Source organism: Ambystoma mexicanum, chromosome 9, assembly GCF_040938575.1.
Source record: "Ambystoma mexicanum isolate Mex_15411 chromosome 9, UKY_AmexF1_1, whole genome shotgun sequence".
Lineage (NCBI taxonomy): Eukaryota > Metazoa > Chordata > Amphibia > Caudata > Ambystomatidae > Ambystoma > Ambystoma mexicanum.
The window spans coordinates 724,679,409-724,751,497 of record NC_090931.1 but is presented as its reverse complement, the minus strand read 5'-3'; positions in this window follow the sequence as shown (position 1 = coordinate 724,751,497).

Sequence of the window (72,089 nt, the reverse complement as noted above, 5' to 3'; positions counted from 1 at the left end):
TCTCCTCTTCCCAATCACCCTACTCTAAACATCCCATTCCCTCCCTACGTGCACTTTAATTTTTAAGAAAACACAACTTTTCCACTTTTTCTTTTAGTACCAAGGTTGCTTCTCTCCTGCCGATGATCGGTCACCATGGACAATAAAAATACCTGTACATCTTTATCTCTGTTTTCATATTCACTGATGGACGTTATTTGGGAATTCTGTTTCTGTTATGGAAAAATCGCTTTCACCCAGCATGCTTAAACAGAGCACTTAATTTATTTATGTAAAACACGTGTGTACCAGAGTGGACATGTGGCGTGCTGGGCCCTAGGTGCCTAAGCAGCCAAGTTGAGATCACACTGTGCCAAGCGACTGCCCATGTGTTCAAGTCCATCCTGGAAGCTGCCTGCCTATGACTGCATTCACTCTTTTACCCAAAGAGAAAGCTGATGCTTCGTTTAAAAACGAAAGTATTTTTAAAGTATTGTTTATACTCTATCAGGAGTGCATACTTAATGTGATGCATGCACTGTATGTATGCATGTGAGTACACCTGTGTAAGAGTTTTGAATGAGTCTATGCATGAATGTATGTGTATGTTAATGTCAGATTGTGAGTGTGTGTGTGTGCGTGGCTGTGTTTTTGTTTGGCAGAGTGTGTGGGAATCTGATTATGAGTGGGCACATGAATGCAATGCATACATGATTTGTTATAGCATGGGGGCATATCACGAAAGCGGATTATAGCGACAATGCCATGATTGAAGTCCTTTTTGGTGTCCAGGATATCATCTATTTGATATAATGTCTGATATGATGGTGGCATATAAAGTGTGCAAAAATCATTTACATGCTACAGAGTAGAAATGCTGATAAATATTGTGGTCTAAATAGGCTTCATGAATACGATTTACTTTGACCATTCTCACGTTATGCCTCTCGCCTTGTGTTTGTAGCATTTATTTCCTGCTTTCCCATTGTCTTATCTTCTATTCAATCGTCCTGACTAAGGTCTAGATACCCCTGGCAGCGGCACAGTACTCCACTCCACAGACAAGATTAGGCATTCCACTACTGATATGGTGGTCATTTGGAAGACCATAAAAACAATATTTCCATAACATATTGTTGTAGATAGATTGAGGCTGCAGCTTCATAAAAATGATTTACAGTGAAAATAACTGCCATAGATAGACTGTGGTTGCAACTTCAAGCAAGGGATTTACAGTAAATATTACTGGCATAGAGTTTGACCACAGGTTCATGGAAGTGATTTAGTGAACATTACTGGCATAGATATAGAGCCTTCGTGTCTACATGGTACCAGCAGTTGAGGAACACCACACTCACTTGATAAAGACCTTACAACAATTGAAAGCTAATCTCGAGGCCGCCAACAAATCATACAGAATTCATGCAGACAAACACAACCAATCAAAATTGCAGTTAAAATAACTCCAAGCAGTTCCAACCCTGATATGTAGACCCTATTCCAATGTCAGTTGCTGTCCAAATATCTTTACCTGCACCATTTGGAATCCACTCTGTCTTCTTCATCTCACTTTTTAACCTAGCTAAAACAGCTACTAGCAAATACTTTGTGCCCCCACCAGATATAATTCAGGGCAATCCAAAGTATGAGATTATGGGATTGCTTAACCAAAAAAATGTGGGCTGGTTTTATCACCTTATAGACTGTAAACACACTAGCCAAGAAAAGAAACATGCATCCAGAATTCAAGCACCACGTCCAGACACAACTGTGGTAAGTCAGAATCGGGAGATGGGTGGGCTGGCAAGTTGCTTGAACATCATTCTTCATTTAAACAACCTATCTGTCCTTATGTTTCTGTGTGCTGTCTTTAGGAAATGAAGGACGTCTATTGGGTGCTTGTCAAGATGTCCCAAAAAACCATCTCGGTCAGTCATCCAGAAACCCAAAACTATCCACATTCCTGTCCCTACCACTATAAACAGAAAATAAACTAACATAAACAATTTTTGGGTCCTGTTGTCAAATGGTGAAATAGTGGTTGGTTTCTGATCCCACCATTATTTTACTTCCCCATAAAGGGATCCCTTACCTAATTTTTCAGTTTAAGTAATCATGCAGTGAAAGGTCTCTTCAACCTACCCCTCATTGAAGTTGGGTATGGGTCTTTGAACCAGTTACTTTCTCTGTCTCTCTACCTCACCAGTCACTTGGTCTTAATCCCAGTCATCTGCACCTTTGGAAAGGTGTTGGGCATATAGGTGTATAGCAGGTATTCTCCTGGAGCTTTCCTCCACTGAGTCTTGTGGTATTTTCTCTATTTGGTTGCTTGTATTTGGCTGGCCATCCATGGGTTAAGTCTTGGCTCTCTTCAGCCCACCTGGTGGCATGCTCACTCTTACCCCATCTTGAGGTCGGCCTCTTCTCAACCCATCTTGCGGTAGTTCTTTCCCACCCTGCCTGGGGAGTCAGTTCATTCCCAGCCCACCTTGGGGAAGATTGGTTCCCTCCCCTCTCTGGGGTCTCAGGTGCCCCACTTATCTTTCTACAGCCCACCTCTGGGCCTGCTCACTCTTCCTCCAGCGTGGGGTTGTTTTCTTCTCACACCATTTTAGGAGCATTTCATTGTTAACCCTCTTTTGGGCATGTCTTGGCCTTTCATCCCAACTCCCAGCTTCCCTGAACTACCCCGTTTCTTGCAGTTTTTGGTGGTGCTCCTCTGATTGAACATGTTGGGAGGTGGTGCGGTCTCCTTCAGCTGGCTTCATTCAGGATGGCTGGAGCGGTTGCTCCCTTCCCAATGCCTCCTAGCAAGGAGTTTGTGGTGGTTTTGTACCTCGTCACAGGTTGGGGAATCTGGCTTCTCTCCACTCCATTTCCTTGCTCTGAATCTCCGGTCTCTGTGCTTAGGTCCATTCGTGGACTGTTCTGTGGGATCCACTGTTGGTTAGAGCCACATGTTGGGTAAAGGCTTACCTATCTAGGACACATGTCCCAGGAGAAGGTTGCTCCTGCATTGCTCTGCCCGCTGTTTCCTTTCATGCATCCAATGCGGACACGCTCTGCTTCTCTCATGCAGTGTGTGGGAGGACTTAACTCCCGTTCTTTGGGCAAAGATTGAAGACAGTGCCTGAATAGGGTCAGTAACTATACCAGCCATTCGTATACAAAATGGTAAGTCATTATATACATTAATTCCCATATAACCAGCAAATGTACTGGTTTCCTGAGACATGGGAGGATAACCCATATTCCTACTTAGGGATTGTCTTTTCAATAGCAGTACGCCCCAGTGTGATACAGCTTGCCCTGTCCCCCAAGCGTTGTTAGGCTTATCTGGCTCACCTCCCTAGTCCCTAAAGGTTGTCTCCCCCTTGGGGTGAGTGGTCGAATTCTTGGGATTCATCACACAAGCCAGAGAAACTCGGTTCACAATAGGGTGAACATTTGTGGCGGGTTGCAGTCACTGCAACACTATATGTAGGCAGAACACTACTCACAATGATTATCCACAAATGGCTATATGAAGAATCTCACCCTGAAGAATCTGCCATATAAGAAAGCAGGCTCAGCGTTCACTGCTTTTTACAGAAAGGTAGATGTGAACTATAACATCCAGAAACCATTGTTGTTCACTTGTGACTTTAAGATATCCTGAGATATTCCAAGAATGAGAACATTCAATTGTTTGAGGCAGAGAGCCCATCTACTCATTTTGGGTGTACATACCTGGAGCAACAAAATCCGGAAAGTCGGGCTTCCCAGGAAACTTAGATAAAAAAAGAAGAGACAACAGCAAACTCACTGAATCACATGCATGAGCACTCTTCAATACTCTTCCTTGACCACTCTGAATGCGAATAACTCGCGTAAGAGGAACCATAGGGGCTCATTGTGAGTTTGCTGGTATTCCAGTGGTAAAAGTGCCAGAATATCCAAAAGCGGAATTACTGATACCGCCCCTTCATAAGGCAGTATTTCCACTAGAGGTATTACCTCTGGCATGAAACCACCTAATTACAAGTGGGAGTTTGCCGGTGTATAACACCATTTAATGGAATCCAGAGGACTCCATGGTGATTTTCTGACCTAATTACTGCCACCGCTATTACCAGATGATAATACCAGTGATTTCTGACAGTGAAGTTGAGCAGTTACCTGGAGCTGGAGTTAACTCCTCTACTTTACTTCCAAGAATCCCTGGTATTATCATCCAGTAATCCCAGCAGTGATAATTCTGGTAAACTTGTAGTTTGGCGGTGTGGGGAAAAAAGGATTAACTCCACTTTTTTCCCACAAGGCCAAACTCAGCATGAACCTCATAGTCAATCTCATACAAGGACTCCTGTGACAAACCCTCTGAAGAACTATTAAACTTTCATTAGACCTCCTCAGCAGTATTCCCTGACAGACTCTTCCTTGGTTTCCAGCGCACCACAGATGCATCTGTAAATAAGACTAGAAAAAGTAAAAGGACAGTACAACTATGCAGTTTGAATTGATGAGCACACACTGTACCATTGTGATTAGTGAAAATGCGAACCATTACATTTCGGCACATCTTGAAAAAATGTATAAGTCTCTCGGAATTAAGGGTTACTGATATTTATGAGAACAAGAAGGACAGTAACACAGGGGGATAGTTATGATTAACTATTCCACCCAAGGTGGAAGGACAATTGCATTCCCGTTGATTTAGGATATAACTGGAGTTCTCTGACAGACCCCAGTTGAGAGTTCTTTTTTTAACACATTTTGTGACATCAACACAGGAACATGATCATGTTGGGGGGGGGCTTTGAAGAGAAAAGACAGTTCAGATTATTGCTACATTAACCTCTAATCATAGGGGTTTCACCTGAAGGATAGAAGTTACCATTTGCTATATGGCAAGCAATTCATCACCCCCAAAAGATCTGCACTTCTTCATATTTGGGCTCCTGACTGGCTGTTTCAGTTACAGATGCTTGGGAGCTTCCTCAGGCAGCACATTCAAGATGTTGATAATGATAGGTTAGGAAGGCTCTGTGGCATTGCCAGAAGCTGTGTCACAAAGTAGGCCATGGAAATGACTGACATGAAAACATTGTGGCTGCAGCTTTATGCAAGTGATTTACAGTGACCATTACTGGCAGAAATAGATTGTGGTTGCGCTTCATTTAGATGTTGTAAAATGCTACTGTAAACTGTTGGTGACAAGCAATTTACTTAATTTTGTTTGCTACCCTAGAGAACTCATTGTAAATTGTAATAATCACCTCTTTTTTTACAAACTGTGTGCTTTAAAGTGCATGATTTCAGTTATATGAAGATTTTCTTTCTTTTGTGTTTCGAATTTGGATCCAGAAAACAATAAACTAATGATCATGCATACTGTGAGGAATTGCCACCTGGCAAGGGTGTGAAAGCTCTGGCTTTTTTGACTGACGTGTATTAGTTAATACAATGGAGCAGGTAATTCCATCTCTGAAAGGGTCATCTGCTAATCAGATTCCCCTTGCATAACCTTCATGCCAAAAGCATTGTGCGTATCTGTGACCAGCTGCATCACTATCCTGATTTGGAGCACCTGAGCTACCAGTGGCACAGATCAGGCTCAGAGGTTGCAGTTGACGATTTGACAGCTGCAGTGACAGCCAAGTCTCTGCAGCACAGAGGCTGCATTTTAGATGCAGTCCATGTTCCAGCCATATGATGGTCATAGTTACACCATTATGATAGGATGCTAATCTCTAAGAATAAATCTATGCCTGAGTAAAGACATAGTGTATGGCACTCAGGCCTAGCAAAAACATTTTAAAAAAAACTGCTAAACCTGCAGGCCAACTATCTAATGTATCTACTCGACCCTAGAGAAATATACTTGACCCACAAACTGGATGAATATTTTAATTGTACTGAAAAACATGTTGCACACATGACAAATTATTGCTAGCACTGTCTTTGATGTCCATGTTCATGTCTGAACTAATTCGGCTTAGATGTTTTAATATCAACACTAGTCAGAACATATCAGCAAGCACATTTACATTTTTAACTGGAAAAACATGGGGACACATGAAAAAGGATATTTGCAAAAATCCACAGATATGGATCACAGACAAAGCTTCCACCAGGGGTTTTGTAAAGTACGTGTTGTGCTAGCTGCTGGTACACAGTGCATAGTTTAAAACCTGTCATTTACTCAATTTATCAACCTCTGAATGATGAAAAGCTGAGTTGGCCCTGTTGTAGACTTCAACATGAAATGCATGCTGGCCTCATGTGAGGTGAGAGGAGACCACTAAACCTATGAGTGTGAGCTGTCAAGAGATCTTGGGGATTTGTGACTTTATGTGACATGTGCAAACTTCCCTTCCCTGCTCAGAACAGATATGGGGCCGACATGCAGCACAAATACACAAGCACAAACGTAGGATGTACGGTTATCAGACTTGGCTTTTTGCCATGGAAGATTGCATGGCAAGTAGTTTCCAGAGCTTGTGGATTATGTTCAAAGCTAAATGGTGAAGTAGGAGCCTGCATGCCATGTCCCCTATAATGAGGTAAGAAGAGCTGGTGTCACATGTACTGGCCTGACAGAAGCTGATGTTTAAATGAATGGCAGGACACATGTAAAGAGGACAATACTGGGCATGAAACTGTTCAGTGGGTATTTTACATATAATGCCCAGAATCACAAAACTATGGTCATGTGCCAACACCATGATTGGAATCTCCAATTTAGATCACTGAGTCACTTGTTGTCAGCATGTCTTTTGATAGGCAAATATGGGTTACTTGACAGGTCTTCTATATGATCAACTTTGTTCAACGGCAAGTCTTCACTAGCCGAGCATGAGACATCGGCAGCGCACTACTTTGCGATTATATTTGAAAAGACATTGTCTGCCAACAGTATGAGGCACCTGTGAATTAATTAAAGAGGAGGCTTGGCAAAGGAATCAGGTACTGGAGATCCCTGCAGTTTTACAGGCCCCATCGAGTGGATTCCACTACGACTCCTGCCATTTGCTATCTTCCATGCACTGATCAATTGCATGCCCTCGGAGAACAATGCAAATATAGGCAAGATGCCAATTCTGGGGGGTCCATTAGTGGGAAGTCATTGGTAGGAGTATCAAACACGATCTTATATTTTGTACTCCATTGCCTGAAAGCCCTCCCTAGTGCACCCATTGCCTGATGCACTACTCCTGGGGCCCACCTCTGGAAAACCTAAGAGCCTGTGAACTTGCATTTCAGTGGGGTTAGATGTGAGGAATAGAGCTTTGTGGACTTATGCCAATACCCTGGTCTTGGTGTCACTGTTATGTCCCGTGTATTTAAAGTAATTCTCACTGTTCGTCTTATTGCCGGAATTGGTTAATGGTGGCTGGCCTTCAGGGTGAAGCAGAGAGCTGGATAAATCTGATACATGGGCGAAGTGACCTGAGTGTGGGGTTACAACTGGCTGGGAGTGTTGCCCCCTTCTGACCACAGATTTGCATGGAGACGGGAACGGTTGAGCAGATAGATACCAGACCTTCACCACAGTGAGCACACTTCAGGAAGACCTGCTGTATTAGGCATGGCCTCTCTCAGAGGTAGTGTCACCCGTTTTATTCAGAGTTTCTTGTAGTTCAGGAGGGCTCGGGAAGTATCAGTGCATGCTGTACCATGCTAACCAGACCTATGGAGAGGTTGCTGTTTTGCTTCCTTCTAGAATTTCAGAGCTGCTCTTGCATGATTTAAATGTATAACATATGAGTGAACAGACTGCACATCAGGGCTGAAAAACACCATCTCTGAACGGGGAATACGTATTCAGACTTCTGACAGACTTTACAGGAATGGGAAGCCTGCAAACACCAGCGGTAGCAAACAAGAATGACCAGAGTGCTTCTGCTGCACTAAGTGGTCTTGGACCAAAAAGTCTGTCAGAGACCTTGGTGGAGAGAGTGGAATGCTTAAGTTATACTGTTTCCCGGAACCTGTGTTGCAGCAGGAAGTTATGCAACAGGCTAAGGCGTACTCCTGGCTCAGTGATACTGAATATTCAATAATAGTGGATAATAATAACAGTGCGCTGGCACGGCTGTCTCAGCAAAGAGTGTATTAAAAATGTACCCTAGGAGTCTCTGCAGTCATTCCACTGACAGAGATAGTATGTTGGTGCCTGTTTGTGGGGGGAAGGGTAGGGTTACAAACTACTACTTTGCTGGCAGCAGAGTGGGGGCATCACTGTATCTGAAAGGATTTCCAAGGAAGGGGAGGCTCGTTCAGCCCACCACTAGCTCCACCACTGCCCTTCCTGTGCAACCCAAGGGCCATCAAATAGAATATCAAGCCACAAGCGATTACTTGGCACAGCATCACACTGCTACACATTCATAGAGTGACCTGTTCCTCATGGACACACTCAGAAATGCAGATCAACGACAACTGTAACAGAAATTCCCACAATCGAAATAAATGTAGCCGTTGTGTATTTGGGACAAGGCAACTAAAGTGCAATGTTTGAGGTTTGCTGTCCTAGCTGTACACATACACTGGTGGTACAGTGACTTCTCCTGTGCTGTTGGGTGACTCCATTGCACCTTGTACACCTCAGTAACCTTGTTGTGAATTGGAAATGCAGCAAATACAAAATATTGAAAATGAAAAACTCACTTTGACCCTGCACAGAGAATGAAAAGGCATGAAAGCAAAGTGTGATCTGGTGATCTGTAGTGACAAGGAACCAGAAGGAGTGAAAACTTTAACAGCCTGAAATTGCCCTCAGGTGGCAACTTCAACCATGAACAAAAATAGCATAATAGCATAATAGTATTTGGTGTTTATGTAGTGTTCTCAAATACATCCTTGAGGCTTGAAGTTCTACAAATAATGCATGTCACTATCACCCAAGCGTTCTCAATACCGACTTCACAAAGGTAAAAAGATGAGCAATTCTGGAACTGAAATCCATGTTATACAGGTTACCCTGCACATTAACTCACAAGCCTATCCAAGCTATACAATAAGTGAATAAAATCAAACACTGTGGGGCTAAAAACAGGACAATGCTTCATGCACAAGTGCTGTAAATAGCACTGGCAGGCATGCAACATATGTGTGCGTACAGCATGAAAGGAGATCCTGACCTCTGACACCTGTAGTTAATTTAACATAGATTCTCTCCATGTGTCCAATGCAAAGAATGCCAACTTCCACCTCAAATTCAGAAACATCCACTTTTATAAATAAATGCATTTTGTTCTGTAGTGCTAATTCCATATATTACAAACCCCAAGATTAAGAAAGGCTTGTGTTCGATTACAGCCAGTACACTCTGGTAGGGCACAGCCAGTACACTCTGGTAGGACACGGATCTCTGCAGACTCCCCTGCAAGATGTACGATCGTTTGAGTCAACTTGGAGATTGCAAGTATTTGAAGTCGTTCTGAATCATGCTGTACTAGGCATGGAACAGCAGTGATGCGAGATATGTGCACGCCCCACCCTGTCTCTGCTTAAGGTGTTGCATTATTTCAGGAACGTTACTTGTTCGTTCACCCTGCACAGCATTTAACTTCCAGACACTATTTGACTTTAACGAATGTAATTTTACTTTATGGGGAAGACTCTATAATGTATGTCTTAAGAACAGTAATATTTTTATTTTACCAAAACCCAGTCTTCCTTGCACAATCTGGTACACAACTTTGAACGTTTTAATGAAGAAAGTTCAAGCTGCACTTGTCATCACTGAAACCTGCAGAATTCCAGCCACAGTACATACACTTGACTCTCTTGCTGTTCACGCTGTGTAGCCTGGCTAGGCCACTGTACCATCTTGTGCTACTTGCCTTTCAGGATCAGTTTCCTCTTGATGTCAGATGGACTCCAGGCAGGCAGTTCTGGCAACATGACAGTCCTAAGTGCACAGAGAAATGTCCTTTGCTTCAGAGTTGCTCCATTGCTCAAATCCGTGCACCCTTCACAAATACTAGGGCAGTGATGTGTCCTTGGCATCAATAACAGAAATGCTGGGTGCACTGCTAGCATCTAGAGGCTGCCATGGAAAGAGCAACACATTTACTGTAAAAACTTTTCCTGGAAGCATCCTTGCCTGCCTGGTCAAGTGCCATACAAATTGTACTCAACACTTCAAAAAAGTACCCGCACAAGCGAATGGTCAAGTTAATTTTGTGAGGCCTGACACTACTTATGATTATTGCAGCCACATCTAATTTGATATCACACGTGTCAGCTCCTGTGAGACAGGCTCAGCTGTGGGAGGTGATGTGCATTCTGGCCAGACAGGTTGGGCCTTCCATATGAAAGGACAGGAACCTGAATCATCATGTATCTTCTTTGATCGCTTTGTGAGAGCAGTTAATACCCTCTACCAGCGACAGTAGGCAGATGCCCTGCACCCAGATATCAAAGGAACACACTCATTCATAGGGTTAAGCCTCATAAAATGGTTCTGCATTTCTAAAGGCCTTCAAACCTAGTAAGAAGGAAGGTGGGTTGAAGTAGTCATGTGGGATCTGTTCAGCGGAAGGAGACTTCCACCATTTTGGTTTTCTATGCATCTCTCTCTGCTTCCTGTCCCTTTCATTTCCTCTTGAGCAAAGCAGTTAGGGTGTGATGTCAGAAGGGCAAAGTCCACTTCTTTCAAGAACATGGATTGGACCAATAAGTCAGGGTAGATTTAGTCTGATCACCTGCGGGCTCTTACCTTTTAAAGAAGGAGTCTCCAAACACTACTTGGATTCACTCTGGAACAACACCTGAGAAGGATTCACTGGACCTCTTTTGGGAGAGTTGTATATTTCAAAACTCTCGGCCACTAAGGTGAAGGAAGGAGAGAGCTCATTTCCATACCCACTCTTAGGGCACATTGGGGGTGACTTGTGCTGTGGACCAGGAACTGCCACTCTGTGCCAGAATGTCCTAAAGCTGATAGAGCAGATCCTGAAAGGAACCATCCTGTCCTTGGATTCCCCTGAGTGGGCTTCTCAGCATCCGGAGGACCAGACCAGCTCAATCTCCCTCTTCTGCTGCACCCAACCGGTCACATTGTGTTCACCGCCCATAGAACCAGAGGGAATATGCTGTTGCTGACTTTTGTGCTCCTCCACGCTTTTAAATTGTATCATCAGCATCTTGAACAAGCTCAATGTTGCATTGCACTCTTGCTGAGCCCATTAAGTCAACAACTAGGCTTGGATCAACTGCTCAATGCCCAGACCCAAATAGTCCTTCAATGGCCTTTTCACCAACCCACAATCAGAGCAAACTGATCTCCAATTCAAAGACTGTTGCATGCTGCCTCTCACTGCTGCAGCATCACTCATCGACCCTTCCTAACGGGTACAGCTGAAATTGGCCCAGATCTACTTCAAAGAGATCCTGGTGACCACCCCAACCTGCATCGCTGAAAGCACCCCTTTGAACCACACTGAACAAATGCATTTGGCCCTTCTCAATGCCTGCTTGCTGCTTGGGTCCACAGGATCCAACATACCTGCACTGAGCTTGATCCACTCACATTAACATTTGAAAGCGGGTTTGACACTGTCAAACCTCCCAAGAACCAAAACAAGGTGTTGCTGACCACTTACTGCTCCGTGCTCCACTTGAGTCCTAGAGACTGGTTAAGTCACTACTGAACCTTCTTTTACCCAAAGACATATCCTTTTTTGTGATTGATAGTTTGCCTATCACTCCTGTATTCACGTTCAGAGTGCTACTTTCTTCAGTCTGTTCTGCCTTTCAACAGGGGTGGGATTTGTAGTGTTTACTTGATAGTTCTATTCTAGATTGTCTGTTTGATTAAAGTGTATACATTTTTACAGAACCTTGATTGCACATTCCCTTCATTTTGGACTGTGTCACTGTGCTGTTTGGGTCACTATCGGGTCACATTCACACCCTTTGTAAGAGCATACACTTGTTTTGGCCCCCTTTTTTCTTTTTCTTTTTTGCTTACAACCTCAAGGGTTTTAACAAAAGGTTGCTGGTTTCCATTTAGATCCTTTGCCTGCTACGTAGCGACACTACTGATAGCGGAGAAGAATTTAGAGTGTTGGTGTTAGTGTGTTTTGGTGGCTTTGTGGAGAGATTGGCGTTTCGCTTTGGACGATAGTGACTTTTTTAAGTGTCACTTCAAGAAATTTGGCCACGGCCCTCGACCATCTGGCCGAGTCTCCTGCTATCATTCTACACCAACAAGTTTCTTCGTCGAGGCTTGCAGACTGGTCGCTCAGTGGTGTCAGAAAGGCATGCCTTTCCTTTGTTATTCCTTGACAGGATGTGAGGAGGTGGCGGATTGATTCAACTTCGTTTTGAATAGCACAGAAACGACAGTCTTGCGTCGGTGCGAGAGCTCTGATGAAAAGGATTTCTCTTGTAGGAAGTAGATTTAGGCGAGCCCGCATGAAGCTTTTTCTTAACTCTTTTTCCGGGAATCTCTCGCAGTATTTTAATGGGACTTTTAGCCTGTTGTGCGTTGTTGGTAGATGTTTTAGCGATTTGTAGGACTGGCTTTTTTCAATTGAGTTTATCCAGTCTTGCTGTTCCAATTTGGTCTTTACTCGTCCTGGGTTGTGGATTAGCGTTTCTTCGTCACACGCTACCTCTTCTAATTTTGCTTGAATTTTTGCGACCCAATCCAGTAGTGGTTTACAGGATCCCTTGTTGATCTCGGCAGAGACCACCTGGAAAATTGGAGGTGAATCTGGGGTCAGGATTTTTCGATACAGCTGGGTGGCACTCTGTGTTACCGCCGCCGCTAATGAAGCCAAAGCTAGCTCTCTTCTAATCGCTGGCATCAGTGCTGCTTTTGGCAACCCCAGTACTGATTTCCAGAATAGACCTTCCAGCTGAGTCCATAGTTCTTTTTCCAAACACAAGTTTGCCGCCATCCCATAGGTTACTGCAGGAACCACTTTGGATTTGTAGAACAGGATTGTAGGGGACCACAAGAATTTTCCAAACTTTCTGTCTATTGCACGAGCTTGCGCAGTTAAATTTCTCATTTTGTTCCATAGTGTTTTTTGATGTGAGTTCTCTTTTAAAGAGTTGTCGAGCTGGATTCCCAAGTATTTATATTCATTTACTTGCTCGATTTTTGCATTTTCCATGGTCCAGCAGTTGTTGGTTTGATCTTTCCTCGACGCTTTGGTCCATATTAGGATTTTTGTTTTTGATATGTTTACCGTTAAGTTGTTGCTTTCCATGTATGTGGCTAGGTTTGTCAATTGTCTTTGTAGGCCTATCGGTGTCTGGTCCATAAGGACCAGGTCGTCGGCGTACCACAGTCTTGATATCTGCTGAGCACCTACTTTCGGCGGAAAAGATTGCAATGTTCTCTCTGAATCTTGGAAGTCTCCAATAAATGCTATAAATAGCGCTGGCGCCAGTGGGCATCCTTGTTTAACCCCACGATTAGTTAGGATCCTGTCTGAGAGCGTGTCTTGCCGGCTTAGGCGGACCCGAATCGATGTTGAGGTGTGGAGAGCTATTATGGGCTCAAGCACCGGACCTGGGCAGTTCCATGTTATTAGCTTCGACCAAAGTCAGCTCCGATCTACCATGTCGAACGCTTGGGATAGGTCCACCATCGCCAAGAAGACCTTGGGTGCTCCACTTTTTACTTTCGCTTTTATAATGTTCAGGATCAAGAGGTTTATTGTTGTGCCAGCCCCTTTCTGGAAGCCAGTTTGAAAGGTGTCTGCCGAGGGAGAATTTCTGGCCCAGTTCTTGAAATGAGGCAGCAAAAGTGACGCAAAGATCTTGCCGATGATATCCAGGAGTACTATTGGTCTATAGTTTGCCGGCGCACTTTTGTTTCCTTTCTTGAAAATTGGGACTAGAACTGCCTCTGTCCACGTTTCTGGAATCTGCCTCCGAGTTTGACATTACTTAAATAATACATTGATGGCATGGGCCCATTCCATAGGGTGTTCTTTAAGGTCCAGGTTTGACAGCCCGTCCGGGCCCGGAGCTCTCGATGCTTTTAGTTTGGTAATTATTCTAGAGATGTCTTCAACGTCGGTCAAGTTGATCCATTGGTTTGTGCTCCGCAGCACAGTCCGTGGTTCCCGGGTTAGCGGTGCTTGGTATAGATCTGTAAAGTGCTGTATCCAGCTTTGTTCTGTTACTGAGTTAGAAATCAATGGTACGGTCTGGCCATTAGCAGTTTTTAATAGTGACCAGAGTTCTCTTGTATTTCTTGAGGAGAGAGTGCATAACATGGCTTCAGCATCGTTTTGATATAGCATTTGTCGTTGTGTTTTTAGCCATGATTTGTAAGATCTCGCTAAGGAGGCATGGGCGGACCACAGAGCGGCTGTTTTCGTTTTTGTTGCCAATCGTTTGGCTTTTTTTACTTTTTCGGCACCTGTGTTGTTAAATACGTGGGTATGTGGAACCTGGGTTCGTGGTTTCCCGTTGAAGGACACTTTGTGGGCTACCAGTAGGGATGTATATTCAGGTCTTGTTGGCTCCCCCGGCTCCCGGTCGTGGGTCCTTTTTAGGTTTTCTCTGAAGGCTGTAATGTCTGATGCAGTGAGCCGGAGACGATTTTGATGTTTATTTATCTCCACGTCTGGTAGGTACTTAGGTCTTTCCAGCGAGGCTCCGGACCATGTCATCTGAAGCAGATTGTGATCGCTTTCAGTCGTTTTCTTTACTCTGAAGTCCACGAAGTAAGGAATCAAACTTTCCGAGATAAAAATATAGTCTAATGTGGCCGAGGATTCAAGCCTTTCCCATGTTGGAATTTGGGGGTCTCCATCGCCTAGCTCTGCCGCGTTGTAGAATTTTCTCAATTTCATTAGGTTTCCCCATGCGCGGCCCCTTTCATCGTCCTGGAATGTGGCCGTTTGTATTGCCTTCTTCAATGGGTCAACCTTACACTTTGCGTTAAAGTCGCCACAGATTATGATATTTTGGAGTTTCCTGTCCATTGTTATTTCATCAATGCTCTCGGCTATTGAGTTACAAAAATCATCTGCTGTTGTTCTTTCTGGATTCCGGATTCCAATAAAGATTTAATATTGCCAGGTCGGAGTTTTTCCAGGCGTCTTGTGCATGATTAAAGTGAAGCCAAGTAGCTAGTGACGTCAATTTGCCATAGCTCGCTGAGAGTATGCCCTTTGAGGTGAGAGCTGAGCCTACTCGAACGGCGGTCAGTATGTCCGCTGAGGGTCGACCAGCGTTACTTCTGGTTGCCCGGGATATTTCAATTTTGTATCCGTCTAGGGATGGTTTAGTCGTTAGCCAGGTTTCCTGTAGACAGATCAAGTCAAAAGCGGCTAGGTTTAGGTCGTTTGCTCTGGTTAGGTGGCAGTGTCCTCTGGTATTCCACGATGCCATTTTTAAGGTGCTGTTGTGGCACTGGGTCAGTGGAGATGTGATTGTCTTTCTGGCTTCAGAGGGACCCGCTGGTCATTGCTATTTTTTGTTGTTGTCGGGAGAAGGTATCTGTAAGCCAACTCCATGGTTTTGAGGTAGATGCTTTTTTAGATTCTCTTGTTGCCGGGGTCGCCCCTCGTTCTGAGTGTCGGATCTCGTGATGCCTCTCATCGCACCTGTATTTGCTAGTGCTAAGTGCTGACATTCTCCGCTTCTGTTTGTTTGAGTATTCTGAGTCGGCTATTTTTCCTACCAACTCCGTTCTCCTCTCTGGCCTTCTGGGGTTGGTGGACGGGGGAATCCTGTCTCGACGGTTCTCCGAATGCTCTCCTTCCTCTTTCTCTCTGGGTCTCTGGTCTATTTTTGGTTTCGCGAGCAGTTGAATTTTGAGTCCTAAGCGCTGGAGATCTTTTGTTATTTCTGGAGTGATTGTACTTGTCGCCTTGCTTCTGATATGAAGATATGCTTTAGCTCTATGTTCTTGGTGGTAAGGCTCAATTAAGGTGAGGTCGTCAGATGTTATATGCCGGAGGTTTTCAGTTTTCCCTAATAATCTTAGGACTGTTCTTCGGTTGAGGACCAGGTAGCTGTCTTTGGCTGACGTTTGCTCTAGTTTGAAGAGCACTGAGTCTGCCAATTTCTTGTTTCTTCCTCCCGTGCTCTCGTATAGTTCTTAAATGAGTGCGCTCTGGGTCTCGGAAAACGTTGGTTTGGATTTGGTCTCTCTTCTCGTTCTCTCTTTGGTCGGCCCTCTTCAATTTCGTTTAATTTCTTTGCGGCTTCAAAGACTGTGCGCTGGGAGTCTGAGCGCACCCTATTCTTAAAGTCGGCCGGCTCTCTCGCAGGACGCCCTGTTTTGGCCATAGAGGGCGTTTTGTCTTGCACGATTGTGGAGACTATAGGGTTTTTTTGGGTGCTCGCTGTCTTTGTGATCGGAGTGGTAGTTACCGTTTCATCTTCCAGGTGCTGAGAGATGTCCATTAGATCCGCAGACAAGTCTTGGGCGTCACTTATTATTAGAACCACGGCTTGCTTCTCATTTTCTTGCTCATTGGATGGTGTCGATCTGCTATTCGTATGTTGTTTTGAAGCTGTTTGTACATTGGTGTTGGAGCTGAGTTGGGAGTTTGGTTCTTTGGGCTTTGTTTGTTTACATAGGTTGGAATTTTGAAGGTTTTTCGTCCTTCTTTGGGGGCCTGTTTTTGATTGTTTGGATTCTGAGTCTGCTGATGCGTGCATGGCCGGTTTATTTCCCATTTTGATGAAAATTGGGGCCATGTCTGGTTCCTTCTCATGCTCGTCCGTCTGAGTTGACTTTGAGGGGGCGGAATTCGGATTTTCGGCCTGGTACGTTCTGATTTTAAGGATCTCCTCAGTCAGCTTGTCTATTTTTTTGGCCAATATAGACTCTCTAGATTTAGAGTTCTGGTCTGCAGCGGTTAGGTAGCCCTCGATGTAGGACAATATTTCTTTCATGTTACTTATCATGGCTGTGTTATTTGTCAGCGCCTCGTGAATGGCTTCGTACAATTTCCCAAATGGATTTAGGGCAATTGTAAATGCCGACATGATGGACAGCAGGTCAGTTTTCTTTTTTGTGGGAGACTCTTTTTCTGTGACGCTTGTTGTTTCACTTGGTCGCCGTGGTTTGGTTGGTGTTTTTGTAACTTTGTGAGGTGAACTAGGATGGGGTCTCTCTGAGGATCTTCTAACTGTGAACGGTGTTTCACCTTGGATGGTATGTGGAGGTTTGTTCGAGCGTCTCCCAGGCTTGCTCACAGTGTGCGGCCGGGCCCATGCATAGTTATCTTCGGCCTGGCCATTCGTGATTCCACTTGTGGACCTTTCTTTTGCTAGTGGTTCTGAGGAACTCATAGTTGCGCTGAGCGTAAGAGGCGTGATGTTGTGGCTGTCTTTTGCTGAGTCAATGTTATTTCCTTCTAGGAGACTTTTTTCTCGCTGAGGCAATTTGCCGTGTGTCTCAGAGTCAAGCTGATTAGATTTATTTTTTTCTACCCCGTTTTGGCCCCCAAATAGGTCTTGTTGAGCTTGTGGGGCGTCAGTTCCCTTTGGGGTCGGTGCAATCAGGTCTGTTTTTCGCGCTTCAGTCCTCTGAGGTGGCTCTACAATCGCCTCTAAGATTTCCACGTCGGACAGCTCTGGGTCCTGGTCTAATTTTCTCTTGTGTTGAATTAGAAAATATTCTTTTAGGGAAGCAGATATTAGGGGGGCGGGTAGACATTTTGAGCCTCCCTGGTTTTTCAATCTTGTTTTCCTCTGCTTCTTTGCCAGTGGTTTTTCTAGGAACAGACGTGGCTTCGGTAAAGCTTTTGTATGTGAGTTTTTTTCAGTCCTATTCATGATTTTAGATAAGTTGTTGTTTCCTTCTTGAGACGACTCCAATGGTTCGGCGCCTGGCAGTTGTTCAATTTCGCCTACCACGCCAATTGTGGCTTGTGTGAGTTCTTTATCCTGATCTAGGGGCGGATCTGCGTTAGTCAGGTCTTGGTTGTCAGACCACACCAGTGATGTCCTCTGGTCTGCGGTGCCCGACTCCTGGGACATTTCAAATACTGAGTCATCTGAGGAGTAAGTTTGCTCCTTGTTTTCGGTGTCCCATGAGTCGTTGGAAGCAATGTTTATTTGGGCGATTTTTTTTGTTTCTTCATTAAGCTTTGTTTTGGTCGCTTTTGGAAGTTTCTTGACAATTTTGTTGATTGATGGACTTGGGCTGTGCTCGTCGTGCCCATCCCAGCTGTGGCCAATGATTTCGACGCGGTGTTGTCAGGCTGGATTCTCCCAATTGTAGCGTGGAAGCGCTTTGCGGCTGCGGGGAGCCGGTGGAGCATTTCACTCGTTGCCGCTGGTGATAGTGTGCGAGCCGCACCCGGCCGTTCAGGGCCCCGTCGCGACCGTCCTCCGACCGTCAGTGACATGGGCTCCCTCGTCGAAACGGTCAGACTGCCGGGAGCGGCGTGTGTCACGGATCCCTGCGGTCGCGATGAGGAATGTTTGAAGGTGACTTCTTTCAGTGGGGTTTTGTGAGAGTTTTCCACCTCCCGATTAGGCACGGCGGCGGAGTGTACACTTGCGCCGCCCGCTCTCTCTTCGAGCGTCACTACTGTTGTCATGGTCGCGCCTCCCAATGATCTTGGATTTAGGGGGTGCGATGCCTCGCTCGGGGTGATGCAGAGTTTACGGGAATCAGTGGGGGGGAGAGGAGGGCCTAAAGCGCTCTCACCACAGGATACCACGTCTATGACGGGGATTCCCCTTGCCGTTTTCCGATTTTTCCCCGACTTGGTTTCTCTAGGGTCTTGAGGGTCTTGTTGCGAGCTCTGCTCGTGGGTCGATTTGCTGCTTCGAAGACGGCGACTCTGGACATCGTCAGTCGGTGACAGTGGTGCCATGGCAGCTTGGTTGGAGCTGAGGGTTGTGTGATTGAGGGAACGCACAATATAAAGGCCACTCTTTTATAAGAGGAACCTCTTGACCTTTGGCCGGCGGCCGCCGGACACCAGACACACTGCTTCGCACACCGTGCCGCGCTCTGCGCCTGCGCGGTGTCTTTGTACGAAGTCCTTCTCGAAACAGTAGAGGTAGAAGTAGAACTGTGGAAAGCAGGAGAAGCAGGAGAATTCACTCAGCGGTCCGTCCTCACCGCTCTCACCAGACACACTGATTCGCACACCGTGCCACGCTCCGCGCCTGCACGGTGTCTTTGTAGGAAGTCCTTCTCGAAACAGTAGAGGTAGAAGTAGGACTGTGGAAAGCAGGAGAAGCAGGAGAATTCACTCAGCGGTCCGTCCTCACCGCTCTCACCAGACACACTGCTTCGCACACCACACCGCGCTCCGCGCCTGCTCGGTGTCTTTGTAGGAAGTCCTTCTCGAAACAGTAGAGGTAGAAGTAGGACTGTGGAAAGCAGGAGAAGCAGGAGAATTCACTCAGCGGTCCGTCCTCACCGTTCTCACCAGACACACTGCTTCGCACACCGCGCCGCGATCCGCGCCTGCGCGGTGTCTTTGTAGGAAGTCCTTCTCGAAACAGTAGAGGCAGAAGTAGGACTGTGGAAAGCAGGAGAAGCAGGAGAATTCACTCAGCGGTCCGTCCTCACCGCTTTCACCAGACGCACTGCTTTGCACACCGAAGGTGAAGGAGATTATATCTCTTAACTGTGCCTGTTTTGCACTTATGATTGTGTTGTCCCTTGGTCTGTAGAGGTGTGAGGGCCACATGGGCATGTTTACCGTTACTTCCCCTTGCACCCCTACAGAGCAGAATCCAATTACCACACATTGATATTAAATAACATTAAAATACATGAACATCAGTCCATCATATCAATTATTTGACAAATTCATTCACAACCAAATCTATTTGCTTAAGTCCTTACTCAGTAGGTATTTCATGAACTCTGTTTTACAAATTCTGATCTCTATGGAATGGTAAAATTAACTGTATGTAATATGAAACAATCCCTCAAGTATAGGACATGTGAGGCGTTTACTGCTACTACTACACACATTTGACATTTGCATCTCCCAGAGTTGTACATTTTATTTCCACCTCTCATATGGATATGACTGGCAGCTGGTGAAAGATTGCAGTGGAGGAACTGCCTGCAGTGAGCACAGTGGAACAACTTGACAGGATCCAGAGAAGAGGGGGTTCTGCTCACAGGAACATCTGTTTAAATAATGGGAAAGGAAACGAGTAAAAGAGGCAGTGCAATTGGATATGTAAGGGAATACATTAAACACTGTGATCAATGTCAGGTCAACAGCGGTAACGAGGAGGATTTTGCAACAGATCTTCATGTTAGCTGTGTACAAAGAAAAGCCATGAGGCCTGTCTCCACAATATTTGCCAGGACGGCCTTGTAAAACACACTTTCAGTCTGCAGTGCTGTTTAACAATATAGGCCACCATTGTCCTGTAAAACACATTTACATGCTGCCAGTGACCAATTTATCTAAGCATACAACTGTAATAAAAAACATTTAAAAAGTTCAGGGTTGCTGCTCCCAATGCATGCCACATTCAACTGCCAGATTATATCTTCATCCTGGCTGTGTCCAATACATGCTAGCACATGCTAGCGTAACACTGTAAAACACATTTTCACTCTAGATGTGACCAACATATTTCTTCATGTCATTGCTGGCTTTCCCCAATATATGACAGGATGCCACTGTAATCATTTATTTTCATGCTGGTTTTACCAATATATTCCAGTACTGCGACAGTAAACTCATGTTCATGCCAGCATTGCCTGATATATGCTCTTGCTGCAGTAAAAAATGATGTCCATGTTATACCAGTGAAAATATACAGATTATCTCTCCATGAGAAACATGGCATTGTGCAGCCACTTTCATTTTTGTTTCAGGGGGAGGAAAGAAATGTATTAATCAATGGGAAATGTATATATTAATTGCCGGTCATGTGGCAAGTACATTGGGAGGAAGGCAATTTATTTTTCACTGCAATGTGGAGGGATGCATTGCAGTGCAACATTGGGAGCATTATGTATATTGAGATTGCATGTTCTTTTGGAAGGGTTGAAGTAATTAGCACCCGAAAGGGGTATTCCGTGCATTGCAGCTTTGTGATCTCGGGCAAAGAGTATATTCAGAACTCCTGTGTCAGGTTGGCATGAGATAGAGCATGTTACATGAGATTCCCTATTGACACAAAAGATTGCATGTTAATTGCATGAGACGTCAGGTTGATGTGACATACATCATTTTTGTAGAGGTATGTTGTTAGAATAAAATAGAGCGCACATGCAATGTCTTAGTTACCTTGTAAGCACGTACGAGGGGATGAAAGAGAGCACACATAGAGTGATTAAATAATTGATTAGGCACTCACGTTTGCATGTAAACTACTCTGATTAAAGCAACATTCTACTGCATATGTGGTCATTCTTAAAAGCAAGAAGAACGCTATTGACAAAAGATGTGTCATGTTGAAGATCTGATAGAAGTATGAATCATGCGATCCATGTGCCCCAAATGTAAGCTGGATTCCAAGTGTATTAACTCTTGCAAAGGACCAAGAAACAGGACAACCAGAAATGCTAGATAATGTCATTATTCAACGCTAATGGAACATATTTGATCAACGACGGAAGAACGGAAGGTAGAGTAGGCCTGATTGAGATATGTACTTGTGAAGTTACGTTTACACATAGAAGTCCTTAGCAGGTGCATTACATCTCGGAGCTACATTGCCTTCAGATGTTCATGCCACCAGGGCACCTACTGTCGAATGGAAAATCATATTGTGTCTCCTATACAGTGTAAATATATATGTATATTGGCCTAAGCCAAGCCGTTTCGTGAAGAAATACGCGTTACAAGGTCTTGACCCTAGATCAGTGTAAGCCACCATTTTAGATTCTCCCTCTAAAGTCACCCTGTGTTCCAAAATGGTGGACAGCGTCATTCCGAATGTAAGATGGCTGTCTTGGCCTCTGTGTCCAAACTAATATGTAACTTGCCTGCAGGCCACATGTTGGGGTCATGAACTGAGACCTTGTCCTTCGTTGACCTGTGTGTAGAGGATTACCTATGCCAATGAAGCTAATCCACAAGTACATGTTAAACACAATGTATTCAAATACCGAAATGTGAACACTTGTTTAACTACATTGTATAAAGATGTATGCAAAGGTTTAACGAGAAATCCGAATACATATTGTAGCCATTGTAACTTGTTGGTGAATATATTAATGGTAACCCTAAACATGAACTCGGCATGAACCCTAGATCTGTGATGTATTAACTTGTATTAACTTGTAGGTGGGCTGAACATCCTGTTTTTGACTGTATAAAAGGTGTGACTATTCTAATGTACAGCCCCACTCACTGAGCACACCGAACAGGGCTGGTGTTCGCTGTGTTGTACTGAGGGCCGATAGCTATCTGTGGCTGTGTCCTTTGAAACTGTTCAGTATAAAATAAAGATCTCTGTATCTTTCTTTGTAACCCGCGTTTGGTGTATTTCCTTTTGGGGTAGTCAGCCTCGATATTTTCTTTTTGATTTCACACTACAATAAGCACATGCTCCCCTTTGCTACCAGTAGGGTGTCAGTAACTATTTTAGAAGCAGGTGTTGTCTAATATTAAGCATGGGAGCTCACAGTTCCATGCAAACTTGATATTATGAACAGAATAAGTAAATTTTAGATCAGCATAGAGAGGAATTAGGGAGAAGAGAGACACATATTAGAGAATAGATGAAGATGAGATTAAGAGAAGGAGTGAGCCTGAATGCATGGGGCAGCTAGATGAGGGAGAACCTGAAGGGAAGAGGGATTGGATCTGAGCAGGGAGAGGGAAAAGATACAGAATAGCGATTGAAAAGACTAGGAAGATTAGCAAGAGAAGATATGTTAGAGAGATGGGTGAGAGAGGGCATAGATAAACTAGGCTTTCAGAAGTCAAGGAAGGTAATCAAGAAGAGAGGGACAGAATAAAATGAGGATAAGCAATGAGGATGAGTCAAGGACATGACACACAAAATTAAAAGGCACGCAGGGAAGAATGGTGCAGACAGGTGATTAAAAAGGAGGTAGAGGATCAAGACAGAACAGAGAAAGGGTATAGAGACAATGGGGGTGAAACACATATGCAGATATAGCATATATATAATGTATTTCAACTTTCACCACATCATTTTGTAAATGCTTATCAACTCCTGGTCTGTGTAAAACCTGTGCTCCCGGAAAAGCTGGCTATCACCCAGCTTATTCTCCACACTGAATCTGTTGTTTGTCTCCATGACCATCAGCTTTACTTCAGAGCAGCCAGAGGCATGGAAACTGCTCACCTCAACACCTGTGAAGATCTTCTCACCAATCTCGATTCAAGCCTTCCTTCTGTCCTCATCCTCCTTGCCATTTCCTCTGCTTTTGACATGGTCAATAACACAATCCTGATCCATCGACTCTGTGAGAACCTGGGCATCACAGATGAGGCCCACAAGTGGTTGTCTTCCTTCCTCCTGGACCGACCCTCCCAGGTCCAACTGGGGTCCTTTCTCTCCATCACCTGCCTCTTCACATGTTGTGTTCCCCGGGATGCCAACCTCTCACCCTGGCTTTTCAATGTCTACTTGGCCCTTTTGGCCCACCTTATCTCTACCTCCTCCTCTAATTTTCAGTGTTATGAGGATGACTCTGTATTTCAGGCACCCCTCAGCCTTCTCTCCTCTCTCGCTCATTCCTCTCTATCCACGTTTCAGGACTGGTGTGCCTCCAACGATCTCTGCCATAATGCCAGTAAGACTGAGATCCTTCTCATTGGGACCCCTTCTCCCACTTTCTCTCTCTCACTCTGGCCGCCCTCCTTGGGCCCTCTTCCTTCACTGTCCTTGGTGTCATCTTCAACTCCACTCTCTTCTTCTCTTGTGACATCACGGACCTTGCTAAGAAGGTCCACTACCAGCTGCACCTCCTCAGAAATATTCTTCCTTTTCTCACTTTCCCCCAAAAGCTCAGTGTCTCCATAGCCCTGGTTCTCTCTAGGCTCCGCTATTGTAACAGCCTCTTTCACAATCTGCCTTCCTCTACTATCCGCCCTCTGCAACTAACCCAGAACAGTACTGAGAGACTTGTCCTTGGCCGCAAGTCCTGGGACCATATCTCTCCAGCCCTGAAATTTCTACACTGGCTCCCAGTGGCTGGATCAAGTTGAAGACCCTCTGCATCTTCCACAAAGGTTTCTGAGGCTGTGGGCCGCACTACATTCAACTTTCTCGTCCAAAACTGTATTCCTTCTCAAGCCCTTTGCTCAGCCACCTCTAACTCTCTGAGGGTCAGACACTTCTCCAGCAAGAGAGTGGGGGTTACATCCCTCTCCTCTGCAGGTGCCTCCCTCTCGAATGGACTCCCTGCACCCCTCTCAAGCTTGAGCCGGACCACCTGACTTCCAAAAGCAGCTCAAAACCTTCCTTTGCACCTCTGTTTTCTATTTCTCTCTCCCCAGCTTACCTACCTGTCTGCTGCGCAGACTGGTGGCCAGCCTGGATAATCTTAGAGACCCACTGGGTTCCAAGCTCCTCCACGACCATTTGCCCCTACACTGCCTCCAGGCCTATTGTGCAATTAGGGTCTGTAACTGTAACCCTACAGTCCCCTTCCTCCTTGCACTTAGTCTGATCCGCGCTCCTGAGGCTGCATTACTGAGCAATGCTGCCAGATTGCACTTCTTCTTTGCCTCTCCCTTGCACTCTCCCTTCTCCCTCCCGCCTGCACTTTGTGCTTCGCACTTGCACGATCTGAACGACACAATGTCTAGTAAAGATCCTTTGTTTTGCCTTCCGCTGCCTTCCCTCCCTTGTCTTGTTGTGCCTTGAAACACTTGTGTATATGCGCATAATAAATTACTTATCATATCTTAGAATTGTGATTTTTCTTTTGCCATTAAAAATCCAGAACTACAAGTCCCAGAATATGACAGTATAAAAAGAAAAAAAACAGCAGTGGCTGAGCATTTCCTGAATGAAATAGGTTGCTTATTGCATATACCCCTTTCTGGGCCAAAGTGCCTGCATTGTTTATCCCTCTAAACCATCATGCCTGCAACTCATCATGTCTTCTCTGCCTGCCCTTACCTTGTTTACCGTGTGATCTCGCTAGGCTCCTTTTTCTTTTACTTGTCCTGCCAAATAATGGTTACATTAAAGCGCTTTTACTACTCCCACTTGGTAATCCGTTAGCCCTGCCTTAGCCTCGACCACTCGTTTGCCATACTCTCCGCAGCCCCCTACAACGCACTTCAGTGAATACATTTGGATTTCTGTATTTCCATGGTTCGCCTCGTTTGGCGAACCCTTGGAGACTTTTGGTGCTGGGACACCCACCTCTTGGTGTTGTGCGCACATAGGGGACGGGGGAGAGACAGACTCTGACTGATCCTTGAGCCATCGGGCGTTCCGCCCCTTGTGCGGGGGGCGGCGGGGTGCTTGTTTGAGTTGTTCTACTGAGAGCTGTTGCTATTGATTGGGCACAGATATCCAACCCAGGAGCAACCCCGGAAAATGACTGGACCCCGTTATTTGGGAACAAGGGGATCTTTAGTTATTGTTTCTGAGCCTATCGCAGCCCTTTCACGTGCCAGTCATAATGCTATCAGGACTGTTTTAGTGCTACGAAGAACGTTGTCACTTTTTAATTGTTACTGCTTCACACCTTTAATTTATTGTTGTCTTAGTAAGTGCTCCAGCTGTGAATTTGCAGCGACTCTGGTGACGTTGTATTTCTTCTAATATTCTGCAGTTGCCATGATTCTTCCATCTCAATTTGACCTTTTATGGTTTCTGATACCTGAATGCATGTTAGTGTGCCATAACTCTCGGGATATTTTTAGTTAATTATTTAGCGATTTCTGGTCCAGGTGTGTTCACATTTTAGGCTGATTTACATACAATAAGTGTTGCAGGTCAATCTCTTTGGACCCTGTTTTTCCGCTGCAAGTATTGCATGTGTATAATTTAGTGCGTACGTACAAGTAGGAGGCCATTAGAAAGCGAATCGCCCACAGCGTCTAAGTACAGACACACTACCGTTGTAAAGCTCAGATACGTTGAAGTGTTTTTATTGCTTATCAAGGTGGGTCATGTGTAGCACTGCTTTTACACTCTCAATAACTATATATTTCCACACGCACTTAGCACCTTCTCTATTATAACTGAGTTAATATAAGATAAATGCCGAGCTGTGTCTGATGTGGGCTCACCTAATACCTATTCGTTATAACTAGCTTCAAGAGCATAAGATATTGGTTGGTGTCTTACCTTTCTTGGAATATTTGCCTGGGTCTGTGCTGTTTTTTTGGGGAAGAGGGGTGCAGGAGTGATGGGGAAGCGCAAAGCAAAAGAAGTCCAAACAGGGCCCTTGGAAACCACATCTAAGAAAGCACCATTGAAAGGGAAAGATAATTGCCATCACCTCTGTACTCCTGCCTGAAAGAACTGACTGGTGAAGAACTGACTGGTGAAAAAGAAGTGCATTTTGGTGCGCAAACGAGATTTAGAAGCCGCAAAAAGTGACGCCTCTCGACAAGAGTGGCGTCTTTAGGAAGCCTTCCATTCACAAGCAAACACCAAATCAGTTGCTGGAATTCATGCCGGACAACAGTGCCGCTGAACACGTAGAGAACCTTGCAAATATTAATCACACAAATCCCATAAATTCAATTACAATGCATACCCATAATAAGGAGAATCCACAAGCAATGGGCATTGGTCGTTTGCATATTGATCTTCTTCTGTTAATAATAGTCCTTGCTACAACCGTGGGCACAGTGCAAGACCACATAAATCCAGTCGTCGCTCTGGAAAAAATAACATTTGGTATTCACCGTTCCATCTATGCCAGTAAAGGAAATTACACTCAAACTGAGATAATGGAAGAAAAACTACAATCTATTATGGATTTTCTAGCTAACTTCAAGCACACTATCCTGCACTCCCTGCTAATAATGGATGATATGATAAGGGCCATTAAGAAAAGACATGTTCACTTCAAGCCCTTGCTCCAAACACTACTCTTTTATCTGGGAGTGTCACTAATGCTGAACCCGATCATAGTAATAACCCTATTTGTAAGAAGATCCAATTAAATACTACAGCTAAGTCAATGCCTAGTCTGGGGTACGGAATGGAAACCCTTATTGATATATCTTTTTGTCCAGTTCATAAGTCCTTGATGACTACCCCTATATAACACCCCTCTCTTAGAATCCCCCTGACCCCACTGAGCCAAGAAGTAGTTCTGTTTTGCAAGTTTAAAAGGTTTATTTGAGAATTTAAACAATATATATATATATCACACTTTATAATAAATTAATAATTGAATATCACACTTAATCTGAGCAGTAATCAATAATGGATAGTCCTACTAGTAAACTGATTTGGATACTCAGGAGTAGTATAAAGGATGAGGTAGCACACTTGGGAATAGGAACAGAAGAATAAGGTGGTAGAGAATGCTTGATATAAGTTCAGATGGATGCAATGTTGAATGAAAACGCAGTACAGAAAATACTGAATATGATTTCAACAAAACAATGTAATCCCTTTTCTCTGGCAATTCACTCCCCCCTTTATGCAATGCAAGGAAATGGAAGGAAAGCACACCGTTCTCAGAAATGCAATCAAATAGAATTCAGTTCAATTCCCCCCCAGCAGCTTATACAACAGATAGGAGTTTTTGAAACACAGGCAAAATCCTTTGAATATGGTGACAATGCAGTGAGAAATATGCTGAAAATGCTTTTAATTCCCTTCAGGAGGTTCTGGGTGAGTGGTATATAGTTAATATGAGTTCAGGCTCACTCTAGCAATGATTCAGGGATGGTTCTTAAGAGGCAAACGAAATTTAGCAGTTCAGGCAAAAGCAGCTATCTTTTTACAAGTAAAGAAATCGGGCCAAATCGCAAATCGCGGCAAAATTTGTTGACAAGCTGAGATTCTAAGCTTTCAGAGGAAAGTTAAACCAAGTTCCTAGCACAAACGGTTACGGAGTTATGAACGATTTCGTGAAGGTTGTTTTTCAGATTTGAAATTTTAAAAGTTCAAAGCGACAGGTTACAGCTTGCAGCTAGAAAACGAGAGGTGACAGCTTTGCAAAATAACAAGTGACAACTTCTAGGAGGCAGTTCTGGTTAGATTAAAATAGTTTGAATTAGATTATTTTAACTAAGAGATTGGTTCTGCACAGTTCTGCTAGGTACTCACAATATATTTTTGAAATAGGCCTCGCCACGGATCTGGTCAGGTTTTGGACTGGACTCCGGTTCTGGTCTCGGCACTTCACAGTGATCTGGGTCAGCTCTCTGGTTCTGCTAACAGCGATCTGGGTCACTCTGGATCTCTGGCCTCTGGTTCTGGATACTGCTCTGCTTTCTCTGGGTACAGCACTGCTTCTGGATCTTTCTGGCACAGGGTTTTAGGCCAGAATCAACAGCTGGGTCCGGCTGTGAATAGTCTGCAAATGATTTTTGGGCCTGCTGACAAATACTTTTGCTTGCAGTGGGCCTTCTTGGTTCAAAGTTCTGTAGTCTCTGTTTAGCTTGGAAGTCTAAGTGTAGGATCTCTGGATGTGAAGTTGTCGGTCAGCATGCTCCGCAGCAAATGGAATTGAATGTCCTCTCTAGCTTCCAGTGGCTCTTTTTATGTCTTTTGAAAGTGGGTGTGTGTGCAGCATCACTAGCCAGCCCCTCTCTCAACTGCCCATTGGTCAAGCTTTCTGCACTGCTTTGATTGGGGGAAGGAAATGTGTGTCATGGTGATGCTGTTTTATGGTCTGCAGAAAGGATACCCCCCTGTCAAATTGCACACAAATCTATATTTGAACCAAATACATATTTGCACAGGTACACATTAGTTTAAAATTACATGCACCCATCACATATCACATGAGGTATACTCTGTTCAAACTCTGCTCTTCCTGGGGGCTTGCATTCAGAAATGGCAACATTTTGTGCTTTTTAGTGGGTTTTGCAACATCAGATTTTTCTCCAGATTTATACACATGTACACCCCCCTCCCACACATATCTCAGTAACTTTCCAGGTCGCTAGCTTAAACACAGAGTATGTGGTGTCAATAAATAGCGGGGTTTTGCCCCAGAACATCACACAAATTCCCAACGCGTCTTAAAACGTGCACAGAAAAATCACAAGAATTATGGTATCATTTAAATAATTTTGACAAGTCCGCACTGTGAGTTATACATCTTTCTTAGAATCATATTCTGGCCAACAGGGGTGTGTCTTTTCAGGTCACATGGTGTAGAAACCAGTTTATCCAGTTTCTGCCAAGCTCAGAGACCCTGCCCCTCCCAGCTTCTGCCAAGAGGAAGCTATTTTACGGTCCCCCCAATAAACCATCTGCCTGAGTCAAGGCAGGGCTTTGTTCAAAAGGAAGCGATTTATGATCACCCCAATAAACCATCTGCCTGGGCCCTTTCTTTAGTTTCTTGCAATCCCCTGGTAATTCAATCAGAGAGTGTGTGACCTCCTTTTGGCAGGAGCAACAGAATGCAGCCAGGCCTGGGAATGCATTTGTTGGGCAAGCCCCCACTCCTGTCGGGGGTAGCTGTCTGGCAGAATTCCAGTTTCCTTAAGCCAGGTTTCAGGTAAAATGTCACTTTTTGTTCCCCAGTTTAAGTCAAGACAATTTTTACATATGCAGCTAGAATGCTGATTCTAGGTTCAAAACTATGACATTTCAACAGTTACAAACTATGTGACACTCAAAAGTAGGTCACTCAGTTAATTTAAACATTTTCGATTTTTGGTAGTTTTAAATCCAGTTTCAGTTAGGCTGCTGCAGACCTGCAGAGCTCAGCCAGTCTTGTTATGAACATTGTTTTGGGGCTCTTCAACTTCCTAGATTTAGTATGCACACAGACTTCATTCTGCCAGATGTCCGCTGGTGTTCAGTGAGATTTTTGGATGTGTTGCAATGTTTGAAAATAGGCATTTTGAGCTGGCATTCAGAGAAACCAAAGGTAGTTTTAAAGCGCGGCTTTTCCTTTGGCACACATTTCACTCATGGCACCCCAGCCCATCCTGCTCGCACTGGTGGGTGGCAAGTTAGGCAACCATTTTAGTGTGCACAAACTGCGTGGTTCTCCTGGATTTTGGCGCACATGTGGGCTTTTTGGCCATCTTGGATTTTCTAAGCCCGCAGCACCAAATGTTGCAGCATGATAGCTCAAACGTGGGTCAGGACACCCAACACTATCCACTGTGATAACCCTGGGCAGTTTCCTATTGCCATTATAGACTATGTGTTCATCTCTGCTAATCAGTGGCACTTTAAACGCAGAATGCAGAGTGGTTAGTGGCTTGTACAGCAATAATCAGCCTATTCTGATTCACTTAAAATGTCAGATTAGCGTCCCAGTCCCTAATGTGTCATCACACACTTACAGGGTCTTGAAGCTAATGCCAAACATTGGAAAACATCCACTGTGATATAATAACATCCAACCTGGCCCTTTTTGTGACCATAAGTGCCAAGGACGAGTATACTCGTCCTTTTTACATAGACTTCAATAGTAGCCTGGCACTTAGTGACTTCTACAAGCTTTAATGATCTTTTGATAAAGACCTTGGATATTATCCCAAATAAAATGGACGCCGAAAAAGCAACAATCACGGTGTTGGTTTAGTGAATAGTGCAGAAGGGCAAAAGGTAATCTATTACCTATCCTAATAAATAGTGATTGCCTTAGCTCATTCATTTTTAGGGAAAAGCATTACATAAGAAAGCAGCAAAATCGTGCTGGAGCAGCTAGCTTGGGATGAATTGTTAGAGGCACACAAGACGAACGATTGAAGAATGTTTTGGGGCTTAATGGCAAATGGACTTCTGCGTGAACGTTTGCTAAAGGGAACTGAGACAAACGTGGAAGACAGGCAATGGCTAGACTGTCTTTCTACACTCTGTGGAGGTGCAGTGGAGTGAGAGGAAATCCCCCCTGTTCTTTGGTAGAGTTTTCTCTGGAAGAGTTTACGGTAGCTATTCTTAATCTGGTGCATAATCGTTCCCCAGGCCCTGATGCAATACCTGCAGATCTCAATCAATGTCTGATTGAGGTCTGGGCCCTCCTATTTCCCATTTCTTTGAATTCTATTCTCAAGACAGGAAGAATCCCTGCGACCTGGGATTGGCAGTCATCTTCCCAATGTTCTTAAAAAGGTAACAGGGTGAGCCTGTCAGCATATAGGCCCATATCACTTCTTGATACAAGTTTTAAGATCTTTGGGAGGTCACTGCTTGTAAGTTAGAACATTGGGTTCTTACAGATACTATCTTGGAAGATATCCATTTAGGATTGCCGCCAGCTCTAGGGTCAAGTGAACAAACATTGAATCTCTGTTTAATAACTGCATATTCGCACACTATAAAAAAACGGGGCAATTTATCTTGCATTTTAACGGTTTAGAACACGGCAAACTCCAGCCAGGGACTCTTTCCACTGACAATGAATGTGGCACACAATAAAAACGCCTTATTTTTATTTGAACCTTGGGTTCTTGGTTTGAGTCGGCACCCAACCCATCTCACACCCACCTTAATAAATACCCCGGGTCGCAATGGACTATGAACCACGCCGGTGTGTAACAATTAAATATTTATTAATTTTTAGAATTCAAAGAAAATCGAGCAAATCAAAATTAGAGCAGCAGCCATCACTGTGTGGGAGTATACATGCAAAAATCCCCCAATACAGTTACTTCACACTCCTAACATAAGATACATAACCTTTAATAGAAACGGAATCACAATTACGTTTCTTCAAAATAACAGATAGCACACAGGTTAAGCACCCCCCCTCCAACACTTCCACCAAACACCTGCTGACTAAATTCTTTGTGGATGGAAAGCAGTGACAAGGAGTAAGAAATAATAAGAAAAAATAAGATTTAAAATTCAGCCCACAACCCCAAGATGGGAAGCCAGAAAACAAAATGAAAACCTTCAAAGGGAGCAAAATGTCATACTCAGATTGTACTTGTTACTTGTATCTCAGTTTTCAATTGCAATAGGATAGCTATGACAGAAATGTGTGTGGCTGCATGTAAGAGACAAGGAAGCTTACAGACTACTGTGAAGCGCACCAAGGCAACGTGACATAAGTCAGAAAATTCGATTTTGTGAGGAAAGCAATGCAGACGAAAACACACGTGGCAGAATTGCAACACTTATTTTACACAGGCTTTAAAATGACAAGCATCTACGAAATGGGGCTTAGCTGTCAAAATCGGAAATCAGTTTTTGGATGAGAAACAAAGGCACATAACAGACAGGTTTCTGAGGGAAAGGGAATATTCTTAATGTGATTATGTTTGGGTTTTTATGATATGATATGATATGGCATGTATAACACGCCTACACACAAGTGTTTCAAGGCGCAACAAGGCAAGGGAAGGGAAACAGAGGGAGGACAGACACAGCGATCATACTAAGCCAGGTGACATTGAGATTGCGCAAGTGCAGGGGGAAAGGGGAAGGGACGTGCAATACATAGGATAACAATAAGATAAATAAGGACAATAAATGAAAGTGTGGCCAGCTGGAGGCAAGTGCAAGGGTAAGTGCAGATATCGGGAGTCAAGTGCTAGTAGGGCTGTGTGGATACAGAATATTCTGAGTGCAAGGGTTGCCAGGGGGCAGTGCAGGTGTGCAACTGGTGGGGAGGGGACCTGGGCCCGAGATCAGAGGGTAGCCAGGTAACCAGTGCAGTTTCAGATTCGGCCAGGAGATCAGCAGGGGAGAGGAGGAGAGAAAGCAGAAGTGAAGAGGACGGTCTTGAGGTGCTTCTGGAACTGGAGATGGTTCTCCTCAAGTTTCATAGAGGCAGGGAGGCTGTTCCAGAGAGAGGCCCCAGCAGAAGAAAGAGATCTACCGCCAACTTGCTGTTTGTAGAAGCTACTGACCCTGAGGGAGTTGGAGGTGAATGAGCAAAGAGCTCAAGAAGGAAGATATTTAGGAAGATAGAGCTGAAAATATTAAGGTCCTAGGCCCCAGAAGGCCTTGTGTACAATGCAGAGGGTTTTGAACTTAATCCTCGCAGCCACTGGGAGCCAGTGCAGAGATTTCAGTCCTGGAGAGATGCGATCCCTGGGCTTGAGGTAAAGGACAAGTCTTGCAGTCCTGTTTTGGATGAGTTGTAGAGGGCAGGGAGTAGAGGGAGGCAGATTTAGAAAGAGGCTGTTGCCGCAGCCTAGAGAGAACCAGAGCTCTGGAGACAGTGCACTTCTGGGGAAGGAGAGGAAATGAAGAATACCTCTGAGGAGGTGCAACTGGTAGGGTGACTTTGTAGAGACGTCAGAGATGTGAGTAGAGAAGCAAAGTGTGGAGTCGAAGATGACCCTGAGGTTTTTAGCCACACAGGTGGGAGTAAGAAGAGGGCCAAAAGAGTCCGGCCAGAGAGTATCAGGAAAAGAGGGATCGGGAGTGCCGATGAGAAGAATCTGGGTCTTACTGGCATTAAGACAGACATCAGAGGCTGTGCACCACTCCTGGATGGCGGACAGACAGTCAAAGATAAGAGAAGGAGAAGAGGTGGCAGAAGGGAGTCTGAAGATGAGCTGAGTGTCATCCGTATAGCACTGAAAGTTGTGGCAGAGAGCGGCAATGCGGTGGGCAAGAAGTGCCAGGTATTGGTTCAACAGCCAGGGGGAGAGGTTAGACCGATGGGGAACAACACGGGTGAAGATAGAGATAGAGGAGAGGAAGGACCCAAGTTGGACCTGGGAGTGTCGGTCAGAGAGGAAGGGTGTCCGCCAAGCCAGGGCCTTATGGGAAAAAGGCAATTCGGAATTTAGAGAAAAGCACAATACATGGGCAAATTCGTTTTTTGTCACACAATGACAGGTTCTACAGAGGATATATTTTAAGGACTATATTATTAAAGAAGGACACTGCGTGCAAGGGTGTTAATTTCAAATTTTAACCAGCTCACACTGCGTAATTAATTTATTTCAAAATGGTCCTAAGGGCTTACACAGATAACTTAAATAATTATAAAAGGAATATGCTAACAGATATGGACTAACACAGATTCTTCTAAGGAAAGATGAACAGATGATAATAGCAATTTGGGGTTTGGTATGGGATTTGAATAGGATTTGAATAGGATGCAAGGATAAAAGAGCAGGATATACAGTTTTTGTTACTGGGTGATATGATACTTACAAGATAAGCTTGAGTTTGGGAATTTGGACAGCCAGCGAGGTCTCTGGACAGCGGGGCCAAGGATCTGGTCACTGGGACAGCGGGGTCAAGAGACCTGGTCACTGGGATAGCTGGGCTCCCCTGGATGGGATGCGGGACAGCTAGGCAAGGTCTGGTCACTGTGGACAGATGGGCTCTCCTGGATGGGATCAGCTGCCTCTCCTCCTTTCTCCCTGGATTATTGAGTATGCCCGGATCTGGATGTGTTGTTCTGCCTGGATGGAATAAGCTGCCTCTGGTCTGGTTTTTGAGTTTTTTGAATATATCCTGTGGTTTCTCTGTCTCCTTCTTATATAGCCAGAGTGACATCATAGCATTTTACAATCTGTGATGTGTGGGGGAGTACTCTGGGTTTACCCATCTACTGGTATAGGTCAGGCTATTATTGGTGTTCCCTCTTCCCTCCCGGCTGATTGGTTCAGGGGAAATAACATCATTTTATGTGTGTGCATTTATGACTTCCTTTGTCTCACCAAGCCTATTTCTTGACAAAAAATAGTTATGGATCAAAACCTCAAATCTATACTAGCCATCATCATAAGAAACAGATATGCAGATTCTGTATTTCACAGGGAATCGGACAGTCAGATCACCAAATCTTTGCGAGGTAGCTTCGCTTTTGGGCACCGTTTTGCCATTTTTAGGAAAAACATAATATTTAAAATTCTGCAAATGACCACACATATGCCCACTACTATTTCATATATGTTGTCAGGGCTGGGCAGATTGGCAGCACTTCATGTAGGAAACTAGTATCCCACAGTCACCAAAGCCCTGTGAAACCTCTGTGTAAACCTTATATGCTGTACATAAGGAGGATGTTCCATCCCTATTGCAGGCAAAGTATGCAAGGGCTAAGAAACATCAAGAGACTACATATCCCAGCAGGCCGTGTGCTTCACAAACCTGCTGGGAGGAAAAGATCTGCACGCGTGCTACGCCCAACGAACAGTGCATGCGCGAACCGCGCCCACGCTTCCCTGCTTGCTATTCCGGCTTCAGAGGAGAACGGACGTGTTTCCCAGCGCTCCGCTCAGGGCCAGCCTTCGCGGGGGATTTCGCCCGCCTGAACTCAGCACAGGCCCCGCACCAACTTGAGATAAGTGCTTCTTGATATTTTCCGCGTGCAGGGAGAAAGACTAACAAAGCGGCTGAGGTCGTGGTGCATGCAGACATAGGATTTTGGCGGTTCGGACCGCAACGTATGGCTGAACAATAACCCGCATGCAGAGTGCATATGTGGGGGTGACTGAGGGAAACGTTCCGGGTGAGGCAACCCGACACGTACAGTTTCAAGTCTCCTACGGGGCAGGGCAGGAGGCACGTGTGCGGAACCACAGGTGAAGACAACCCGATTCGAGCACACTCTGAGGTTAACGTTCAGGGTGAGGCAACCCGACACGTACAGTTTCAAGTCTCCTACGGGGCAGGGCAGGAGGCACGTGTGCGGAACCACGGGTGAAGACAACCCGATTCGAGCACACCAGCGGGTCATGTAGTGGTTTGGGAGCACAAGTTAGCGTAAGAACGTGTAGTCTGACCCAGCACACGCTCATTGTATTTTTTGGTATTTTCCAGCGGAGCTCGCTACGAACATTCGGGGACTTCCTGTGCCGCGTCAAGGAGAACAAGCTCACGACCCGCAGCTAAGTACATTTCTGGTTCCTTACTAAAGTATATATTGTCTAAGCTGCCAGGTACTCTGTAAATACCCCAAGGTGCTATGTAATGACAAGTGATATCGTATAATTGCGCACGTTAGCACAAGCTTTTGATAACTGCTTGAAGAGAATGCAGTGGGGAATACAAAGCTCATGCTAATGCTGTTTTGGTGCAACAGTTGTGGTTAGAGCTCCAAGCAAAAGCTCCTGTAGTGGTTCCAAGCTCCACCACAAAGGCTCCCAATAACTGGTTATGGTATGACTGAGGATTGAATGAGTGGGCGGAGAACTCACCACGAGAACGGCCAGTGGATGGGGCGGCAGGAGCTGAGGAGCATCTTTCCCTAATATTCCCATTCTCATCCTAAACCTCTCCCTAAACCTTTTTCTGGTGAACCTACAACCCCCTACCCATCCACTCTACGGACCCTAACCCTCTTTCCCCGGCAGGTTGCGGTAGCCTGTGTTTCCTATCAGGTCCAAGTGCCAAGACCCTACGGGGAGGCAGGAGTTCATGCTGCCTCTGCGCCGGGCAAGTTTGAAGACGCCTTGACAGAATAGCAAGCCCACGTATATTCAGGCGCCCGGGCAGCACGACCAACCATGGCTGAGGTAGTAGTTTTATTACAAGAGCTCAAACAGGAGCTCGCAGCAACTAGGCAGGAATATTTAACTCTTGCAGGGCAGGTCCATACCCTAACAGTTCAAAGTCAAGCCCAAGCAACCCATTACCCCGCAAACCCTCGACACCTGTCCAAGTACATGTCTCTAGCGAACCTCCGCTACCATTGGCAGCCCCTGAACGGTACCAAGGTGACCCTCAAAAGTAGTACCAATTCATCATGCAATGCCAACTACATTTTTTAACCAAACCCACGGTGTTCCGGACAGAACAGGCCCGCACTGCCTTTGTAATATCGTACTTAAGTGGGGATGCAGCTTCTTGGGCTACACCATTGGTTCATAAGGATGATGCCCTTTTATATTCTTGGGAAGACTTTCTTGAAGAATTTGGCCGGATTTTCAATCGGCGTTCAGCCGCCCTGCAGAAAGACAGGGAGTTGTTGACTCTACGTCAGGGAAGTAAGGAGCTAGTCACTTATGTTACCGCATTCAACAGATTAGCCGTAGAAACGGACTGGCCCCAAGATAAAAGAATGGCGCTTTTTCATCAAGGCCTTCGAGAAGACCTTAAGGATTTAATTGCGCAAGTAGACCCACAGCCATGCAACTGTTCAGGGATGATCGATCTAGCATTGCGCTTAGATCAACGCCAAATTGATTGGCGTCAAGAAAGAAGGAAATGGGATGCCAAGCCAATGGTCCGTTTAGATCACCAAAAACCCAGTAAACCCTTCGAAAGGAGTACAGGCTCAGAAGAACCTATGCAAATTGGGACAATACGGGGACCATTGTCCAAGGAGGAGAAGGACAAGAGGAGACGAGACAAGCTCTGCTTATATTGTGGTAAGACAGGGCATTTTGTGAGAGAGTGTCCCACAAAGCCAAAAGGTAGTCAATCGGGAAACGCCACCGCTCGCCAGTGAGGGTGGCCCAGGCGAGCCTAGTAGAAGACACCCCAAAGAGCTTAGCTAACACCTATCAGAAACAGGGGGATCATGTATTGCTTAAAGAAGAGTTGCGTTGGCAGGGTGAACAGGTCCCAGTAACTCTCATGGTCGACTCAGGCGCCACGGGTAATTTCGTTGATGCACAGTTGGCACAGAAGCTAGGACTTCCCCTAGTCAAGAAAAGACCGGAAGAAGAAGTGAAGGCAGTGGATGGGTCTCCGTTATCTTCAGGACTCATCACGCACCAGACACAAGATCTACAGTTGACATGCGGAGACCACCATCGTGAACAGGTACGATTCGACGTCATAGCAGCTCCGCATTTCGGATTCATCTTAGGCTTACCATGGTTACGCATACATAATCCTAGGATAAACTGGACCTTAGGTTTAGTCCAGTTCTCATCAGACTTTTGTGAAAAATACTGTTTGGAGCCACTTAGCACGCAGATTATTGGGAGTACGGACATGGCGCTACCCGCAGAATACATCGAGTTCAGGGATGTCTTCAGTAAGGCCGCGGCAGAGACTCTACCACCACATAGATCATTCGACTGCCGCATTGATTTGGAAGCAGGAGCTGTGCTGCCATGTAGCAGAATGTATGCCCTCACGGAGGCTGAAAATGAACACCTCAAGTCTTATATTGACACCAACCTGGCAAACGGATTTAGTCGACATTCAACTTCACCAGTCTTTTCTCCATTATTCTTTGTCCCTAAAAAGACAGGAGATTTACGCACTTGCATCGACTACAGAGCAATAAATCAGATAACTATTGAAAATCGTTACCCTTTACCTCTGATACCAGTATTGCTAGATCAAGTGAGGGGGTCCACGGTATATACGAAATTGGACCTACGTGGAGCGTACCATCTAGTTCGCGTAAAACAAGGAGATGAGTGGAAGACCGCGTTTCGGACCAAATGTGGTCTATAGGAATATCAAGTAATGCCGTTTGGACTCTGCAACGCCCCAGCAGCGTTCCAACATTTTTTGGACGAAGTCCTGCGAGGTTACCTAGATGTCTTCGCAGTTGTATATATCGACGATATATTAATATATTCACAAAGCATGGAGGAACATCGAGAGCATGTACGAGCTGTCTTGCACAGGTTAAGGAAACACCAACTGTATGCAAAGCTAGAGAAATGTGAGTTCCATCGGTCAACTGTAGAATTTCTAGGATATGTCCTATCACCTCAGGGAGTCACCATGGACAAGCGAAAGGTACAGGCCATTGTAGATTGGCCATCCCCTGGCTCAGTTAAGGAAGTCCAAACCATATTAGGATTCGCCAATTTTTATAGGCGATTTATAGACGGTTTTGCTCAAAAAGTACTTCCAATCACTCGTCTTCTCAAGAAAGGAGTGGTCTTCTGTTCGGATTCAGCAGCCGAGGAAAGTTTTCAAGCACTTAAAAAGGCCTTCACCACAACTCCAGTACTTCTACACCCAGATCCTGCTAAACCCTTTATCGTTGAAACGGACGCATCAAGCTATGCTATTGGGGCTGTTTTGTCGCAGCGCGACGACCATGGGCAACTACACCCTGTAGCTTATTATTCAAGAACTTTACTACCAGCTGAACAAAATTACATAATAGCTGACCGGGAATTATTGGCAATCAAGACCGCATTCAGTGAATGGCGACACTATTTAATGGGAGCCAGGCATACCATCACCATTTACACAGATCACCGGAATTTGCAATTTCTAAAGTCAGCTAGAGCGCTAAGCCCACGACAATTAAGATGGGCAATGTACTTTGCAGAGTTCGACTTCGTAGTCACGTTTGGCCTGGCGCAGAAAATAGAAAAGCCGACATCATGTCTAGATATCCAGAGTCTTCATCGGTCTTGGCAGAAAATCCGATTGAAACAAAACCCATAGTTGACCCAGCTCGGATAATTGGAAGTACTACAGCGGATGATATGTTCCAAGGTATCAGAGAAGCTATGACTGCACAAGAACTAGCACAATGGAAAGCACAAAATGTGGATCAAACTGTGAAAGAAGGTTTACCATTCTACAAAGACTGTCTTTATCTACCCACTGCTCGACTACGAAATAAGGCCCTTCGGTGGTGTCATGACTCACCGTTCGTGGGACATCCTGGAGTAACTAAAACACTTGAACTATTGCATAGACATTTCTGGTGGCCTCACATGACCCGAGACGTCCAAGCATACTTAAATCAATGTGAGAACTGTCTACGTAATAAGGCTGATCATCAACGCCCTGCAGGCTTGCTTCAACCCTTACCAACACCACCGAGACCTTGGCACACGATTTCATTAGATCTTATCGTCGAACTACCTGAGAGTTTAGGCTTCACGTCAATTTTAGTGGTCATAGACTACTTAACTAAAATGGGACACTTTATACCGTGTACTGGAACACCCTCTGCCAGCGGCCTCACCGAGTTGTTTTTGAGGAATATAGTGCGATTCCATGGTATCCCTCAAGGAATTATTTCAGACAGAGGTCCGCAATTCACCTCCCACTTCTGGAATGCCTTTTCTAAAGCAGTTGAAATCGAAATGCGTCTGTCTACAAGTTACCATCCCGAGACGGACGGTCAAACTGAGCGCCTAAATCAAACTTTAGAACAGTACTTACGATGTATGATACACAGCCAAGGAAGATCTTGGGCCGAGGTGATATGGCTGGCCGAGTTTGCTATAACAATGCAGTTCACGCATCCACTAAGGTGACTCCTTTTTATGGCACGTACAGATTTCATCCGAGATTTCAACCAGTACCCGACCTTGCTCCAATGGCACCAGCTGTGGAAGCACGAAGGAAACAACTCATCGACATTTGGCACTTCATGCAAAACAACCTCAATCAATCAATCAATACGTTTATTCGGAAACAAATTTCCATAAACAACAATACAAGATAAAATACAATACAAAATACATGACATAGTAAAAAAACACATTAGATAAAAAATGGCAAAACTTTAAAAGTGCATGTGTGAATGGCAATTAATATCCTCCAAGGGAATGCCTGAGTAGTCGTTAGATTGTCAATGTTCGGTCTAATTTTGAGAGATGATTTTAGTTCTCCTGTGCCAGGCCTTTCTCAAATAGTCCACCGAGCCCCATGCCACTGGCAACGTGGCAGCTGAGAGTAAATAGCAAAGGGCTGGTCTAGCTTGGGACAATCCAGCTGACCTCAATAGTGGCAAAAGTATTTTCCTCCTTAAGTCCATATATGTTGGACAAAACAACACAAGGTGATATGGCTGGCCGAGTTTGCTATAACAATGCAGTTCACGCATCCACTAAGGTGACTCCTTTTTATGGCACGTACGGATTTCATCCGAGATTTCAACCAGTACCCGACCTTGCTCCAATGGCACCAGCTGTGGAAGCACGAAGGAAACAACTCATCGACATTTGGCACTTCATGCAAAACAACCTCAATCAATCAATCAATACGTTTATTCGGAAACAAATTTCCATAAACAACAATACAAGATAAAATACAATACAAAATACATGACATAGTAAAAAAACACATTAGATAAAAAATGGCAAAACTTTAAAAGTGCATGTGTGAATGGCAATTAATATCCTCCAAGGGAATGCCTGAGTAGTCGTTAGATTGTCAATGTTCGGTCTAATTTTGAGAGATGATTTTAGTTCTCCTGTGCCAGGCCTTTCTCAAATAGTCCACCGAGCCCCATGCCACTGGCAACGTGGCAGCTGAGAGTAAATAGCAAAGGGCTGGTCTAGCTTGGGACAATCCAGCTGACCTCAATAGTGGCAAAAGTATTTTCCTCCTTAAGTCCATATATGTTGGACAAAACAACACAAAGTGCAAAAGGTCCTCCACGGGGTACTGACAGCAAGGACAAGCCTGCGGTTGAGCATTGTGAGACCAGTTTTTTGTACGGGCCCCCAACCATAAACAGTCAAATCGTGCTCTTGTACGTGCCCAAAGGTCATAAGGTTTGTTACTAAATAACAAGTATGACTGGATAGTGTCTGCGATAGTTAAAACAACATGCCTTCTATTAGCACAAGTGCCTAGTGCAACAGACTCTCTGTTTGACTCAAGGATGGATTTATACAATTGCTTGTGGGCCCTTACAACACTCGGAGTCAAAAAGGCTGGAGGGCAGATGAGGCTCGCACAGTTTAACTGATTCACACATTTCTCAATGTAAATGAGCCACGGTATTTTCTTGGCGGCCGGGCTTCTTACCAATGCAGTTATGATTTTATGTGAAAGAATGGCTTTCTGATTTGACCATAACGCCAACCAATGCGCAAAGGGGGCCAGTAACCATTCATCATCAATATGGGGGCACCCTAGTTCCAAATGGGTGCCATAATTTGGGGCTGACTGCGGGAGCCCAAGTAGTTTTTTTAAGAAACTATTCTCAACTTTTTTGATGCTTGGAATCTTTTCAATGCCCCACAGTGCAGCCCCATAGTTAGTGGCTGTTTTGGTTTGTGCCCTGTAGACTTCAAGGATAAGCTTGAGTGGATGCCCTAAACAGTCATTTTGAAAACGGGATATGCCACCCAAGGCCTGTCTCATCCTCGTACATTGTTTGTCCACGTGGCCAAACCCTTGCCAGTTCTCAGTAAAGCTGATTCCCAAATATACAAAACTAGTAACCCTGGGAATGGGTTCTCCACCACTCAATATCCTCCGCATCTTAAGGGATCTGACGCCTGTTCTCCTGCAAGCCATGACGGCAGATTTTTTGGAGTTTACTGAGAGTTTGTGAGTGGCCATAAATTCAGTGTAAACATCCACCATACGTTGTAAGGCTATAGGGGTACGCGCTATAAGAACCAAGTCATCGGCGTAGCCTAGGACAGATAGGGGAACACCTCCTATTCTACATTAGAGTTAACGAGGGCCTGGTATACACCGTTTATATACAATGCAAAAAGCACCGGTGCCACAACACAACCCTGGCGTACACCCAAAAAGGTCTCGAAAAAGGCTGTACACTGTCCCTGGTCACCAAACCTCACACAAGCTGATGTGTTTTCATGTATTATTTGGAGCACCTTGACCAGATCTTCTGGGCAACCCATGGACTTGAGCACGGCCCAGAGCATCGCCCTGTCCACTTTATCGAATGCAGTGCTTAGGTCCATGAAGGCCAAGTATAGAGGCTCGCCCCTAACATATATTGATGAAGCACCCACCAAATATAAATTCAGAGCCTGGTCCCTGGTTCCCCGGCCTGGGCGGAAACCATATTAGGTCTCTGTGAGAACCCCTGAGTCAGAAATCCACTGTTCGAGCCGTGCTAAAACCACCCTACCAAAAATTTTAAATGAGGTATCCAAGAGGGAAATTGGACGATAAGAAAAAGGGCTACCAGGATCACCCTTCTTGAAAATGGGGAAGATTATAGCCTGACCTCATGTTGCCGGATAGGTGCCCAGTTCTAAATATGCGTTAAAGGACTTGGTCAATAAAGAGGCCCAAAGGTACACCTCCATACAAAAAATATCAGCAGGAATAGCATCTGTCCCGGGAGCGCGATTGGGGAGTTGCTTACTTATGGCCAGCTCTACCTCTTGAATTGTAAAACACAAGGAAGAGCCACGTGGACCATCATAGCAAGAAGAGGGAGGAGCTTTGTATAGGGAGCTAAAGTGATCAAACCAAGCCAGAGCACTTACAGTGTTCAGCAAAACAACCTGTTCTCAGCAAAGCAAAGCTATAAGAAACACGCTGACAAGAAACGCAGACCAAGCCCACTTTACCACATTGGGGATACCGTCTGGCTGTCTATGCGAAATCTGCACCTCCAAGGACCAAGAAAACTCCAACCAAGATTCATTGGCCCATACCCAATAGAGAAGGTGATAAGTCCTGTGGCAGTACGTTTGACACTACCAAAACATATGCGCATACATCCAATCTTTCACGTATCTCTTCTAAAAGCAGCACCCCTATCCCTGAAACCCAAAAAACCCCCACCTCTTATTGTTGACGGCAATCCCGAGTTTGAGGTTAAAGCTATTCTTGACTCACGAGTTAAACAAAATGAACTCTGGTACCTGGTAGACTGGAAAGAGTATGGCCCGGAGGAACAATCCTGGGAACCAGCTTCTAATCTACATGCTCCTCGGCTCCTCCGTCAGTTTCATCATATGCACCCTTCTAAACCTGGGCCTGCGAGAGGGAGGAGGAGTACTGTCAGGGCTGGGCAGATTGGCAGCACTTCATGTAGGAAACTAGTATCCCACAGTCACCAAAGTCCTGTAAAACCTCTGTGTAAACCTTATATGCTGTACATAAGGAGGATGTTCCATCCCTATTGCAGGCAAAGTATGCAAGGGCTAAGAAACATCAAGAGACTACATATCCCAGCAGGCCGTGTGCTTCACAAGCCTTGCTGGGAGGAAAAGATCTGCACGCGGGCTACGCCCAACAAACAGCGCATGCGCGAACCGCGCCCACGCTTCCCCGCTTGCTATTCCGGCTTCAGAGGAGAACGGACGTGTTTCCCAGCGCTCCGCTCAGGGCCAGCCTTCGCAGGGCATTTCGCCCGCCTGAATTCAGCTCAGGCCCCGCACCAACTTGAGATAAGTGCTTCTTGATATTTTCCGCGTGCAGGGAGAAAGACTAACGAAGCGGCTGAGGTCGCGGTGCATGCAGACATAGGATTTTGGCGGTTCGGACCGCAACGTATGGCTGAACAATAACCCGCATGCAGAGTGCATATTTGGGGGTGACTGAGGGAAACGTTCCGGGTGAGGCAACCCGACACGTACAGTTTCAAGTCTCCTACGGGGCAGGGCAGGAAGCACTTGTGCGAAACCACGGGTGAAGACAACCTGATTCGAGCACACTCTGAGGGTAACGTTCCGGGTGAGGCAACCTGACACGTACAGTTTCAAGTCTCCTACAGGGCAGGGCAGGAGGCACGTGTGCGGAACCACGGGTGAAGACAACCCGATTCGAGCACACCAGCGGGTCACGTAGTGGTTTGGGAGCACAAGTCAGCGTAAGAACGTGTAGTCTGACCCAGCACACGCTCATTGTATTTTTTGGTATTTTCCAGCGGAGCTCGCTACGAACATTCGGGGACTTCCCGTGCCGCGTCAAGGAGAACAAGCTCACGACCAGCAGCTAAGTACATTTCCGGTTCCTTACTAAAGTATATATTGTCTAAGCTGCCAGGCACTCTGTAAATACCCCAAGGTGCTATGCAATGACAAGTGATATTGTGTAATTGCGCACGTTAGCACAAGCTTTTGATAACTGCTTGAAGAGAATGCAGTGGGGAATACAAAGCTCATGCTAATGCTGTTTTGGTGCAACAGTTGTGGTTAGAGCTCCAAGCAAAAGCTCCTGTAGTGGTTCCAAGCTCCACCACAAAGGCTCCCAATAACTGGTTATGGTATGACTGAGTATTGAATGAGTGGGCAGAGAACTCACCACGAGAGCGACCAGTGGATAGGGCGGCAGGAGCTGAGGAGCATCTTTCCCTAATATTCCCATTCCCATCCTAAACCTCTCCCTAAACCTTTTTTCGGTGAACCTACAACCCCCTGCCTATCCACTCTACGGACCCTAACCCTCTTTCCCCGGCGGGTTGCGGTAGCCTGTGTTTCCTATCAGGTCCAGGTGCCAAGACCCTACGGGGAGGCAGGAGTTCGTGCTGCCTCTGCACCGGGCAAGTTTGAAGACGCCTTGACATATGTACACCAAGTCTTATGTCTGTATCATTTATACTTCACCCAGAAATATTGTAAGATTACTGTTTATTCAGGCCATTGGGAGAAATCTCTTAATATGAAAAGTTCTTTAAATTCAATGGGCTGGATTAGTCACATGTGTGGGCGGTCCTTCAAACCCCCACAGCCAAATTGTCTTCCACTAGGTCAGTCTGAACACAGGGTTTCCATGACACCCTTTGAAGCCATGCAGTTGGGGCTGGTGAAGGATGTCAAAGGAAATCCCACCTCTTGGTGAACATGCTAGTTGCCTTGGATTCTTTGTTCCATTCTGTAGGGATGCCAGACAGTCTGATGAGGATGCAAACGTTCACACTTTGGGCCTTTCGTAAGCCCATGGGGCTGGTTCACTTGTTGAGGTAATTAGTTTCCCATGGGAGGCAGGGCACCTTTGAAGTAAGTGCCTGGGCCAAACCTGTTCTACTGGTTTCAATTTTATTTTTCTTTCTTTCAACAGAAACCAAGTCTTTTTGGGAATAAATATCATGCACATTTTGTAGCCAAACCCCCATCCCCACATATTCCATCCCATTTCTGTGTGTGCACAATCTGTAATTGCATGTCACTTTCAAACAGCATTCTCCTGAGTTGCAAAAGCACCATTTTACACGTGGGTTTATTCTTATTTTATACCAAGTCACAAAAGCGGTTTCTGCAGCACACAGTTTCTCTTCACTTAATCTTCTGGGGGTTTTACATACACAGCTGATTTATGGACACAAAAGAATGCTGCACAGGATTTCCTTTGATATTGTCTTGAGAAAAAGAAACACTGCATTATTTCTTTCATTTACTGCAGTTTGTGCACAATGGTTTATTGCAAAAGAAAACAAAAGCTGTGTTAAGTGGAAAACCAAATTCTTTGCCTTTCAAGTGATTTCCTAGTACATCAGCTGTTCTGGAAATGTATTGCCTCACTTCTCGGTACTCATCAGATATAAAGCATGCCAGTGTGGGTGTCCATGAAGGGCACAACTTTGTGATGTTTTAAAATGAAATCAAGAGCAAATTGCTGAGCTGTCTTGGGTGGCTTGTGTGCAGCTTTAGTATTCAGAAAACAGAACTGCAAATGTGGTTCAGTTCTGGACATTTTCAGATGATTTAAATGGAGTTAAAACAATGCAGAGCACTTCTTTTGGTGGCATTCTTGTGTTCAGTGTTTGTCACACATATTTGCCATGGAAAGAAAAGTGCTGCTGTTTTTCCGCATTATTTCCATGCGGTTTTTGTTTCAAGGGGATTTCTGCAAGGGCCTTAAATGTACCCCAGAGCATTTATGGACCTGAGCACAGCCTTTGATAACGTGAAGAGGGCCAAACTATGAAATGTGCTCAGATACCTAGATTGTCCAATTGACCTCATAAATGTGCTGATTGCTACTCTTCTTAATAATCAGAGGTGTGTCAGAAATGGTGATCAGGGTCATTGCACTCAATCTATTCCCATACACTTGTAAGTATGCCAGGGCTGTGTGCTAGCCCCTTTAGTGTTTTAACTTTTTATTAATGGTTTGTATGACACCTTAGAGAAGTCGAATGCTGACTTTCTGAGTCTTGGGAACAGGGATCTGCCCATTTTGGCATATGCAGACAACATAGTGCTTATAGTGTGCACACCAAGTCTCTTCAAAAGCTAATTGATATATATATATATATATATATATATATACACTATTTATGAGTAACTTGGATTGATGGTCAATATGTCAAAATCAGTCGTTATGGTTTGCAGTAGAGGAAAGTGAGAAACATGCCAAAGATTTTAAGCAATAGATCCATAACTCTAAGTGCTTTGGAATTCAATTACCTGTGGATTTGCTTCTCCCCATGCCTAATGAGAGATAGCCATGTTAGGAGGTGGCCTACAAGAATTAAACAGATATTACGAGGAGTTACATGCTTTATGGATTTGTTCAAAGGTCAACTTCTCAATATAATTCTATGGATGTATTACACACAAACAAAAGTAGCTGCCAAATACGGTGCATTGTTTTTGGGCTTTATAACATGTCTAATTTGCCTGTTTTTGGAAATTGAATTTGGTAAGAAACATTTGTATGTTCCAAAATCGGGTAGAAACTATGCGCTGCATACCGAACTAGGTCTAAGCTTTTTGGAGGATGAATGACGCTCAGAACCATTTTTGCATTGGCTGCTCATATGGACGAACCCTGAGGCCACTCCTACGCAGAACATCATCAAAGAGTTTATTAACTAGGGATGGCACTTCTAAAATCTTCTAAAAAAAAGAAGAAGCTTAGCCCAAATCAATACACACGCACTTTTGTCCTCACCTTGTGTTATGGATAATAGGCTGCATGAAACATTTTTAAAGCATCCTGTATCTCTCATATCAATATTCACGAGTCCAGAGAGCTTTTAACTATTTTTAAATGTACCATGTTATTATTTGAATTTTAGACACTTTACAGGACTATCTTACCTGGAGCCACAAGACACACACTAGATGGCTAATCAAAAGAGCTTGCTTAAACTCCTTAAATACTACTACTACAAAATTGCAAGGACAGGCCAAAGATATCAGCCGTCCATTATGAAATGAAGCAGTTGAAGATCTGTTACACTTTTTCATGTTTTGTCCTGCGTATTCACACATCAGAAAGCAAACAATTGTATTGGTTTTAAGATAATGTTTTAAGATAATGTTCTGCACTATGTTATCTTCTCACAGCCATCTCACCCTGTGCCACATGGGCTCTTCTGTTATATCTTAGCCAGGCATTCAAGATAAGAAAGGATTATATGGGCGTTGTATGTACTTTGTAAATTCATTTTTTAACTGAAAATGTGTTTTTATGATATCACTTGTATTATGGACATTTATATCTGGAATAAACAAAATGATGAAACCGAAAATAAAGTTGTGGTGATACATATGAGACGGGTAGAGGGTTGGAAGCCCGGGACAGGTACCAACTTCCCAACACTGAGTGAGAACTAATATAAATCTGGAGAGTTAAATTAGATGGAACTTCAAGTGCTTCCATCTACAACCATGTATGCACACTACATGCGCCAGTACCGCAAAGATAGATTCAGATTAATTGGCAAATGGCACTATGCCAATGTATGAGGACAATGGAAGAGGCCAGCCACAGCACAACTAAACATATGTGGCACCAAGACAACCCTGCTGAATCTTAGGGGCAGACAGGGTTCAGAGTTGGGCCTGAGGCAAGGCAGAGGGAATACATCAAAATATTCGAAGAGCAGACTATTATCAAGGGTAGGGTGAGTCTGAGGAGATGAAGGATGAGTAGAAAATGACAACATGAGCAGGAGGGCAATGCATGGAAGCAAGGAGAAACACAAGTGGACAGCGAGTGTGACCATGAGAGTGGAGGTGTTGCAAGCGTGAACCTTTGCTCTGTTACAGCATACCAAATTGCGTGTCTTCCCTCTGTGGGTGACACTCGTTTTTCTGCCTGCATGAATTCGTGCACCCTATAGTTGACGTCATTGGCCTAAGGTGCAGCCACACATCACTTTTACTCCTCACGTCAATCATGCTGCAAGTGGGTCATATGTACTGGAGCCCAAATTGGTTTTAATTTAGCACAACAACCTTATTGTTATATGCTTGGGGTTTATACAGACGATTCTGCTGGTATTGCTTCTGAGCCAAAGGTAGAGTGGCCAGACTTTTCCATTCTTGAAACCACACTGCATTCATAGTGTTGCTTGAAAGTCTGCTGCCTGCAGTTGACTTCATTTATCCTCACAGTTCAGGAAGAAAACAATCTTCTTCTATTAGAACGTGATGGACCAGGTGTTGAGGAGGAGATGCTCCTTGAAGCAATGGGTCTTCAGTTTTTTCTGAATTATAGGAGCGTGGTGGCTGACTGGGAGGAGGTTCCATAGTCTTGGGGCGTAGGCAGAGAAGGCTTGTTTGTGGTTCCTTTCCTTTTTGCAGTAGTGGATTTCAAGTCTGCACGAGTCCTGGCTTCTGATGGAGCACTGTCCACAGGAGATGCTGAGTTTCTCTGCGAGGTAGCTAGGTAACGTGAGGGTGACTGCCTTCTAGATGATGCAGCAAGGAATGAAGGTGTTTTGTGCGTGCAGTGGGAGCCAGTCAAGGTCGACGAGGGCCGGGGTAATGCGTTCCTATCTGCATAGTCCCATTTACAATTGACAGCATCGTAAGTTATGGAGAAGCACAGCCATGCGTAAAAAAAGCATGCTGCATCTTCATGTGCTCACATAGTCTCTCTGCTTGACTGTGGACACGTAGGCCTCTACCACAGCTGCCCACATGGCCCAGCTGCCACTTATAATTGATTACAAAGAAATCTCATACAAAAAAAAAAACCTTCCATTCGCTTCCAAGGACCATTCATCTAAATTAATTTTTTTGTCAACTCGATTTTTGTATAAAATAGTTATAACTCGATGTTCGGAATTCAAGAGCAATTATCTGCTTCTTTTAAAATGCCCTTCTTTTCAATTGCCCCTTGTTGAGCGAATAACGAGTTTAAAGTATTGTATAGTTTAATCTCTGGTTTACTCTCAATTTTAGAAATTCACGACATTTCCTCCAACTTGCATTCTGTGTCAAACATAGAAAAGCAAACTGTATGCTCACATCATCCACGTGGCCTTCCAATCCCTCTGCACCCCGCCGATGCAGAGCAAAGAACTATAGGGAAGGAATTGAGATGCACACAATATTAATCAACGTGATGTCGTGGAACTTGCAGCATGTATATTTTGAGATTATTTCAGAGCACATATTTTGGAACAGTATTTATAAAAATATTGTTTATGAAATGTTTGAGCGAGGGGATCTACGGTATAAGAGTAGATAATGGATCCAATTGTTCACTGCTATGGTTACACTATAGACCTAGCTTGGTCAATAGCAGGGCTCAGGTCAAGGGTACACGGCGTCCACCCACTTTTTTCAGAGGGTGGACGCCGTCCCCCCTGGGTATTTTAGAGGCTGTCTGGCTGTGGGTACAAAACACAGGAGCTATAGTGTTTTCGCACTCATGCTGTCTGGGATTCAAACCACGTTCTCCAGCTTCACAGGCCGGGATCTTAACCACTACACCAACTATGCTGATGAATGAAATCTGCTCAAACAGTGTGTCAACACTAGACAGGCTGGGTTGCAGCCTGCATCTGCCTAGTAACAAAGTATTTATTTCAATTTCATTGGCTGTTGTTTGTAAGCCAATTAAAGTGTTACCACTGGCTTGGGTGGGTGCAGTGGCACGCAAGAGCGATAGCAGAACCGTCTTCACTTGTTGCAGTCTGTACAGTTTACAGCATAGGCCCTGAGAGCCAGGGTGTGGTTGGGTTTGGCTTAGTTGTGCCTGCTCACTTCTCAGCCGAGAGTCCCCAACTCTCAAGACAGAAGAAGCTGAGTGTGGACCTGTGAGTGTATGGTTTGCCTCCTTGCTGTGTGACAGGTAAGTGAAAGTTTAAATAAGTGGACTCTTTCCTGTCTGTACTATCCGAAAGTCTGTGTAAGACTAATTGTATGCCTGCTGGCCCGTTTGTGTCCACGAGCCAGCCACATACAGTTTGGTGTATTTCAGGCAATACGGCCATGGATGCAGCTTTGGTGCGTTTGGCCGGGCCCCTGCCTTCGAATAAATCAATCCTGTATTAGTCATTACTCTCGCTGCTAAGGCGCGGTCAGCCGTTTCATTAAGGTGTCCCTGGATGTGTTGTTTTGCCTGGATGGAATAAGCTGCCTCTGGTCTGGTTTTTGAGTTTTTTGAATATATCCTGTGGTTTCTCTGTCTCCTTCTTATATAGCCAGAGTGACATCATAGCATTTTACAATCTGTGATGTGTGGGGGAGTACTCTGGATTTACCCATCTACTGGTATAGGCCAGGCTATTATTGGTGTTCCCTCTTCCCTCCCGGCTGATTGGTTCAGGGGAAATAACATCATTTTATATGTGTGCATTTATGACTTCCTTTGTCTCATCAAGCCTAATTCTTGACAAAAAATATTTATGGATCAAAACCTCAAATCTATACTAGCCATCATCATAAGAAACAGATATGCAGATTCCATATTTCACAAGGAATCGGACAGTCAGATCACCAAATCTTTGCGAGGTAGCATCGCTTTTGGGCACTGTTTTGGCATTTTTAGGAAAAACATATTATTTAAAATTCTGCAAATGACCACACATATGCCCACTACTATTTCACATATGTTGTCAGGGCTGGGCAGATTGGCAGCACTTCATGTAGGAAACTAGTATCCCCCACAGTCACCAAAGCCCTGTGAAACCTCTGTGTAAACCTTATATGCTGTACATAAGGAGGATGTTCCATCCCTATTGCAGGCAAAGTATGCAAGGGCTAAGAAACATCAAGAGACTACATATCCCAGCAGGCCGTGTGCTTCACAAGTCTGCTGGGAGGAAAAGATCTGCACGCGGGCTACGCCCAACGAACAGCGCATGCGCGAACCGCGCCCACGCTTCCCCGCTTGCTATTCCGGCTTCAGAGGAGAACAGCCGTGTTTCCCAGCGCTCCGCTCAGGGCCAGCCTTCGCGGGGCATTTCGCCCGCCTGAACTCAGCACAGGCCCCGCACCAACTTGAGATAAGTGCTTCTTGATATTTTCCGCGTGCAGGGAGAAAGACTAACGAAGCGGCTGAGGTCGCGGTGCATGCAGACATAGGATTTTGGCGGTTCGGACCGCAACGTATGGCTGAACAATAACCCGCATGCAGAGTGCATATGTGGGGGTGACTGAGGGAAACGTTCCGGGTGAGGCAACCCGACACGTACAGTTTCAAGTCTCCTACGGGGCAGGGCAGGAGGCACGTGTGCGGAACCACGGGTGAAGACAACCCGATTCGAGCACACTCTGAGGGTAAATATCCGAGTGAGGCAACCCGACACGTACAGTTTCAAGTCTCCTACGGGGCAGGGCAGGAGGCACGTGTGCGGAACCATGGGTGAAGACAACCCGATTCGAGCACACCAGCGGGTCACGTAGTGGTTTGGGAGCACAAGTCAGCGTAAGAACGTGTAGTCTGACCCAGCACACGCTCATTGTATTTTTTGGTATTTTCCAGCGGAGCTCGCTACGAACATTCGGGGACTTCCCGTGCCGCATCAAGGAGAACAAGCTCACGACCCGCAGCTAAGTACATTTCTGGTTCCTTACTAAATATTGTCTAAGCTGCCAGGTACTCTGTAAATACCCCAAGGTGCTATGTAATGACAAGTGATATCGTGTAATTGCGCACGTTAGCACGAGCTTTTGATAACTGCTTGAAGAGAATGAAAGCTCATGCTAATGCTGTTTTGGTCTAACAGTTGTGGTTAGAGCTCCAAGCAAAAGCTCCTGTAGTGGTTCCAAGCTCCACCACAAAGGCTCCCAATAACTGGTTATGGTATGACTGAGGATTGAATGAGTGGGCAGAGAACTCACCACGAGAACGGCCAGCGGATGGGGCAGCAGGAGCTGAGGAGCATCTTTCCCTAATATTCCCATTCCCATCCTAAACCTCTCCCTAAACCTTTTTCCGGTGAACCTACAACCCCCTACCCATCCACTCTACGGACCCTAACCCTCATTCCCCGGCGGGTTGCGGTAGCCTGTGTTTCCTATCAGGTCCAGGTGCCAAGACCCTACGGGGAGGCAGGAGTTCATGCTGCCTCTGCGCCGGGCAAGTTTGAAGACGCCTTGACATATGTACACCAAGTTTTATGTCTGTATCATTTATACTTCACCCAGAAATATTGTAAGATTACTGTTTATTCAGGCCATTGGGAGAAATCTCTTAATATGAAAAGTTCTTTAAATTCAATGGGCTGGATTAGTCACATGTGTGGGTGGTCCTTCAAACCCCCACAGCCAAATTGTCTTCCCCTAGGTCAGTCTGAACACAGGGTTTCCATGACACCCTTTGAAGCCATGCAGTTAGGGCTGGTGAAGGATGTCAAAGGAAATCCCACCTCTTGGTGAAAATGCTAGTTGCCTTGGATTCTTTGTTCCTTTCTGTAGGGATGCCAGACAGTCTGATGAGGATGCAAACGTTCACACTTTGGGCCTTTCGTATGCCCATGGGGCTGGTTCACTTGTTGAGGTAATTAGTTTCCCATGGGAGGCAGGGCACCTTTGAAGTAAGTGCCTGGGCCAAACCTGTTCTACTGGTTTCAATTTTATTTTTCTTTCTTTCAACAGAAACCAAGTCTTTTTGGGAATAAATATCATGCACATTTTGTAGCCAAACCCCCATCCCCACATATTCCATCCCATTTCTGTGTGTGCACAATCGGTAATTGCATGTCACTTTCAAACAGCATTCTCGTGAGTTGCAAAAGCACCATTTTACACGTGGGTTTATTCTTATTTTATACCAAGTCACAAAAGCGGTTTCTGCAGCACACAGTTTCTCTTCACTTAATCTTCTGGGGGTTTTACATACATAGCTGATTTATGGACACAAAAGAATGCTGCACAGGATTTCCTTTGATATTGTCTTGAGAAAAAGAAACACGGCATTATTTCTTTCATTTACTGCAGTTTGTGCACAATGGTTTATTGTAAAAGAAAACAAAAGCTGTGTTAAGTGGAAAACCAAATTCTTTGCCTTTCAAGTGATTTCCTAGTACATCAGCTGTTCTGGAAATGTATTGCCTCACTTCTCGGTACTCATCAGATATAAAGCATGCCAGTGTGGGTGTCCATGAAGGGCACAACTTTGTGATGTTTTAAAATGAAATCTAGAGCTGAGCCGTCTTGGATGTCATGTGTGCAGCTTTAGTATTCAGAAAACAGAACTGCAAATGTGGTTCCGTTCTGCATGTAGGACATTTTCAGATGATTTAAATGGAGTTAAAACAATGCAGAGCACTTCTTTTGGTGGCATTCTTGTGTTCAGTGTTTGTCACACATATTTGCCATGGAAAGAAAAGTGCTGCTGTTTTTCCGCATTATTTCCATGCAATTTTTGTTTCAAGGGGATTTCTGCAAGGGCCTTAAATGTACCCCAGAGCATTTATGTACCTGAGCAAAGCCTTTGATAACGTGTAGAGGGCCAAACTATGAAATGTGCTCAGATACCTAGATTGTCAAATTGACCTCATAAATGTGCTGATTGCTACTCTTCTTAATAATCAGAGGTGTGTCAGAAATGGTGATCATGGTCATTGCACTCAATCTATTCCCATACACTTGTAAGTATGCCAGGGCTGTGTGCTAGCCCCTTTAGTGTGTTAACTTTTTATTAATGGTTTGTATGACACCTTAGAGAAGTCGAATGCTGACTTTCTGAGTCTTGGGAACAGGGATCTGCCCATTTTGGCATATGCAGACAACATAGTGCTTATAGGGTGCACACCAAGTGCTCTTCAAAAGCTAATTGATATATATATATACATATATATACATACATAAACTATTTATGAGTAACTTGGATTGATGGTCAACATGTCAAAATCAGTCCTTATGGTTTGCAGTAGAGGAAAGTGAGAAACATGCCAAAGATTTTAAGCAATAGATCCATAACTCTAAGGGTTTTGGAATTCAATTACCTGTGGATTTGCTTCTCCCCATGCCTAATGAGAGATAGCCATGTTAGGAGGTGGCCTACAAGAATTAAACAGATATTACGAGGAGTTACATGCTTTATGGATTTGTTCAAAGGTCAACTTCTCAATATAATTCTATGGATGTATTACACACAAACAAAAGTAGCTGCCAAATACGGTGCATTGTTTTTGGGCTTTATAACATGTCTAATTTGCCTGTTTTTGGAAATTGAATTTGGTAAGAAACATTTGTATTTTCCAAAATCGGGTAGAAACTATGCGCTGCATACCGAACTAGGTCTAAGCTTTTTGGAGGATGAATGACGCTCAGAACCATTTTTGCATTGGCTGCTCATATGGACGAACCCTGAGGCCACTCCTACGCAGAACATCATCAAAGAGTTTATTAACTAGGGATGGCACTTCTAAAATCTTCTAAAAAAAAGAAGAAGCTTAGCCCAAATCAATACACACGCACTTTTGTCCTCACCTTGTGTTATGGATAATAGGCTGCATGAAACATTTTTAATGCATCCTGTATCTCTCATATCAATATTCACGAGTCCAGAGAGCTTTTAACTATTTTTAAATGTACCATGATATTATTTGAATTTTAGACACTTTACAGGACTATCTTACCTGGAGCCACAAGACACACACTAGATGGCTAATCAAAAGAGCTTGCTTAAACTCCTTAAATACTACTACTACAAAATTGCAAGGACAGGCCAAAGATATCAGCCGTCCATTATGAAATGAAGCAGTTGAAGATCTGTTACACTTTTTCATGTTTTGTCCTGCGTATTCACACATCAGAAAGCAAACAATTGTATTGGTTTTAAGATAATGTTTTAAGATAATGTTCTGCACTATGTTATCTTCTCACAGCCATCTCACCCTGTGCCACATGGGCTCTTCTGTTATATCTTAGCCAGGCATTCAAGATAAGAAAGGATTATATGGGCGTTGTATGTACTTTGTAAATTCAATTTTTAACTGAAAATGTGTTTTTATGATATCACTTGTATTATGGACATTTATATCTGGAATAAACAAAATGATGAAACCGAAAATAAAGTTGTGGTGATACATATGAGACGGGTAGAGGGTTGGAAGCCTGGGACAGGTACCAACTTCCCAACACTGAGTGAGAACTAATATAAATCTGGAGAGTTAAATTAGATGGAACTTCAAGTGCTTCCATCTACAACCATGTATGCACACTACATGCGCCAGTACCGCAAAGATAGATTCAGATTAATTGGCAAATGGCACTATGCCAATGTATGAGGACAATGGAAGAGGCCAGCCACAGCACAACTAAACATATGTGGCACCAAGACAACCCTGCTGAATCTTAGGGGCAGACAGGGTTCAGAGTTGGGCCTGAGGCAAGGCAGAGGGAATACATCAAAATATTCGAAGAGCAGACTATTATCAAGGGTAGGGTGAGTCTGAGGAGATGAAGGATGAGTAGAAAATGACAACATGAGCAGGAGGGCAATGCATGGAAGCAAGGAGAAACACAAGTGGACAGCGAGTGTGACCATGAGAGTGGAGGTGTTGCAAGCGTGAACCTTTGCTCTGTTACAGCATACCAAATTGCGTGTCTTCCCTCTGTGGGTGACACTCGTTTTTCTGCCTGCATGAATTCGTGCACCCTATAGTTGACGTCATTGGCCTAAGGTGCAGCCACACATCACTTTTACTCCTCACGTCAATCATGCTGCAAGTGGGTCATATGTACTGGAGCCCAAATTGGTTTTAATTTAGCACAACAACCTTATTGTTATATGCTTGGGGTTTATAAAGACGATTCTGCTGGTATTGCTTCTGAGCCAAAGGTAGAGTGGCCACACTTTTCCATTCTTGAAACCACACTGCATTCATAGTGTTGCTTGAAAGTCTGCTGCCTGCAGTTGACTTCATTTATCCTCACAGTTCAGGAAGAAAACAATCTTCTTCTATTAGAACGTGATGGACCAGGTGTTGAGGAGGAGAGGCTCCTTGAAGCAATGGGTCTTCAGTTTTTTCTGAATTATAGGAGCGTGGTGGCTGACTGGGAGGAGGTTCCATAGTCTTGGGGCGTAGGCAGAGAAGGCTTGTTTGTGGTTCCTTTCCTTTTTGCAGTAGTGGATTTCAAGTCTGCACGAGTCCTGGCTTCTGATGGAGCACTGTCCACAGGAGATGCTGAGTTTCTCTGCGAGGTAGCTAGGTAACGTGAGGGTGACTGCCTTCTAGATGATGCAGCAAGGAATGAAGGTGTTTTGTGCGTGCAGTGGGAGCCAGTCAAGGTCGACGAGGGCCGGGGTAATGCGTTCCTATCTGCATAGTCCCATTTACAATTGACAGCATCGTAAGTTATGGAGAAGCACAGCCATGCGTAAAAAAAGCATGCTGCATCTTCATGTGCTCACATAGTCTCTCTGCTTGACTGTGGACACGTAGGCCTCTACCACAGCTGCCCACATGGCCCAGCTGCCACTTATAATTGATTACAAAGAAATCTCATACAAAAAAAAAACCTTCCATTCGCTTCCAAGGACCATTCATCTAAATTCATTTTTTTGTCAACTCGATTTTTGTATAAAATAGTTATAACTCGATGTTCGGAATTCAAGAGCAATTATCTGCTTCTTTTAAAATGCCCTTCTTTTCAATTGCCCCTTGTTGAGCGAATAACGAGTTTAAAGTATTGTATAGTTTAATCTCTGGTTTACTCTCAATTTTAGAAATTCACGACATTTCCTCCAACTTGCATTCTGTGTCAAACATAGAAAAGCAAACTGTATGCTCACATCATCCACGTGGCCTTCCAATCCCTCTGCACCCCGCCGATGCAGAGCAAAGAACTATAGGGAAGGAATTGAGATGCACACAATATTAATCAACGTGATGTCGTGGAACTTGCAGCATGTATATTTTGAGATTATTTCAGAGCACATATTTTGGAACAGTATTTATAAAAATATTGTTTATGAAATGTTTGAGCGAGGGGATCTACGGTATAAGAGTAGATAATGGATCCAATTGTTCACTGCTATGGTTACACTATAGACCTAGCTTGGTCAATAGCAGGGCTCAGGTCAAGGGTACACGGCGTCCACCCACTTTTTTCAGAGGGTGTACGCCGTCCCCCCTGGGTATTTTAGAGGCTGTCTGGCTGTGGGTACAAAACACAGGAGCTATAGTGTTTTCGCACTCATGCTGTCTTTGGGATTCAAACCACGTTCTCCAGCTTCACAGGCCGGGATCTTAACCACTACACCAACTATGCTGATGAATGAAATCTGCTCAAACAGTGTGTCAACACTAGACAGGCTGGGTTGCAGCCTGCATCTGCCTAGTAACAAAGTATTTATTTCAATTTCATTGGCTGTTGTTTGTAAGCCAATTAAAGTGTTACCACTGGCTTGGGTGGGTGCAGTGGCACGCAAGAGCGATAGCAGAACCGTCTTCACTTGTTGCAGTCTGTACAGTTTACAGCATAGGCCCTGAGAGCCAGGGTGTGGTTGGGTTTGGCTTAGTTGTGCCTGCTCACTTCTCAGCCGAGAGTCCCCAACTCTCAAGACAGAAGAAGCTGAGTGTGGACCTGTGAGTGTATGGTTTGCCTCCTTGCTGTGTGACAGGTAAGTGAAAGTTTAAATAAGTGGACTCTTTCCTGTCTGTACTATCCGAAAGTCTGTGTAAGACTAATTGTATGCCTGCTGGCCCGTTTGTGTCCACGAGCCAGCCACATACAGTTTGGTGTATTTCAGGCAATACGGCCATGGATGCAGCTTTGGTGCGTTTGGCCGGGCCCCTGCCTTCGAATAAATCAATCCTGTGTTAGTCATTACTCTCGCTGCTAAGGCGCGGTCAGCCGTTTCATTAAGGTGTCCCTAAAAACAAGGGCATGATGACGGCCTATTTAAATGTCAAATATGCTCTGCAATGGAAAATCCCAACATTGCAATGTTTGAAAAGTTGTATATTTTATTGCAAGAAAAGAAACAGTGACAGGTAAAATATAAAAAATCACTTTTCCAATATCCTCGTGAAAGGGTTAGCTCGGAAGGATTTTCATTTCACGTTAATTATGTTCCTATGAATCCTCCTTGCGCAGTTTCAAAGGCTGATCTGTGCCCTCCCTTTTCCGTGCCGGGAAGGTAGCGACAGCAGCTCTTTTCTGTGTCACAGTGAGCTGGGCCTGCAGCCTCCTCTACCTCTTCAGTGAACAATCCCTAATCTGAAGTGACTGTGGTTGGTTTGCCTTTTAACCAGCTGCATAATCCCTTTGCCCAACTGTGGACACCTGCCGTCTACAGTGTGTGAAATAAGTTTTACTGCACCATGCTGCTCGTTGGCACCTGTCTACCTTTCATTTAGAGCTTATTGTGCTTCTGTCTGTGGATTTCCTGGCCTGACTGTACATGAGCAAAGTTTCTACAGTGCAGAAATTGGGCTTGCACTGGTGTTGTTTTAGCTCAACTGGTTCAATGTGCTGTAAGAGAAAGGTGTGTATGGCTGATGCTGATGCCTATCCTATGCCAGATAAAAGTGGTCCCCATTGCTGCTCATATTGTACTACCTATTGCCCAGTTACTATGATTACTGCTCCTGTCCTCCTCAGAGGGAAGCTTGCACTATTGCCACTCATGTTGTACCTATTCTGCGTAAGGGGCAGCTTGCCCAGTTGTTTCTATTACTGCACCTGTCCTCTGTCAGAGAGAAGCTTGCACTATTGCTGCTCATGCTGTACCTATTCTGTGTAAAAGGGAGCTTGCCCAGTTGTTTCGATGACTGCACCTGTCCTCTGTCAGAGGGAAGCTTGCACTATTGCTGCTCATGTTGTACCTATTCTGCGTAAGGGGCAGCTTGCCCAGTTGTTTCGATGACTGCACCTGGCCTCTGTCAGAGAGAAGCTTTCACTATTGCTGCTCATGCTGTGCCTATTCTGTGTTAAAGGGAGCTTGCCCAGTTGTTTCGATGACTGCACCTGTGCTCTGTCAGAGGGAAGCTTGCACTATTGCCACTCATGCTGTACCTATCCTCTGTAAGAGGGAGCTTGGCCAGTTGCTTTGATTACTGTACCTGTCCCGTGTCAGAGGGAAGCTTGCACCATTGCCGCTCATGTTGCACCTATTCTATCCATGGGGAGCTTGACCAGTTGCTTGGATTACTGTGCCTGTCCTGTGTCAAACAAACACTTGCTTTGTTGCTGCTTATGTTGTACCTATTCTGTGTAAGAGAGAAGCTTGCCCTGTTGCTTCTCATTCTGTAATTGTTCTGTGTATGAAGAAAGTTTGCACTGACACTGCTGATAGTTGCATTTGATGCATTTTTGCCCCACGCCGACAAATACGTTTTACTGCACCATTTCATAAAAATCAAGAGCTCTATGGGAGAAGCCACAAATCTATGGAGCAGAGAATGGGCATATCCATAAGCCATGACCCTGAGAGCAGAGTTCAAGTATCAGGGCTAGACTGGAACCAGAATACTCCCTGGGTCTGATTGTAAGGGCAGCCCTATATTACAGGCAGTGAGGGAGCCTATCGTTATTATTTTGAGAGCTTATATTAGCCCGGTGGCCTCTTGGCTCTATGGGGTACGGGGCGTGCATGTATCCTCTATTTCCTGTTCCTGTCACTAACAACTCTTTATTATTCAAAAAGGTCATTGGTTCCTTACCATTCCTTCTCCTAAGCTTCTCATCTCATCCTTAGCCTTTTCTGATCTGTTCTACTGTTCTTCTCTGCTTTTTGGTCTTCCTGCATCTTATCTTGCTCCTCTTCGCTCCATTTATCAATCTTCTATTCAAGTTCTCTCTACTCGTGGTCCTCGAGATTCAATCACTTCTGCACTCCACTCCTTGCATTGGCTTTCCTTTGAAAATCACCTACTTTTTAATTTTCTTTGTATTGTTTTTAAGTGCCTTTAGGGCCTCGCCCCTCGTTATCTATCTTCTTTAGTTCCTTTTTATTCTCCAGCTCATTCACTTCACTATAAATCTTTTTCTGTTTGTCTGCTTCTCGTTCCCCATCACGTTTCCGTTAATTTGCTCTTCTTGCACCTAGACCTGGAGTTCTCTTCCTTCTGTTTCTTCTTTTCAAGTCTCCTTTAAAAACATATCTCCTTACTTGTTGATCTTTGGTTTTCTGATCATCTGTTCATGTAATGTGTTCCGATCATCTGTTCATGTAATGTGTTCCGTTGATTACTCTGTATAGCGCAATAGGTATTTTTTTTATATCTTAGGTGAGTGTTTTGTCTGCTGAACTGTATTAAATGCCATAGTCCCAAATTCTGCATAAAGCCTTATTTTGGTTTGAGTGAACCAGAACAGAGTCTGTGTCAACTAATGTTTTCCCTGGCTTGGATGCACGACAGCAAATGCATCCAGATGTGTGTAGTACCGCGTAACAAGCACACATTGCAGCTGATGTTACTTCCAGTGATGTCACTTCCGGCGATGTCACTTCCTGTTGGCTATGGTAATGAGTCCCCCCACTTCTTTTTTTAGGACTTGACCCCTGGTCAATAGCAATAGTAGAAATACTCGACACATTTGTGGGACTTTAGAAAACTCCAATGATCATGAACAAGTGTTTAGTCGAATGTTAGCATACTGACATAGTGAGGGATTTGGAGGGGCGGATGATACATATTGATTGCAGTGGTAGACAGCATACTGCCTTTTGGTCGACATTCTTTTTTTTGCTGTGAACTACTTTGCATATGCCCATGAACGTCAAGCACTTTTGCCTATTATTTGCATTCATCCATCATTAGTTACTGAGTTATCGGTTTATATTTGCCATAGTTTCTTCTATTCTGTATTAATTGTTTAATTGTGTGTACAAATGTATGTGAGGTAAGGTGCGCATTCAGCTGAACAAGTTGTCTGGTGGAAGCCTGTTAGTTGTCATCCTAGTTCTCATCCTAGTGCCGGGCGGATAGATCAGCGGCAACGTGCTTGCCTTGGAAACAAGACAACACAAACAGGTTTGTTCCCCGGGTCTGTGTTTATGTACCTGCAGGTATTAAGCGTGTTATAAATACGCAACTCGATGCCCTTGGGCTGTGTGAGAGCTTTCATCTATATGCAATAAAATAAAATAAGCCTTCACGTTTAGGGCAGTAGGATGCATAATAGAATGTGGCTTACTCTCAGCAAAAAACACAAAGGGCCTCATTACGATTTTGGCGGTAGCCATGCCGCTATTGGCGGAATGGCTGCCGCCGAAATCGGGTCTGGGTTCCCCTAATGGGGAATTACCGGGCCATTCCGAGTTCAGAGGGCCCGGTAATTCCTCCCTCCAGGAACCCGGACCCGGACCTTCCCCATTCCCATTTCAGCCCCCATAGGGTTTGACCAGGCGTTACTTACTGGGTCCCGCGAGGGGAGCTTGTAATGAGGCGGAACGGGTTTAATGGGTCTGCCTCCTTTAGCGGGTCCCGTTAACCCGTTCCGCCTCACTTGTAATGAGGCCCAAAATGTAATGATGTATCAATGGACACAGTGCATAAATATTACTGATACATCTACTATCAATGAGAAAATCGAATATATCACAGCGTAGACTCACCGACATAAGGCAAATGAAGTGATAGAAACAATGAAAGCAGTGTCATAAACTGTGAAGAAAACGATTACCCTCTTTGGAACCAAAGCATCTTTAGGCATATGTTATATATAATGGGAATGTGGCTTTTGCTCGGATTCTGACTGTTCACAGTCTGTGGAGGGGACATTGAGATGAAAGTGGTGCGGGGCTCTACCCCTGCTTTTGGCTATAAAACAATGTTTAAAAATTGTAGTAAAAGAGATGTGAGCAGCCAGAATTTGTCGAATACATAATTGTTTGTACATGACTACTTATTTCCAAATGTGTCAACAAGTACGCCTACGATGCTTTATATTAGATGCCTATAGATTGCCCTAACACTACACTGTTTTCTGTTATCAGCTAAAATGGGTGCCTTAATTAAAGCAAGCATGCTCGTGAGAACATGTTGACAGTGTTGAAGCTAATGATCCGATACCTTGCTGTCTAATGAAACCTTCATCCATACTCCTGCCATTCAGCAAATTAATCATTTGGAAGCACAGCAGAGCGCGCTTGATCTGATGTGCCTTTTTTAATTTCATGCCCAATCGAAGATCCTTACAACATTTCAAGGCACATAAGCAAGTCAAACCAAATCACTTTTGTCCTTTTAAATGTAATAAATAAGAGATTGCGAAATGCTCATGCTAACGCCTGGTTTTATTGCTGAAGGCTAAATTGAACGACAAGAAGAATACTTTTAGTGCTTTTTTCAATGTGAAGCTATATTTCTGAGGTTGTGTGCTATCTTCCCTGTGGAGCTTTGTTTTTACAGCCACCAGAATAATTTTTCATGACCTCTATGACTTCTTTGTGTTTTTCATAAAATGTACATGTGGAGCAGTAGTTCTCTGATGGGATAATTTACCACTTTGCCAAGGCTGATTTATGAAACATATAATTTATCATGTGAGAGGTAGCTCTGATGCATTTACATCTCCATCTTTTAATTGAGTGGTTTATGTTCAGACCTTCCAGGCGATTGCAGGCGGAAATGTAAAATGTTGCGGCATAAACTCAAATTTTGCGGCACAAAATTGTAATTATTGAAGCATCAATGTGGCACATTTTCTTGACTGAAGGGTGTGAGATTAGCACATTGCAGGAAAGAGGCAACAATTTTCATTTCCTGCCACACTGTTATTACACATCCCATGGTAGTGGCCGTGTAGTTATGGTTAAGTTGCTAAACACTTTTTGGGCAGGTAATAACTTTGCTCCCCCAGGATGAATCTTCACCAAACTTTGCAAATAAAGTATATGGCCCCCTCTGATTTTTTTGCAAATTTTGGTGATGTTTGGTCAAGGGGGGGGGGGGAAGTTATAGGGGGGTCCCAAAACTTTTTTTTTCCCCATAGTCATAATGGGGAAACATTTATGTTGCCCTTATAGCCCAAATCGCTGGACAGATTTTCACCAAATATGCGACAGGAGCGGTGGGTTGGTCCCCGAAATTGTGCTTTTGTTAATTTGGTGGAAATCTGCCCAGTAGTTTATTTTTAAATGAACAAGACATAAGGCAAACAAATTAGTGATATCTATGTCTGCTTCGCGGACAGACTTCCCTGTTCGCTCCGCGGACAGGACACCAATTGGACAATTGGCTTGCGTCATGTCCGCAGGCACGTGACATGTTGTCTGATTGGATGGGATGAGGCGTGAGGTGCATCAATTTATTTCGATGCGCCCGCCATATTGGATGCGTGGACATGCGCTGGAAGTGAGCATTTATCCAATTTTGGGGAGTGTGTTGGTGTGTATGAGTGCTTAGAGAGGGTGGGGGAGTAAGAGATGGGTCAAATGATGTATTTATTTAGGTAGGAGAAGGCCATGATGTGTTTGCAGTGTCGGTGGTCACTGTGGTTGTCCGCAGACATGCTAACACTCGAACATACTAACACTAGGCTCACTACTGGCTATTTTAGTTTAGTATCATGCTGGTTTTGGGTCGTTAGAAGAGCATTGGGTGAAGAGGATATGTATTGAAGAGTTTGTATGTTGGTTGTAATTATTTTTTAGAATGTTAATTGAAGTGCAGAGTTTTGAGGTGGATGTATTATGTTTTTGGGTAGTGGTAATTTGGTAGGTGTTTGTTTCTATGGGTGTGGTATTCTGCGGTGGTTGTGGCCAGGGCTGCTTAGGGATATGTTTTTGTTGCTGTCCAGTCATTTGGTCGACAGACAAATGGTCGATTTTTTTTTTTAATTTATATATATATTTTTCAGGTTTTTGTTTAGGAAAACAAAGGGTTTTTTAGCAAAAAAAGGGGGATCGGGGGACCCCCCCCCCAAAAAAAAAATATTAAAATACAAAAAAAAATTCGACCATTTATTTTCGACCAAATGACCTGTAACCGTTTTTGTTGTATATGATGTGATAGATATGACTGCACCTGTGCATAGTTGAATGCTGGTGTAAAATCTAGAATTGAATGAGCAACCAGCTGGAATGAGAGAACTGTCTATATTGGAAGAACAGTTGTAGAGACAGTGGTGTTGTTTCAGCTGGGAGCCTTTGAAATGATATTGGCTATATGTCTGCATAAATAAAGATGCATGTACTCATCCTGGCTGCTTGTAATTTGATAACACACTATTTTTCCATAATTATACTGTTATTTCTCCCAACTTTTAACATGAAATAACACTTTGTTAGATAGCTGTGTTTGTTGTGTCTGATTACTAATATAGTCATTTGTAAAGGAAGTTGTAATGAAAGAATGTATGTGAAATATGCAGAATGCATAGAAAGGACACTTTATGTACATCTTATGCCCTATAATGCGTTAAAGGCTATCATGGTTGTAAAGTGGTTAAGTATGTGGCAGTGGTTACATAAATAATAGAATGAATGAAGAAAATAACAGTTTGCACATTGCAGTAATAATATGGGTAAATAAACATTTGGAGAGCATACAACTTTGCAAGTGACACTTGATCATAGCAGATGGGAGAAATGACAGTAAGCTTGTTTTACAGGTTGCACAGGGTAAGGGGCATTTACTCTGTTTATATGCCTTTATAGAAGAGATGTACATGTACCATACATGCCAATCCTCCTGATTTCGGCGGGAGACTCACGATTTTTCTGTGAAACATATTGTTATTTTTTTCACGTTCTCCCACCGAAAGTACATCTTTGCCCAATGCATTCTTATGACACAAGTGTTGTCTCCCAATTTTACGGAGGAAATGTCCCTTCCAGGTGGGTCGGAATGTTGGCATCTATGACGTACTGTGCAAAAAATATTCATACCTGTACTTTGTGTTCATGCATATGGATGTGCATGAATCTGCAAGTAGAAATGTTGGAGAGTTTACTAGTAGCTGCTGTAGGTGCTTTGCAGTTACAGCACAATTGTACTCGGAGTGATCAACAGTACATCTAAAGTGCTGAATTGTGATGATGGAGTTAGATGTAGAGGTCTTGCATGTCACTGGTGGATGGTTGTGTGACTGCTTAACTGTAGCCAATGAGGGAATGGTGCAGAGAGTGAAGTGGAAAGAGTAGGAGGGCTGCCTCAGTGTTATTTATGTTCTCCGCGGACAGCGCAGGTGTTCGCAGACAGGACATGCACATCCGGGGCTTCCAAGCATGAAATGGGAGTGTATTTTGAGGATTAGCCAATCAGGTGTTGAGGTTCTGCTTCGTAGAGGCTGTGTGTAGTGAAGATGGTGGAGGAGAAAGTCAGGGTGGTGGTACTTGGAGATATGTTTGTGAATGGTTTGGAGCACTATGCAAAATGTAGGAATGTGGGAAACAATTTTGATGTAAAAGGAGTGAAGGTGTGTCGAGCACTGTGCCTGGTTTCAATTTGCAGACAATGGTAGAGGTTTGCCAAGATATGGCTAGAGTTAACAGTCCACATGTGGCTGTCCTGCACTGTGGTGCTTTGAATTTGGGCTATGTAAGTGCACCTACTTTGTTAAAAGATCTAGAAAACTTGGTGCAGGCAGTAATGACAATAATTTCAAATGCCTAGGTAATTTTTTTCTGGTTTGGTACCTAGGGCAATATGGGACAATAGTTCTGTTTTTGGTCCTCAGCAAAATATTGATAGGTTTTTAATCAACCTAGGCATGTTTGCTTTTATGCTTAGAGCTGGAATGTTCTTTTGCAACAATGACAACATTGACTCTGATAATGTTGATTACTTTAAAGAAGATGGCATGTCTTTATCTTTTATGGAAAATGCCATGCTGTTTTGGAACATAAGGGTTGCTTTGGAGAAGCTAGTGTGAAGATTTCTGGAGGAAAATAGAAAAAACAAATAAAGACAAAATAAAAGGTGTTTCTGAAGCATCTGCAAAAAAACCAAAAAAAGGTTATTTTCAGAACCAACCTCAAAGGGGAAATAGGGCGCACTATTTCAATTTTAATTCCCCACATTCAGATTTTGCGATTTGTCTGTGGACACTGTGGTTGACCACGGACAGCAGGTATTACATGCCGGATATTTGAGGTTGAGAGGGATGCAACTGAGACTTAGCACAGCACGGGATTGGTCAATAGGGTTTACTGGGTGTGATGTGTGAGCAGCGAGTTTGTTAGAAAGTCTTTTTCCTGAGAGGAGAGGACATAGCTATGACTGTGTATATCAGACAGCAGATTATCTGGATTTTGGGAGATTTGTGGATAAATTGGTTGGAGGTGCATGCAGATCGCTGCCGAGTGGCTGTATAACTTGGATTCCCTCATGTGGAAGTGCTGGATTTGTTACCTCTTTGTATTACTTTGGTGACACAGTGTCATCCAGACATTATTATTATTCATTGTGGAGGGAACTGTTTAGGACAAGTGTCTGGAATCTCTTTGCAATTTGCAATTAAAGAAGAACTTGAGAAAGTCATGGACATGTATCCAAACTCCAGGATAATGTTTTCCTGTATTGCGCAGAGACAAATGTGGCTGCTTTCTTCTTCATTTGGTACACAAATGGAGAAAGCAAGGCACAATGTCAACAAGACTGTCTGTGCCTTTTTGAGAGATGTTGGTATGTCCTCTTTTCACAATGAAAACATTATGTTTCGTAGTACATACATTTTTTGCATAGATGGAGTAATCTTACTTATGACGGCAACCAGATGTTTCTGCGAAACATACAAAATGCATTGCAACCTTGGAATTACATCAATCCATTTTGCAGTAGGTGTTGACCATTTGAAGTTTTTGAAACACAAATAAAATCACAAAAAGACTCTTTCCAGAGCCACCACTTCCTCCCAGTGAAACGTGCAATGGTTGTGACAGGGCAGCACCACAAAGAATGTAGAGGTCTGCAGACATCCGTGCTGTCCCCGAACATTTTGAACAACAAGAAAGGGCTAAAAAAATTCCAAAACGTATGCAGATCACCAGGAACATAGCGTGGGACATGTGCAAGGGTGAACTTTCCCAGGAAAATACCTTGGATTGCTGAGAAAAACACTTTTTAGGTGTCCGGGGGCCCGGACAGTGTTCATTACGCTTAGCGCGGGTACGATCACATGATGACGTCGAGGACACATTGGCGAATGGGACGGCTGTCCGTAGGACACCACATGCATGGGGTCAGGTCTACGCATGTGTGCGGGTGTTCTACGGACAGTGTTCCAGTCCCCAAACTAATTAAAAGTGCGACACACGTGCGGTGGAGAGTAGCGGACAGGCACGATGTTCGTAGGGACTAGGGTATGCTACGCAGGCACGCAGGTGTTCTACGGACAGTGTTCAGGTCCCTAAACAAAACAAATGTGCGTCAGAACTTTGCGGACAGGCAGACGGGCTATGTGTTCTACGGACATATTCATTCTGGTTATGGACAATGCAAACAGGGGAAATGTTCTTAGGACACTTTATTTTGCATAGCTATGAACATGTCTTTAGTGTTCTGTGGACACCCCATTTTGACTGCGGCCAATTCAAACAGGTATAGTGTCCTTAGGACACCCCCATTTTGGTTAATTACGGACAGGCGGACATCTTGTGTGTCCTAAGGACAACTCCATTTTGATTGCCAACAATACGAACAGGTATAGTGTCCTTAGGACACCCCCATTTTGGTTGATTGAGGACATCCCGGACAGCCGCACTGTCTGCGGACACCCTAACTGCCTTCTAAAAAAAATAAGACACAGACGCATATACTAACAACACACTTAATATTTCATTATTGTATAAAAGTATCAAAATTATGAAAGAGATGGGGAAGCAGAAACTGAAACAAATACAGGGAAATTAGGGGTTTGGACATGATGGATGGTAGAGGAGGAAGGGATTGCAGTCTCATCATAATGTATTTCTTGCTGGGGAGGTTTTGGGGATTGTTATTTGGCACATGGAGAGGGGGAACAGGTACATGTGGGACAGTGTTATTTAATTTTGTCATTTATATGGTCCTCCACAAAGTTTTTTATTACAATGACATTTTTCATATTACATATCCATTTTAGCTCCATTCGCTGCAAAGGATATTCTAACATCTCTCTTGGTATATTATTTTTAATGTCTGTATGGTCTGCTAGAAAAAAAATGTTAAGTATACATCAAGTAACGGTTATTAATTGGATTATATAGAGAAGTGTAGCGTCTACCATTAGTATAACTGTCTTCACTCATTTCATCCAGAAGAACATTTTCTTCCAGCCATTCAAAAGTACTGGACATTTCTATGTAAACAAAAAATATATATATTAATTTTAGTGTACCTAATACAGAAAGTTTATACATATATACAATAAATGTAGTGTACTCACTAGTTTCTTGCTAAGTTTTGCTGTTACTGCTGTGTAGGTGTCCTGTTGATTGTTGCTGTGCAATTTCTGTTAGTTAATTCTGTTGGAGGCATATTTATTGTGTCTTGGTATATTCCACTATGTTGCATATACTATGTAATTGGGCTGTTAGTGTCTTACATACACAGTTTCACTTTTTATTTATTATTGAATGTAATTGAATTTAATTTATGTTTGTGCTGCTTTTTGAACAGGTTTAGTGTTTTCTTTGGATGATATAACAATGTAAGATACCCCCTGAGTTTTTGGATAGTGTTGATGGTGTCCGAGTCCATCCGCGAAAAGGCGCATGGTCCGCAGATATCAGACGCACTAGCGCAGGTGGGTGGTTCAGTATGTTCTATGTTATATGTATATATACTAAGGGAATCCTAGTAAACATTTATCAAATTTACGTTATGTATATATGTAGATTCAGTGAAAAAACTTTGTTACAGAAATGTTATGGTTAAGTTGCACTAATAAAAACCTATGAAATTCAGTAAACAATCATTGTTAAAAGGACATTATGGTTACAAGTAAAATCGAATAAAACCCCTGAAATTTGTCAGTAATGGTAAGCTAAGCAATCCTAACTTGCGCCACCACCGTGCACTGCTAAGACTAACACCCAGGACATCAAAGATGACATCACAAATATCATTGATGACATCACATGTGCATTTACTTTTCATACAAGGGGTTGTGAATGTAATGTTGGCAAAAAGTATCAGGGATTATCAGCAGATTATTAATAAACTACATACTTCATTATGGCTCTTTATGCAGATGATCTGCTTCTGAACATATTGAACCCCACATCTTCCATACCCAGAGCAATCCGCCTAATTAAAGAATATGGGATGCTCTCGGGTTTCAAAATTAACGAGACCAAATCAATCCTATTCCCCCTACATGAAACCACGCAAGCAGACATGGATAGGTTCTCCCCTCTAGGCTTTGTAGTGGAAAGTACAAAGTTAAAATATTTGGGCATACAAGTCACAAGGGAAATAGATAAACTTAACAAAGCCAACTCCCCCCCTCCTCTCAAGGTTTCTTGACGATCTTGCCAAATGGGAAAAACAGACAATATCTTGGCTAGGTAGGCTCAATGCATTTAAAATGGTCTGCCTCGCCCGTTTTCACTACCTATGTCAGATGCTCCCTATTAAAATGCCAAAACTCTTTTTTGATGAAGTAAAAAAGGGCTATGGTACGATTCCTCTGGCAGGGTAAGAGAACGAGGATCACCTATGACACTCTGGCGCTACCAAAAGACAAAGATAGGGTAGGATTACCGGACCTGTGGAAATATTATCAGGCCGCTCATTTACAAATTTTAATTCCTCACTTACTGAACCATAAAGAACCCCAATGAATTGCATTAGACAATCATTATCTGGCTCCAGCGACTGTCTCTGAATGGTTATGGGTTCTGAGAAACAAATTGCTATGAAGACTGAGGGATCACCATATTGGGTACTATCTGGGATATATGGAGGGAGAAAGGGGACATGCAAAACGTTACCACATGGCCGTTCCCCCTGAGTCATATATGGGCCCCTGGCATTAGAGAGGACATTACCAACTTGGAGAGATTCCAATCTTGGTTTGAGGCTTGGCTGGAGAGGGTGTGTCAATTATGGAAGAATGGTTCTTTTATCACAATCTCGGAACTGGTGGAGGTCTTGAGTTTGGGCTCTCTGCCTGTCTTCCAATTCTTGCAGATCAAGGGCATCCTTACGAGGGAGAAGGGAAAGAAAATATGTGCAGAGAACTCACTCCCTTTGAAAAACTGTTGAATTCTAGGACAGAGATGAAAGGGTTAATATCTGCGATGTACAGAGCGCTGATCAAGGCTAGGAGAGGCACTATGTTGCCTCTGCAGAGTAGATGGAAGAAAGATCTGGGTGAAGAAGTTGACAAGGACATGTGGGGGAGGATGTGCAGGGCCGCCCCTCAGGTTTTCATATCTAGTCAACACAAGCTTCATGCGATCAAATTATTACCCAGGTGGCAATCTGATCCCCTTAGACTCTCAAAGATGTATCAGTCAACAAGCCCATTGGGCTGGCGCAAATGTGGTGAAGTTGTTGATTACTGGCATATGTGGTGGGGATTCCCTCGGATTAGAGTTTACTGGGGTGAGGTCCCAGGGTGGATCAGAGATCTAGACGGAATTTTGAGGACCGCAGATCCTTTCTTTAACCTTTTTGGATTAGAGTTGTGTGAGGATGAAAAGAACTAAGGGTCTAGCGGCTCATCTTTTACTTGCAGCGCGTGCCACACTGGTAATGAAGTGGAAATCTTTTAGTATACCAAAAAAGGGCGAATGGATTGATGTCGCACTGAATATTTGTGTCATGGAAAAGATAATTTCAACCTTACACGCAAAACCTGCACAATGCGATATGCTTTGGGAAGACTTTGTGCGCAAATATATGCCTGAGACTCATCAGTAGGACACGGAAAGAGATTAGACAATTCTGCTCTCTCCTCCAGCAGTGACATGCTGATCTACTAACAGGGACGAGACTGACATCACGGCCTAGAGGAAGACAAACCAAATCAAATAAGCCTGCCGCTATTACTGGCCGAAACACACGGTGCATCAACGGTGTCCATCTGAAATATGTATGTTACATGTTGAATGAGGGGAGATTGTTCCGAGGAGAGTGAGGGTGGGGGAGAAAATCACTTTTTGATTATTTAGCAAATATATTGTTGGAGGAAACACTTTAACTATTTGTATATCACGTTATTGGGGCACAAACACTGGGTTTAACTGTCTTTATCCTATGTGTTGATACTCATAATAAACTCAAATAATTAAAAAAAAAGAGGCACGTTTTTATCAAGTAGATTGGTGAAAAGAGAGTTGTACGTTTCTACCAGCTCGTATGGGGGATCTAGGTCGGATGAGGCATTCTCGATGAATTGAATGCAACCTTCTAAATCTGCAGTATTGAGTTTGTTAGAATATTTTTAGGAGGGGCTCAAAAAGGACCAGTGGTTTCAGGTAGATGTAAGAGGCAGTCTATGCTGTAATGATCAAACCATATGCATACTTAGAGGTGATTTTTTTTATCTTCTAGGTTTGAGTCTATTACAATCCATGGA